The sequence below is a fragment of the Impatiens glandulifera genome, chromosome 7 (assembly GCF_907164915.1).
Source record: "Impatiens glandulifera chromosome 7, dImpGla2.1, whole genome shotgun sequence".
Taxonomy (NCBI): Eukaryota; Viridiplantae; Streptophyta; class Magnoliopsida; order Ericales; family Balsaminaceae; genus Impatiens; species Impatiens glandulifera.
Window position 1 is genome coordinate 37,873,098 of NC_061868.1, and position 72,089 is coordinate 37,945,186.

At 30.2% G+C, this 72,089-nt stretch overlaps 6 protein-coding genes across 10 annotated transcripts; 4 read left to right on the forward strand and 2 right to left on the reverse strand.

The window, feature by feature from the left end:
- Positions 1–18,491: 18,491 nt before the first annotated feature.
- Positions 18,492–19,235, forward strand: LOC124945674 (basic leucine zipper 43-like). The gene has a single exon (XM_047486144.1). It carries the CDS (start codon positions 18,523–18,525, stop codon positions 19,093–19,095), a length of 573 nt encoding a protein of 190 aa, XP_047342100.1. The 5' UTR covers positions 18,492–18,522; the 3' UTR covers positions 19,096–19,235.
- Positions 19,236–22,781: 3,546 nt separating this feature from the next.
- LOC124945276 (chaperonin 60 subunit beta 4, chloroplastic-like) lies at positions 22,782–26,097 on the forward strand. 3 transcript variants are annotated; one of them, XM_047485676.1, is made up of 13 exons: positions 22,783–23,056; positions 23,147–23,272; positions 23,365–23,502; positions 23,605–23,700; positions 23,837–24,079; positions 24,154–24,558; positions 24,633–24,710; positions 24,781–24,852; positions 24,946–25,050; positions 25,140–25,232; positions 25,328–25,420; positions 25,498–25,624; positions 25,726–26,097. In XM_047485676.1, the coding sequence occupies exons 1-13, from the start codon at positions 22,892–22,894 to the stop codon at positions 25,761–25,763; spliced, it is 1,779 nt and encodes a 592-aa protein (XP_047341632.1). In that variant the 5' UTR covers positions 22,783–22,891; the 3' UTR covers positions 25,764–26,097. The 3 variants fall into 3 exon arrangements, 2 of the variants coding, with proteins under 2 accessions (XP_047341633.1, XP_047341632.1); XM_047485677.1 differs by lacking the exon at positions 25,726–26,097 and having other exon boundaries at positions 22,782–23,056; positions 25,317–25,420; XR_007099976.1 differs by lacking the exons at positions 25,498–25,624; positions 25,726–26,097 and having other exon boundaries at positions 22,782–23,056; positions 25,127–25,232; positions 25,328–25,364.
- Positions 26,098–28,127: 2,030 nt separating this feature from the next.
- LOC124944638 (6-phosphogluconate dehydrogenase, decarboxylating 2) lies at positions 28,128–30,527 on the forward strand. Of its 3 annotated transcripts, none has more exons than XM_047484946.1 (2): positions 28,128–28,223; positions 28,869–30,527. In XM_047484946.1, exon 2 carries the CDS (start codon positions 28,881–28,883, stop codon positions 30,339–30,341), a length of 1,461 nt encoding a protein of 486 aa, XP_047340902.1. In that variant the 5' UTR covers positions 28,128–28,223; positions 28,869–28,880; the 3' UTR covers positions 30,342–30,527. The 3 variants fall into 3 exon arrangements, with proteins under 3 accessions (XP_047340902.1, XP_047340904.1, XP_047340903.1); XM_047484948.1 differs by having other exon boundaries at positions 28,135–28,219; XM_047484947.1 differs by having other exon boundaries at positions 28,214–28,358.
- A 480-nt stretch (positions 30,528–31,007) lies between these two features.
- Positions 31,008–32,024, reverse strand: LOC124909837 (putative F-box protein At3g10240). The gene has a single exon (XM_047450470.1). The coding sequence runs from the start codon at positions 32,022–32,024 to the stop codon at positions 31,008–31,010; it is 1,017 nt and encodes a 338-aa protein (XP_047306426.1).
- A 5,863-nt stretch (positions 32,025–37,887) lies between these two features.
- Positions 37,888–39,651, forward strand: LOC124909838 (DNA ligase 1-like). The gene is made up of 7 exons (XM_047450471.1): positions 37,888–37,986; positions 38,053–38,169; positions 38,232–38,315; positions 38,375–38,494; positions 38,537–38,614; positions 38,660–38,770; positions 38,998–39,651. Exons 1-7 carry the CDS (start codon positions 37,888–37,890, stop codon positions 39,649–39,651), a joined length of 1,263 nt encoding a protein of 420 aa, XP_047306427.1.
- A 30,264-nt stretch (positions 39,652–69,915) lies between these two features.
- Positions 69,916–70,992, reverse strand: LOC124909839 (F-box protein At2g23160-like). The gene has a single exon (XM_047450472.1). The coding sequence runs from the start codon at positions 70,990–70,992 to the stop codon at positions 69,916–69,918; it is 1,077 nt and encodes a 358-aa protein (XP_047306428.1).
- Positions 70,993–72,089: the final 1,097 nt, after the last annotated feature.

Here is a 72,089-nt window from a genome sequence, read left to right on the forward strand (position 1 = left end):
TATAGGGGAATTTATGCTTTAACCAAAATCAAGAATTTAGTGTAGTGCGTTGAATCCTATACTTGATTTAGTATTTAAAAATCATTTTTTTATATATATAGGATGCATGGTAACTATATATTTAATATCTAAATAGTATTAATTAGTGATCACAATAGCAAATTTTGGAATAATCAACTTTTCCTGTCTTTGATGTTATCTTTCTACCTACTGTCTATAAATATCATCGGTAATATCGTCTCTAATAGGTGGAACCCTAATAAGTAATTTCTTTAGGAGGTGCATGAAAATTTCTTTGACTATAATTACTGACGGTTTATCTCCCAGTTGGTAAAAGTCATTATAAATTTAATTCATTAATATATAACAACATGATAAATAAATTAATAGAACCCATTTTTATTCATGAATGGTTCCATAATTTAAACAATTTATATTAGTTTTTATTTAATTTTTTTAAATGGTTCACGTATATTAAAAATTAAAAAAAAATTAAAAAAAAATAATACAAACCCATTACCCAATAAATTATCGAACTTATAAATCTTTAAAAATAACGAATAACTCCCGGCCTACTCCACCGATTTTTCATAACAAATATCAAAAAAATGTCATAATAAAAACATTATAAATGATACGAATCGGACGACTACGATCATTAATGAAGCTTCGACGATTTTTTTTTCAATTAGATAGTCCGTACAAAAATAATCGAAAAGTTCACCCAAATATGTATTTTGTCTTATCAGTCATATCAATCTAAATCTCACAACAATTACCCAAAAATTCGAGCATCACCTTGTGCTCAATCATACTCCACAAAAGAATTTTTATAGTGGTCACATTTGACAAAAGTAAGGGAGTCGTCGATTCCACGACTTAACATAATGCAGTTTTTTTCATATATAATACCACGTGAATTTTACGAGAAACCCCTATAGAATCAAGAGACTCTCAATCACAACGGACAATTAAATAGATCTCTTACAATAGATTGATATATCTTTAGAATTTTAGTTTCACTGAAATAATGTATCTCACAACCGATAGATCTCAATAATAACTTAATGTCGCATCTCTTTACACAATCAATAATCTTTCCAATATGAAAAACAATTTAGATTAATTGCTTTAGTATATAAATAATTAATTTGCCATAATATATATATTTTTAAAATAATGGTTTATTTGGTAGGACTAGCATGACAGCCTTTGTTGTCCCAAACTTCATTTAGGATGTTTTAAAGTGTAATTTGCATATTATATTTATTCTCTATCATTTATGGCAACATTTGAATTAATCTCAAATTAATTCTATTTTGTGAAACAATATAAAATCTATTGTTTACCTGACTGTTTAGTTTCTAGTTATGCTTAGTTGTCTATAACTAATTACATAGTGATCAATGTTTTCATTCTAACTATGTCCACGATCTTCAATTTCACATAAAGTTAAATTTCGTTTAACTTTGTATTTAATCGACCTTGTCTGCATAGTTCAATTTATTGCATCAAGCCCGCGAGTCGCGACTTATTTGGGCTAAAAGAGGCGTAAAGTCACATGATGTGTTTCTCACTAGAGGATCTTCCCTAATCTTATTCCACTTTGATTAGATGATTTTTATACAGTTTAATTATTTTGATTTTTTTTATGATTCTTTGTTTGCTCCTTAACATAGGCACTTTGTTGTTTGTAAGGTATTGAAATGAAAGTTTTTTCCTTCAATGTTTCAGTGAATAATTAATTAATTAATTAATGGTTTGTTTACCTTAATTTTATATAAATAAATAATTTACATTGAACATAATAAAAATGAATTCAGTCAGAAAAGATTTATGGCCAACTTAATTGTATGGACCTATATATAAATAATAATAATAATTTCATTTGACTACAAGTATGATTGCATGTATATATATAGTGTTAGTTGTATGCAGCGAACCTCACATTACAATTTACACGATGAATTAAGTGCGCCTTTCAAGACTTTATTTATTAATTAATAATGTGATGGGGCACTAAAATGATGCTCGTGCAACCCTTCATTTTCTCTGTGGGTAGGTGGTCTAAAGAGATGATAAATAATGATTTGTTTTTTTAATTGGACATAAAAAATAATTATTATTTCATGATCTGAATGTGGCATGAAGCATAGTATATCAAATATTTAGTCAAAAATAATAAAACAAAAATTATATTATAATTGTATAATCGCACTACACGACAATCATGAAAGTGGATGGGCTTTAATTTATTTATTTTATATTTTGGGCTGAGATTGGTCTATTCGGAGATGAGTCTATCTTAGCTCATGAACTCGTTGAGTTTACCCTAGTCGGTTTTGCACGTATGACTCTTAATTCTTCGTCCCTTTAATTACCATCTTCGCTAGTATGAGGAATTTGGATTTCATTTTGTATTGGTATCTTTGCTTTTTACATTTCATGTTGTTAATATATTCTATAAAATTTTGGAGTTTTGTCGTGTAATTGCTATTTTTACTCTCTTACCTTTCTTTTCCTTAAAAAGGATTTACCTTCCTTTCTGTTACTTTAGTTTTGATGTAATGTCCTTCTCATGTAACAAATTCCCAAACAATCTTAATTGTAAAAAATTATTTATTGAAAAAGTAAAATTTTGTTAAGATTTAAGAGTAAAAATATTGATATATTAAAAGTGTGAGTTGATCGGTTTGATCATTTGTATACCGAAATGCACAACCAAATTGTTGAAGTTGGGTTTAACAAATTATAAATCGTAGATTCGATTTATTGGTTGGTTAGAAGATTAGTTTCGTTGGTTCAATCGATTTTATTCATGGGCCAATTTTATTTTTTTAATAATAATACTTAAAATATGTTTTGAAAACAAATATATAAACTATGTATATTTAATATTCTTTCAAAAACAAATAACAAATTTGATTATTAAAGTTAATAATTGAAAATTTAATTATAAATAAGACAAATGATACGATATCAACTATAATTTTTTTTAAACCAATTTATGTAATGTTTTTAAAATTGTAATCATGTTAGGTCGGTCATTTAGACATTCTTACCGTCACTAAATCAACAAACCGAATCCTATAAATTTTATAAATCAGTCTTTCAATTTAGTTGATTTGATTGATTTTTAATTCGATTTAAACTATAATTATAATTAGAAAATTCTAGAGATCAGAAGAAAGATAGAACATATAATGGACTTTTGAGCAGCCTTATGTGTGGTTGGTGATTATTTGAATAGAATTGTCTTTTTATACTCTACCTCTTACAAAAAAAAGTTGTGATCCTAAAATCATATCCTTATTAATTTTACTCTTATAAATGGTGACACATTTATTCTATAATTGACTTATCATATCACAAAAGTTAATAAATTATATTATTTATTTATTTTTAGTATAAGTAACACATATAGTCATCAAGAGGTTATATATAATTCAGTTGACAAAGATTGCATTAAAGAAATCAAATATTTTAAGTTCAATCCACTAAAAAATCCTGAAACTTCTAATTTAAAAGAGATCAAAAACCAAAAGAAAAAGAAAATTTAGACTGACACTAAGGATAAGTATTGAACTATATAGTTTTAAAGTAGATATATAGATAATCTCATTGTAATTATAAATCACTTGCAATATATACAATCACAATCATAATCATGTATACTTCATTTAATCTTCAAGACTTGCCTAATGATACAAGTTATAATTAATTACTAGATCATTAGCTAGGTAATTAAGATACATTTGGTAATTATATATATCTTAATTTGATTCCAGATGATATGGTGGGATGTACTGTTTGAAGGTTGCCTAAGTTTACTTCATCCTCAGCTGGTTGCTGCTTTAAATCCTTACATTGTACTAATTACTGCTCTACTCTGCATGTGTTGTCAATTCAATTCTGATCACACCACAAACAACAAACTGTTGAATTCTTTTCTTATCATCTACTTCGATCATCGTCTCCTCAACATCAAATGTATACAACTTTTATTCGTTTGTCTCTTCTCTACTTAGTAGTGGCCCTATCTACCATGTTTGTTTAGGTTTTCTTTGCATATAATATGACTTAATTGTAGAACATTCTAGAAAAATATAATAATATTTGTGCACTTATTCATTGTATTATTCTATTCTAAATCTATTCTGATAATTAGGGTTGTGTCTTTTCAATTTGCTATTAATTTTATAAATTTAAATAAGTTGTGATTTTGTAATAATGTGGTACATGAATAAATAAAATTAATCATACTTGAGAGTTTAACAAATAAGTTAAATAATCTAAAAAAAAATGATAAAAATAAAGAAGAACGATTACGTATTAAAAACACTACAAAACACTACTTTAACGTTACAAATAAGTTAAATATTGTCAAACTTATCTTAGAGTTTAAGGATATGATTGGGATCTAGGCTTGCGGTGAAATAAAAAAAATCTTAAATGTTTGTTATTTTGTCATTTAGGCTTAATTATTAATTATGTGATCTATAAATATATGGTCTTAGTTAAAAAATCATTAAACATATAATATTTGTCATGTTCTTTTCTCTCTCTAAGTTGTAATCTTCTTTTGTCAACATAGTGAAAAGTTTCTTTCTCTACTCTTGGTTTTTCCCATTTAGGATTTTTTCACGTAAATCTTGTGTTATTATCGTGTTTTATTTGTTGATACTACATCTCTTTTTTTATCTTGATTAGTCTCATATTTATCTTTGTTTTTCAATAATTGGTATTAGAGCCTTGAACTTTTTTTATTCTAAGACTATCTATTTTTCAAAGATGTCAAGTATGAAATACAATATTCCGTCGTTGAATCACAACACTAGATTTTCTCTATGAAATGTAAATATGCAAGCTCTACTCATTAGAGTTTGATAAGATGCATAATTTGTGGACAATAGAAGAAAAAAGAGGAAGGATCGCAAGGCTATGTCTCACATAGATTTTTATCTGTCGAACAAAATTTATTGGATGTTCTGAAGAAGACGAGTGTTGATGAGTTATGGCTGAAACTAGACCAGCTATGTATGACAAAAAGTCTTACTAGTAGGTTGTATCTGAAATATCGATTATATTTTCATCGTATGTCAAATGGTGCATCTCTACAAAAGTATTTATTAGCATTTAAAGAAACGGTTGCTCATTTGGAATCCATGAAATTTGAGTATGAATATGAAGATTTAGTTTTGATTCTACTATGTTTGTTGCCCTCATCGCACATCATATTTAGTGATATTATTTTATTTAGTTGTGATGTCACAATGAATGATGTTTATGATGCATTATTATCTAAAGAGAAGATAAAACATCTTACTAGCCATTTTGATGATCCAGAAGAAAGACTTATTTCTCGAGAAAGAACAAGAAAGAGGTTCAAAAGATTAAAAAGATAGATCAAAGTCAATAAGACATTGGAAGACTTACAAATACTACAAAAATATTTCCACATAAAATCTGAGTGTTGGAAGCTACAAAATAAAGGTAAGAAAAGAGGCAAGTAATCCGACTAAAAAATAGCCTGATTTTCGATAAATCTAGTATTGTTGAAGTTGAAGATAGTGAACTCCTCATGGATTTTGTTTGCGACGCGAGATCGCAAAATTAATGGATACTTGATTTTGGTTGTACGTATTATTTGTGTCCCAATCGGGACTGATTTTCAACATATGATACATTTTCCAAAGGTGTTGTATTGATGGAAAATAGTTAATATTAAAGTTGTGGATATAAGAACAATAAAAATCAAGATGTTTGATGGAGCCATTTAGATACTTCGTGATGTGAGACATGTTCCTAATTTGAAGAGAAATCTAATTTCTCTTAGTATTCTTGATTTAAAATGGTACAAGTACACTATGGAGTAATGAAGATTAGTAGAGGTGCTCTTCTCGTGATGAAGGGTGAAAGAAAATCTAACATGTTATAGTTTTGAAATGCTCTACTGTTTTAGGTAATGTTGCTCGCTACATCTTCATTATCTAATGATGATGTCACTAAATTATGGCATATATGATTTGATCATATGAGTGAGAATGACATGATCGAATTAAGCAACGATGACTTCTTAATGGACATAATATTACCAAATTAAAGTTTTGTGAGAACTATCTACTCAGCAAAAAGAAAATAGTCACTTTCTCTAAAGACATTCACAATACTGAAGGAACACTTGATTATATTCACTCAAATCTCTAGAGACCGTCTAGGGTGTCTTCTATGGGAGTTTCTTATTATATGCTCACGATTATCGATGATTGCTCTAGAAAAGTTTGGAATTTATTTTTGAAACAAAAAGAGTGATGTGTTCTCTAAGTTTAAGGAGTAAGAAACTATGATTGAGAAACAAATAAAGAAACCAATAAAACATTTGCATATTGATAATGGTTTGGATTTTATTCTAAAGATTTTAATTCTCTATGCATGACTAAAGGAATCGTAAGGCAACATACAATAACTAAGAATGCACAATAGAATAGTGCGGTAGAGAGGATGAATAGAACTTTGATGGAGAAGGTGCGTTGTATACTTTTTAATGTTGATTTATCAAAGTTTTTTTGGGTTGAAGCTACAGGTTTAGCATGTTTCTTCTTCAACCGTTCTCTGTCGACTATGATTAATAAACAAACTCCGCAAAAAAGTATGATATGGTATTCCTTCTATTTATTTTGACTTGGGAATTTTTTTGTTCTGCATATGCTCATGTTGATTAAGGAAAATTGAAGACTCAATTTGTGAAGTGTATTTTCATCAGTTATAAATCCGGTGTAAAGGGGTACAAGTTATGGTGTCCAGAAACTAGAAAGGTAATAATTAGTTGAGATGTTACTTTTGGTTAAACACCCATGTTACATGCTACATCCATTATATCGTCTTGCGATAAAATTTAATAAGAATATGTTGATAAGGTTCAACAAAATCTAGCACTTCTGGTAATAAGATTCAACAAAAATCTAGCATACATGTGGAGTTTGAGAGCATATCAAAATCGGAACCTATAACACTACCGTCAATTACACCAGTGTTGTATGATACTTCACCGCCGTCTACACTAAGGATGCAAATGACCCAATTCAAGCTCAAGCCAACTAGAGATCGAGCTCAACTCAATTTAGTATTATTAGCTCGGGTTGACTTGAAAAGTTTGAATTAAAATTAAATTTTCAAGCTCAAACTTAAACTAAATTAAATTTATTTTCAAAATGAAAATATCAAACTTCTATACTTATTCAATGTTCAAAAACATGATATTTCAAAATGAAAATATTATAACAACAATTATCAAAGAGTGAACGCAATAAAATAGATTACGAACCATGATGTTGAGACAATGAATTTAATCATTCGATCCTCTTATGGTGAAACGAAACCACAACATATAAAACTTTATGTTCACGAGATCCTCAAAGTTATATAAAAACAAAAGCAATAGTGATAGGAGAAATGAAAATAAATTTTAATTTACATGTAGGTTGTATGAAACTATTCCAATACAATACTCCACTGCCGAAAGAGATGGTTAAGTATCTTGAGTTTACTGATTTTGAAAAATATAATATGAATAAATGAAATGTGAGAAATAGTGAAAATGAAAAAATGAATCGACCGACTTTGAATAAGTGAGAAATCGCGAAGAAAAAAAGTTTATGAAATTAGGGCTTGACTTTTGGCATTCCCTAATGATGATGCATTAATGAATATAGACGGTCATGTGGATTTTGAAGAGAGAGTGAAAAAAAATTATATTTTAGGTTTTAATATTAAAATAAATAAATATATTATATATTATCATGCTCGAAAAAACTCGATAAAGCATCAAACAAGTATTATATGAGCTCGAGCTCGAGCTCGGCTCGAATATTAAATGAGTCGGCTAAAACTTGGTCAAAGTCAATCTCATGTCTAGCTTTGACCAAACGGTTTGACTCATTTGCAGCCCCAGCCTACACCGCCACAATATTCTATTACTATTGACAGGCCTAGATGTGATAATAAACTTCCTCAAAGCCTCTATGGAACTGATTTGATTATCCATACATTGAGTGTTGTAGAAGATATTGATTATTATAAAGAACCTTCTTCATATTTTGATGCAGTCATTTATGAAGACTTTGACAAATGGATGATTGACATACAAGAATAGATAAAATATCTTCATAAGAATGGGACGTGGAACCTCGTAAAATTACTTGTATGAAAGAAGTCTATTCGTTGTAAGAGGGTGTATAAAAGAAAATAATGTACACCTATAATTGAAGATGCAAGGTTTAAAGCGAGACTGATTGCAAAAGGTTATAGTCAAATTCCATAGATTGATTTTACTAACGTGTTTACTCCAGTTGTGAAGCATACTTCGATTTGAGCATTACATGGCATTGTGACAATGCATAATTTGGAGTTTCGCTGGTAGATGTGAAGACCGCGTTTCAACACATGGATCTAAATGAGGGAATTTATATGCATCAACCTAAGTGATTTATAGTCTTGGAATAAAAAGACTATGTATGTTATTTGAAGAAATTTCTTTATGCTTTAAAACAATCGCCAAGGTTATAGTATATAAAAGATTTGATTCTTTTATGATCACTCATGACTTCAGAAGAAGTGATTTTGATAGTTGTATCTATTTTAAAATTGGTAACGATGGCTCGTTTGTTTATGTCCTCATCTATGTTGGTGATATGCTAATAGGGACTAATGATCAGAAGGAAATAAAGAAGATAAAGATGCAACTTGGCAAAAAAATGATATAAAAGATTTAGGTGCGACCAAGAAAATACTTGAAAGGGATATTTCTAAAGATAAAGCAGCTAGAAAATTATACCCAAGTCAAAATAATATTTTAAGAAAGTTCTTTGTCGTTTTAATATGAATGATGTTAGTCCCGTGAGTTCCCTATTAACAACTCAATTTAAACTCTTTTGTGTTATGTGTTAGAATTTTAAACTAATTCATAAATTCCATTCATGAATGGGAATGAGAATTTGGGTAGATAAAATCAAATGAAATTCAAACGAAATTCAAACGTGAGTTAAATTGAAATTTGATCCAACAATTAATTTGTTAATTGTTTAATTAACATTTAAATGTTTGAGAAGAAATTAAAAAATTTAATGTATTCAATGTTGTTAATTGTCATTGTAACATTCATGAGATTATTGTTATCGATTAATTGGCAATTAGAAAAATCATGTAACATGTCTTTCATAATGAAGAGAAAATGCAAAAGGCAATGAAGAGACAATCAATGTCAGTCTTTGGATCAAAGATTAATCGTTGATTTTATTTTTTTGAAAATTTATTTTTTTAACAATATAAAACCTCTCATCTCCAATCTCAAACAAACACATTATATTATCCATTCTCACTCTAGAATTCTAAAATTCCTCTCCTTATTTTGTGAGTGGTCTTTGAATTCTTCACTCTACATTTTTTTTGAATCCGGTGATAGTTCAGGTACGTTGGTCAAGTTCGAAGCGTAGTGATTGCAGTGTCGAATCACTACTAGATTCGTTGTATCTTGGGAGACAGTCATTTGTGATAAGCTCACACAAACGGGAGACCATGAAACTGTTTTAAGGAAAATATTCTAAGCACGTGCCTCGAATCAATCATTGATTCGGTGATATTGTTTTTCATATATATTATATTTAATTATTTTCTTTATAACATAATATATGTATATATATTTTTTTGTAACTTAAAGACATGATATCTAAATTTTGTTACCTCGGTCTAACGAGGATGTCGACTATATGTCTTTCCATATTCTAGTACAATTGGGTTACTAATGTATGCAATAGTTTGTACTCGACTAGATTTGACATATTCAGTAAGTGCAGTTAGTTCTGACAAATCCAGATAAAAAGCATTGGAGAGTAGTTCAGTGGACCTTACGTTATTTGAAAGGTATAGTTTGAAAGGACTAAAGATGGAGTTGTCAGTTATGTCGACTCTAATTATGCTAGCAATCTTGACAGAATAATGTCGCTTACATGTTTTGTTTTTTGTATTGGTGGTTGTGTGATTAGTTGGAAATATACTCTATAGAGTACAGTCGATTTATCTACTATATATAGAGGTAGAATACATAGTCATTACAGAAGCTTATAAAGAAGTTATTTGGTTGAAACACCTAATTCAGATTACTCAAGAAGTATTTACAAATGACAAGTCTTTTGTGATAGTCAGTGTTATTTTTCTAATGAAAGATCAAATATTTTATGAAAAAACTAAGGACACTGATGTACGATATCATTTTGTACGTGATGTTATAGCTCGTGGTAATATTGATGTGAGCAAAATTAGTATGGTTGATAATCATGATGATATAATGATGAAAACGATTCACACTGCTATGTTTGAGCATTGCTCAAACTTAGTTGATCTTGGTTGTTGAGTAAGCCATTGGGGCTTAATTGGAAGAGGTGACAATTATTATGGTTGTTGTCTATTGTTTGAAGATCATTATTTCTAATAATGATTTTCTCAATTTCATGTATAAGACGTTTGAAAGAATATCTTAAATTTTATTTCACTATTCATTTCCCATATGTTAAATCAAAGTATTAATTATAAGTGTTTAAATAAGAACTGGTCTGTGTTAAAATTAACACGGTGCAGATTGAAGAAAATTGGAAAGAAAATTGGAAAGAAAATTTGTCAGGTATTTGATCGAAGCCGGCATTTGATCAAACTTTAGTTTTATGCAAAAAGGGCGCTTCCGGTTTTATCTTCAAATTGGTATTTCTCCAAATCGGTATTTTAACACTTCGGTTTTTGTTTCAAGAGACGCGTCCAGTATTTTTACAAGATCGATTTTTGGATAAACGTATCCGGTATTTTATCAATTTGGCTTTATGATACATGTATCCGGTAGTTTACAAGATCAGTTTTGTATAAACACGTATCCGGTAGTTTACAAGATTGGTTTTAGGTAAACACGTATCCGGTAGCTTACAACATCGGTAATATATTGGAACGCGTCCGGTATTTTATGCTTCGATTTTATATTGAACGCGTCCGGTAATTTACAACATCGGTTTTATATTGGATACACGCGTCCGATATTTTATAATTTCGGTATTTTATAATTTCGGTATTTTATAAAGAGCGTGTCTGGTTTTTATGAGATCGATATTTTATCAAGAGGCGCACCCGGTAGTTTATCCAAATTGATTTTTGGATAAACGTATGCATTATTTTATAAATTCGGCTTTATGATAAATGTATCCGGTATTTTATCAATTCGGCTCAACTCAAGGCGTTTCCGGTATTTCCTAAGTTCGATATTCTAGATAAGCGTCTTCTTGTACCTGATCAATCTCAGCTTCTGGTTAAGCATTCGTTATGAGCAGTCTGACACGGCAGAAAATTAGACCTATAAAAGACTACTATGAACCAAGACAATTGAAACCCTTTGAGTTGTATGTTAGCGTACATCGTAATCCCATTAATGAATATTTTGGCTTACTCTCATCCAAGTACAGACAAGATCAAAGAGGATCTTCTCTGATGTACCATTATGGAACTCAACAAATCAAATTAGGGCTGGTATCCTCTAAAGCAAATATGATCGTTGGTGAAGCAAATTTGTCCGTTGTTGCTTGCATACTTAAGAAGAAGATAGAAGACAATCTACAACACGCTCAAACAACGGTCATACAGCTTTTGAACATAGCTCAACCACGATTTTTCTCATCATTCTCTCAAGCTTTCAAAGTCATAAAAGGCTTACAAGTTTGCTGGAATATTAAAGTTGTATTACATATTGCCTATTCTGTGTGAGTTTTCAGTATTGTAAGTTGACATAATTTGTTTATGTTCAACATAGTGTGTGCTAGGAGTTTAGAAACAGGTAGTGTCTAAGTCTTGGTTATCCGACTGGGTTTATACAAGTTTTGTATTCAAACCAAATCTTCTAGTGAATATCCTTCTCAAGGTTGAGAAAATGGGTGACGTATGAGCTTTTATTCCGAACATCCATAAAATCTCTTGTCTCTTGTATTTCTCTCTTTCAATCTTTCACATGTTGCTTCAAGCCAAAACAAACATTTTCGCACTTGAACTCGTTTCAAGAGTTTGTGACGATTTGTGAAGAATATAACCCGATATTAACTTCTAACAGAGTTAATATCAAACGAAGTGTGTAAACGTCCAACATAGTTAGACCCCGTCTCTATTGTTGATTTCAATCCTAACACCATAATTCTCTATTATTTAATTATTTTCATTTAAATTTCTATATTTAATTATTTTTCTAATTCCTAAAAGAGGTAGAATCACATTTCTTTAAATTATTTTTTCTAATTCTCTTCTCTAATTTATATCTCTTAAAATTTAAGATATATTTGTTAACTTAATTATGTATACAATGTTTATAATTGATTTTATTATATTTATTGAATATTATAACAAATTTATCATATTAGCAACACTTAGTTTTTTTTCTTCTATTTTTTCATAATTGAACTCTAATTGCTCGATGAAATGTTTACTTAGTTTTAACATTATTTTTTTACCGTTATTACGGAGCAAGCATTTTCAACAATGAAGAATGTGAAGACAGAACTTCGCAATAAAATGGAGGGTGATTTTTTTTATCGATGGTTTAATACTTTATATTGTACGAGATTTAGCTAATAAATAAATATATATTTTATAATAAATAAATTTTATGTTTTTAAAATTTGATAGAACTCAAATTATTTAAATATTATAATATAACATCCATTTTGATATATATATATATATATATATATATATATATATATATATATATATATATATATATATATATATATAAAAGTGAAGATTGGTAGATTATGGTGACCAAATGAGTTTTGACCAGAGCCTTAGTTTAGGCTCACAGTGAAATAAAATAAATTTTAACTAACTAATTGATATTTGGGTATTTACATTCACAGTTATGTGATTTATAAATATACGATTTTAGTTAAAATTTTCATTAAACACATAGGTCATTACTCTTTTTTTTTCTCTAAGTTCTAATTTTCGCTTGTCAACATAACGAAAGTTTCCTTCTTTGTCCGTATTTTTCTCGTTTTGAGTTTTCACGTAAATTTTGTGTTATTATCGTACTTTATTTGTTGATACTTTATTTCTTTTATCTTGATTAGTCTCAAATCTATCGAAAAATACAACTTGTGAAAAATACATTAATGTGAGCAACTTTTTTATCTTCTATCGAGAAATAATATATATATATTGGAATGTGGGTACCTATCCTCTAGGTAGTGAAGTATTCATCCTCATATCCAATTTTCAATCTACTACACGACATTGACTCTGAACCTGACGTGTATCTCTATTTCTTCTCATCCATGATTCATCGGGTACTCAATCCCCAACGAGTACTCATTACCCAATTAAAGTGTAAATTTATATATTTTACTAAAATGAAGTTAGAAAAATATTAAAATAATAAATCATTTTAAAATAGTAATATCAAAATTTAAAAAAAAAATGGAAGCATTGTTTATATAGTATGTTATAGATGTCGAAAAATATAACAATTTTGTTGTTATTATGATTGAACAAAAAAATATATAAAATAAATGTTGAAAAATATTAAGAGATACAAGAAGCGATGAGAGAGATAATTTTTAATATTTGAAGATCTAAGAGTTGAATATTAAGAGATGAACAGAGTGATGAAAAAAATAAAAAATAGATGTAGGTAAGAGTTGAGTGCCGATAAAATATTATGACGGAGATAATGATAGAATGTTAAACTCACATTAATATTTATATATTAATATATTTGGAGTATTGGAGTTTGAGTTTAGCAAACTCTTTGTTCCGATCCCAAACCCGATCAAATACCTTCTCCACTACACATCGATGGCCCTGAATATCCGAACAATTATTGAGTATCCACGTGTATCAGACATATGGTTACCCATTGTCATGAATAAAATTTTAGTTCCGTATAAAAAGAAAATAAAAAAAAAATAATAAAAAGAGATGAAATTCATTTTACAATGTTTGAATATGAAGCTTTTTTTTAACTTGTGTTTATTTTCCGAAATAAATAACTTTAAATCTTAATTTTTTTTAATTTAGATTTTAATCAAGCTACTTTAAGTGAGATTCAAAATTTGGGATATCAATCTCTAAATTAAAAAATATTCAGCTTGAGCTACTATCGTGCATGAATACCTACTACTTTTGTTATTTTATTTAAATATCAATTTTTTATCCATCAATATGTCTTTTTCAAAACAAAAAAAAAATAGAAGAAAAGAAAACAGATTGTATTGAAATTACCACCCCCACATTAAACAAACTGGATGAAACACATAAATGCATGCTTAGTGCCTCTATGCTAATTTTTAATTAATTTTTCTCTTGGGTTTCTCTAATAATTTAATTAAATACATTGATTTGGTATTGTGCACTTATATTCTTTGTCTCTTTCTAAACATAATAATGTGAATATGCATAATGCATCTCTCCTTTTTTTATTCTTCAACTTTACTTTTTTGTAAAATAATTAAATTTGCAAAGGCACTAAGCATGCATGTTTATTGCGTGACCAAGAGAATTCAATTTATTTTCATCAATGTTGACTTTTTTTTCTTCTAATTATTCTCATTACCCACTATTTAATTACTGAAATTAATCCAAACATATCTTTTGCATTTTTTATGGATCTTCATTAAAAAAACATGAATCGGACATTCTGTATTTGTCCACTCTCTATACCAGGATACGTTCTTATCCATCTTTTTTTCTATTTATATAATTAAATTTGATCATTATACCATATCATAGCACTTAAGGAATGTCCCCCCAAAACCCTATGGTGGAGAATCACCAACATTAACACTTCTATCTCACATTAACTTCTTTTATTTAATTAATTAATTAATATACTACTTTCTTATAACTTCTTTAAATATAATATTTGTTAATTATATAATAGTAACCCATCTTAAAGCCAAACAAGTGAGCATAACAACTCATTATTATTCTTAATTTATATACCCTATTATCTAGATTAATGTAGAGTAATGAAGATGTGTAAGTTTAACAAAAATGTTAGTTAATTTTTTCTAGAACTTATTTGATTAGGATATTTTTTTTAACTTAAGACGTTTTAAATAAAAATTGAACCAATGATATTTAGTCTCTTAAAATTATTATTGTCACTTGATCTATCTTATTAGGTTATGTGGAGTTGTTTAAATAAATACAAAATAATAATATTTTGATTAATGAATAAAATAATTTGATTATTAAAAATGAAGATGTCGTGATAAAAATATTTTTTTAAATAATCAAACAAGTTCTTAATGTGAGTAAGCATATCAACTAATTAATTATATTTAGTATATATAATTAATGTAAATTTGGAGATACTTATTATAACTCATTTGTTATAATCTTCACACACGAATTATTTAATATATATATATATATATATATATATATATATATATATATATATAAAATATAAATTCACATTTTATAATCATTTTGTAGGGCATGCAATGTGATGATCTAATTATTGGGTCTATAGATAACTCACTAACAAGATGTTATTGTGATAAGCTACTCTAGCTAGATATTACTTAAGATGAATAAAACACATGACTAGCTAGTTACAAAAATAAAATGGTATTTAATTATAACATATATTTCCACACCCACTAGGGATAATGGATACATGTGTTATTTTTAAGTTCATAATAAAAAATATAAATAAACCAATATATATATATATGTAGATTAGGATTAGGAACACAAAGAAAATATTATAGGTGGTGGAAAGAATAATGCATACTTTTAGGCATCATTTTGATTTTAGCATAAAATAATAAAATAAAAATGAATATGCGGTTGCAAGTTGCTGCCTCTGAGATTTGCTGTCAACTTTTAGATCTAACTAATATCCTTTAAGCATGTTTAATGTTATCCTTAACCTCATCAAGTTGCTAATTATGCTAGCCAAAAAATAAATAAATTTTTATTAATCAACATTTATTACTTTTTATTATTTGGGTTGAGCATGATGTCTCTAATTAAATTATATCTTCAATTTCAAGAATTGCCATTGCTTTCTTCTTATTATTATTTTCTATTATATATATAAAGCAAATGAACTACTATTTCAAAAGGAACCAAACACTATTAGCAAATCTTTTGTTTTTTATTTCTATAAAGAGGAGCCACTCAAAATTGAACAAGTTTCATCTTTGGAAACCTCAATTTCAAAGTGATTGATCTTGAGACCTCGTTTTCTAAGTTGGTTGATGTTTTTGGGAAAATTAGTTGAAATTCAATCATGATAACGACGATAGATTAATCGATTAGTGTTATTTGAATATGATTTGATTGTCGTATAAAGATTGACATTAAGTATTTGGCGATGTCATAGATGCTTTTTTGTATGGGAAACCAAAATCATGGTTGTCTTGAATTAAACCATTGAATCAATTAGTTGCACTCATGTGAGAGTTGGAGGACTGAAATTAACAAAATCAAAGCTGAGGATCCTAAACCAAATTTTTGGAAAGTTGGGAACTAATTTTCTATTTTTAACCAGAAGAAATAAAAAAATTAAAGGAAACAGACTAGAGACAAGAACAGAGAAGCCATTATTTTTTGGAAGGTGATGAAATTGCCAAATTTGCCATATTTTCTTGCAGGGTAAAAGGACAATTGTTTGATCAGGTTGTCCCTTAGCAAGGGACAAATATGTAATTGTGAGTCTAATTTAGGTGGGCGGCTGACCTTAAGATTCATCATTGGTTCTAGTCTTATCCTATTTCATTTCATCCTCTATTTTTTTTTTTGTAGTTGTTTTAATATTAAAAATTTATATAATAAACAAGTTTCTTTAGAATATATCATTTCATGAAAAAATAAATTATTTGATTAATTGTTTTCATAAAATCCTAAGAGATTTGAAGGCAAATCACCCCTCAGATTGTTGTTATATATTCCCATGTTCTTAGTTGAATTATATACACTCTAGCCTCTAGGAACCGATCTCTTTGATTGATTGTATAACGAATCGATCTCCTCTCCGTTAAGCTCTCTACATAAACTTATGAAAACTAACATGATATGACATACTCTTTTTAAACTCACGAGTAAAGTAAAAAGGGAGTTGTTAAATGGTGCTTAGTCGAAAATAAGCATGCACATTAAGATTCGTAAGAGATAATGTCTACTCCACAAAATATAAAATTCAAATAAGGTAATGATAGATGAATGAATGTGTGAAGTAACAACTCCACTAAAGAAAACAATACAAAAGAGAGACATTGGAAGACATCACAAGGTATTTTAATGGTGAATGTCAATTGCCTCTATGCCTAATTATTCACCTTAATGGAACACCTTCTTTTGAAGAATAAGATTCTTATTAGAGAAAGAGTTTTTTATGTGATTTGATGAGTTTTGGGTACCTTATGTTAGGATGGGTTATATCAGATCAGATCAAATCAGACGGCTGATGAAAATTCTACTGGGTCCCAACCAAATGCCAAATTTCAAGTGCTCTTTTGAGTCACCCATATTAATAAATAAACATCATTTATTTATTTCATTTTTATTTTTTAAATAACCTTTTCTTTACATAACGTCATCAATCAAATAGGCTCTATTGGCTTAAAAGAGGCTCATCAAATAGCTTACCCTCAAAAGATAACAATAATTATTCAAAATAATTAAATATGTTACCCTACTTTTAATTGACCTTAGGACCATTAAAATTAATGTTGCATTCCTTAGAATATCTTCAAATCTTAGATCCAACCATATGAATGAGAAATCAGAAAAAAAAAAATTAAATTTCTCAAGCATTTGTGTATCCATAATTCCATATCATTATGCAACAACACTTACATAGTCCTCCATTTCCATTTTCTGTTTCAAGCTTGAAAAAACATCAAGATACCATGCATTCATTCATTTATCATAAGAAATGATAAAAAAAAAAATTGAAAATAAAGATAAGATTAATTAACTAGATATAAAGTCAAATGCAATGTCAACCTTGGCCAAACAAAATTAATGATTAAACAGATATTAAATTTACCATCAGCTATATATCTACAAGTCAACCTTCATATAGACATGCATGCACAAATGTCATTGTTCATAATGTCACATGACTGGTAAATAACAGTATCATCTATCAATTCCATGGAAAACACATTAGACATATATAGTAGAATGGATTATGCTTTTTTTAGTCACAGTATAATAATAAATATAATAATATACTATTAAGCATATAAAATTTTGAATATTTCAATTTTTTACCTTTATTCTTCCATGTCCTTTCCTATCCACATTCAAGCTCTCTGCTAATGTAAAAGACCCTGAAAGGAGAAAAAATATGTTGCTATGAATTTCTCAATGTGGGTATGGCCCATTCATTTCATCCATATCCTCCTATAAATTCCCTTTTCCATCATCCCCTCAGCAAACCAAACTTGAACTTCTTTCTTTCTCCTTCACATTGATAAAAGAAGAGCCATGATCCCATCAGAGGTTGCAGAAATCAACTACCTTGTTTCTTCAGACAATTTCATGATCAGCCCATGTCCATTTCCCTCTACTAACATGACTGCACCACTCCATTTCAGCAGTTTCTTGGGCGGGAACTTCCCCATTGGTCAAGCAGCTTCTCCTCCTTTACACGGCTATAACTCGACCTCAGATGAAGCAGATGAGCAGCAGACATATGTTGTTGATGAGAGGAAGCAGAGGAGGATGATTTCCAACAGGGAGTCAGCAAGGAGATCGAGGATGAGAAAGCAGAAGCATCTCGACGAACTTTGCTCGCAAGTCATGCGATTGAGGATGGAGAACCAAAGCCTTGTTAACAAGTTAAACCATGTGGCTGAGTGCCATGAAAAGATCCAGAAAGAGAATGTTAGGCTCAAGGAAGAAACTTCTGGCCTTCGTCAGATGATTTCTGATATCAGAATTGGCAGCCCTTTCTCTCTTTTGGTTGGGGATCTTGACGATGTTAACTGCAACACTGCTCATCTCAGAGCAGAGTCATCCAACCAAAGCATGACAGCATCGTCGAGTTTTCTTCACTGAGAATCCTCCTATTAGTTCCTTCTTTCATTTTTAACTTTTTGGCGTATGCTTTACGTGATGTTCTCATCTTGTATCGATGTATCTGTAAGAGATCATAGTCTACTTGCGAAAATAATGACTGATAAACTCTGTTCTTCTAACTGAAATTTCCCTTGCATCAAAATCCAGACACCTGTTATGAAAAAAAAATGGAAATGAATTTAAGCACAACATCTCACAGTCATAATCACTTCAATGAGTTCAATCAAAGTAACTTGTTTGATATGGAATTATTTGAAAGTTATGAAATCAAAATCTTGTTTGATGAAAAAGTTGGTTTTTTCAGGATTATTTGGGTTAAATTATTTAAAATTCAAATTTTATAAAAGGTAAAGTAATAGTAATTTGGTATTTAGTCGATGAATTAAGTGATTTCATGGTTGAAATGATAGGTGATGTGACAGAGGGTATGGTTAGAAAAATCCAAATAACCCAATATCAAACAAGATTAAGATGTTCTTAGTGGGAATCGAAAATAAGGATGAGCTATAACTTGGATGGGTTTTCTGTGAATATTTTAAGCATCCCACCAATCAATCCAATCATGGAAAAGAGAAGCTAATGTATGCATCACTTATGCAACAGAGAACCATCTCATAAGCTAATGAAAATAAATGGTATTCTAACTATGATCAATGTAAATGCACCAATACAAGAATAATCTGGAGATGGTTATGCAAAATGGTGGACCAAAGGGAACAGGGTGCAGTGACGTTGAGGGGAGGCCCCATGGCCAGGTCTATTTTACACACACGATAACACAGACAATAATGAGACAATTTGTGGTGGTAGTGCTGGTGGTAGTGGCTGATAATTCAATGAAGAAAGTAAATACTGTAAATCAAAGCCATAAAAAGGGAGTCCACTAAAAAGCTTCAATCCTATTATGGTCTAACTTGTTTACACCATCTTTGATCCAATACGAATTCAAAATAGACAAGACCTCAGGTGCTTCCAGGACACACATGTTCACAAGTATTACCACAAAAACGCACTAAAAACACTTCATCTCTCTTACACACAACACAACAAGGGCCAGTTATCCATCAACCCTATAAAAATAACAAAATGGAAAATAGTGGAGCTTTAGCTTTGTTTGGTTCTAAGCTTCTATGTTTGGTCCTAGCAAAATCATCCATTTTTGGGTTTGATCCGATGCAACTCAAGCTTGAAAGGATGGCACAAATTCTAACATTACAACAGTATAAAAGGAGGAAAATTCATTGAATACCCATGTCTTGCAGAGAAGCAAGGAATGAAACTTCCTGACATAATCAATTAAACAAATAGGTTCCAACTTCCAATCAGAGAATGACAGCAATATAGATCTATATTCTTTGATCACCAAATGGGATTAGTAAACAACAGAAAATTAATTTCCTTAAAGTCTTATAATTTGCTTTCATCATTCACCCACTAAAGCTAAATCACAAAATACTCAGAATTTTTGTAAGCAAGTGAATTACATGTCATCGAATTTCACCATCTCGAGCACAACAGTTCATATCATTAAACATTACACAACCTAATCATTGTCAAGTTACAGGAGGTTAAATATTTAAATACTACCATTTGAAATAAGAAGAAACTAAAGTCTGTTTGTTTATATATTGCCACAATGATTGACTAACATCAAATGGCTGTGTAAAAATCCTAGATTTTTTCGATAGGAAGAGAATTATATTGTTGAAGTCAGACCCGGAAGAACACTCAATAAAGCAGATAGAAGGTGGGGGTCGTTTTTATGGGTCTGAATGTTGGGCTACAAAAGGTTATCAAAACCCATCAATAGGCTATGGCTCTTGAGTCTTGCCTTATAATCTAATTGTCTAATCAAATTTTAAATCAAGCTGCTGGGGAAGAATAGTGTTTTACAAACTAAAGGGGCTCTTAAAATTTTAAATCAAGATTTTGGGACTGATTTGAAAATTTGAAACAAGGGGCTCTTAAAAATAGAAAAATGCCAGAGATTTTGAATGTTCTCTAAAATATTTTGAGATGGAGTGGAGATTTGGAGGAAAAAGTAACGATTTCCTTTGGTGGGGAAGGAAGAACCAAAATGACGAATGAGATTAATCATATTCAAATCGGTGCACATAATACTCAAACCCAAAAGATTTTGAAGGTAACAAATGGACTCGCCCGCCGAAAGAATGGCTTAAAATTAATTGTGACACAGTTGTATGTGTTAGAATCAAACCACAATAAACGAGGATAAAAGAGAAAAGAAGAACGAACACCAAGATTACGTGGAAAACCCTTTACGGGTAAAAACCACGGGCAGAAGAGAAGATTTCACTATATCGAAGATTGTACAAATTTTGGTGGACAACGTAAAAACTGAATAAGAGAAAATACGATTGTATTCTCTATATATTGTCTAACCCTAAAATATGATGTAAATTAAAAGGGGCCAAACCCATTAAGACTACAGGTCCATACAGTGCGGGCAAAACCCGCTGACCCAACAAGAATTCGGGCCACAAACTCTAACAGTATGTAAAAACAGTATAAATGCGTTTGTGGCATCGGTGGTTTGCGTTAATGATGGAAAATTTATTTCTGGAAGTTGTAGAAATGCGGGACAGATTGATTGTCTATAAGTCGAAGGTGAAACCATCTTTGATGCAGTTATCATCATTTTCAATCTTGGTGTTCAAAAGATTATTATCGAATCAGATTCCAAAACATTAATTGATTATTGCATTTGGAATGAGAAGTACATCCCGTGGAAAATTAAAAAGATTGTGTTGAAAATTAAAACTTTGGTTAAATAAAGACAAAATTTCAGATTCTCTTCTACTAAACGTTGTAACAATAGGTTAGCCTTATTGTATGACAAGTTTAGCTAAAAGTAAATATCTAAATTATAATTTTTAAGGGAAAAAAAATCTAATTGTCTAACAATCTATTTTTTAAGTTTGATAACTTTTGCTTGTGAGAACATGTTTCAAATTTTGTTCATTTTACTAGTCTCAATTTCTTTTTAAATTTTGCAATTTTTTTATTAAGTTCTTTAGTGTTACAATTTGTAGGTGTAACAACCACCTTCTCAAGATTATACAGGGTAAATTCTCATCATTTACATAATCGAGTCTTTATCAAGAATTTTGCATCAATCCACGAGAATCAGCTTCATCAACCCATAATTTTTTTAAATAAATATTTTATTTCTCTTGATTATTTGATTTGGAGTCTATCCAATAAGATGGGATTATAGACTCATCCTGCATTAGGGTAAATAGATCTCCAATCAAGATTAACAAAAAAAAAAAAAATTGTTAATATATTTGCTTCCTTAAAGCTTCAACTCAATAGGAACAATTCCATGAAGTCCAACAAATGACAATCACTTTAATTATTAAAGTTTGCCAATAATACACCACCATAGTTGATTAATATTCAAACTCCTAACAATAAGATTTCATAGTAGAATTTTGATTAACTCGTTCATATAGACAACCATAAACATAAATCATTAATCTGTTTCATTTCACTTAAAACGTTTTAAGTTGGAGTTTAAATCATATTTGTACCCATCATTAGTTTTCCTATAGTTACTAAGTTTAAAATTATTTTATCATCTAAAGTAACAAATGTATTAAAAAATAATACTCATAGATAAGATAAGATAGTGAAGTGATATATTTTTCATATGGTATAGATATTTTAGGCTGCTCTCCATTGGTGTGGATGACTATTATCCAAAAGTTCAATGCCACCTCCATTGCTAATTAGTTGGTGAATTCTCATAGCCATGGCGGCATGTATAGCAGCTGCCACCACACCCATATCTTCAATTTCTAACACCCAAATAGCATCAACAAGAAGACGACATTCCACTTCTTTTATGCTCAACCCACGAGCAATGTCTAAGGAGCTTTACTTCAATCACGACGGTTCTACCACAAAGAAGCTTCTGGTTCCCTACTTTCTCTTCAGCTCTATATATAAGTCATTCTCCGTAGTAATGTTGCAATTGATTGTGGGTTCGTTTCAAAATTTTGTTTAGGCTGGAGTGGAACTTGTAGCCGACTTGGTTGGAGTCACTTTGGGCCCAAAAGGAAGAAATGTGGTTCTGCAGAACAAATACGGCCCTCCTAAGATTGTCAACGATGGTGAAACTGTTCTTAAGGAGGTAATGAAAAATTAGAATTGATTTTGAAATAGAAGATTGAGTTTTATTATTATCTTGTTTAAAGGTTCTTACTTTTTGTTTTGGAATATAAGATTGAGCTTGAAGACCCAGTGGAATATGTTGGAGTTAAGTTAGTGAGATTAGCTGGTGCGAAGACAAATGATCTTGCTGGTGATGGGTCTACAACTTCAATCATACTTGCTAGAGGTCTAATTTCAGAAGGTGTGAAGGTGAAGAAGAAGAATGATAATCATTTTCTTAAGTTCTCAGATGTTTTGATTATCTTCAACCTGCAATCTAAGTTCTAAACAACATTATTTTCATTGTTTCAGATTACAGCTGCTGGCATCAATCCTGTTCAAATTGCCAGAGGGATTGAGAAAACCTGCAAAGCCCTTGTCTCTGAACTCAAGCTGATGTCCAGAGAGGTACAAATTTCACTTGGTCTGATGATGATTTTTTTTGTTTGATTCAGAACTCGGAATGATCATCCTGGAAATCCAACATCTTTACAGAAGTGTCACGGTTCTTGAACTGCTTTAGTTATTTCAACTTTTTTTGCAGGTTGAGGATCATGAATTAGCCCATGTTGCATCGGTGAGTGCGGGTAATGATTACATTGTTGGAAATATGATAGCCGAAGCTTTTGCAAAAGTAGGAAGGAGTGGCTTAATCAAAATCGAGAAATGGAATTGTGCTGAAACCGAGTTACAGATTGTAGAAGGAATGCATTTCGATCGTGGGTATTTGTCTCCTCATTTGGTCACAAACAAGGAAAAGATGACGGTTGAGTACCATGATTGCAGGGTAATATTGATTATTTCTTCTTCTTTTTTTTGCAACAAAAGGATCTTGACAATTGCATCTTTTTACTTTTGCAGTTACTCCTGGTTGACAAAATTATCTCGAATCCAAAGGATATGTTTAAGATTTTGGATAGTGCAGTTAAGGAAAAGTATCCAATCTTGATCATTGCAGAAGGAATGGAGCCTCAAGCTCTAGCTTTATTAATTAGAAACAAACTCAAGGGTGTTATGAAGGCGGCTGCTATTAAAGCTCCTTCATTTGGTGAACGAAAGAGCCATTGCTTAGATGACATTGCTATTTTGACTGGAGCGACAGTAGTTAGAGATGAAGCGGGTATTTCCCTGGAAAAATCTGGAAAAGAGGTATTGGGAAATGCTATGAAGGTCGTGATAAGTAAGGATTCGACATTAATAGTGACAGATGGAAGCGAAGATGAAGCTGTCAGCCAAAGAGTTGGCCAGATTCAAAAACTGATTGAGGTGTGATATTTAGTATTTACCCATTTCCTAAAACTGTCCAAATTTACAAAGATGAGAATTTATTTATTTTTCAGAACACAGATGGGAGGGTCCGAAAGAATATGCTGAATGAACGATCATCAAGGTTATCTTCAGCTATCGCCATTCTGCAGGTATGCTATTAATTGTTGAAACCGGGGTGATTGGGTGGAGTGAATGTAAATCATTTGAATAATGTTGAAGGTTGGAGCTTTGACTGAAGTTGAGTTGAAGGACAAACATTTAAGAATTGAAGATGCTCTAAATGCTACAAAGGTAGTTAATTAGTTAGTTACTTAGCTGTTTGCTTCTCTTAACTTTTTTTTTCCTTTTACATTTTTAACTGTTATTACTGTTCAAACAATTCAGGCAGCGATTGAAGAAGGAATCGTCGTTGGTGGAGGTTGTAGTCTTTTGAGGCTATCTTTAAAGGTGGATCAGATCAAACAAAATCTAGACAATGAAGAGCAAAGAGTATGCATCTATCTTATCCTCATACCCTTTAATCTAGTTCACATGTTTGGTTCGAACATCATGCAATTTGTTTTAGTGACATTATCCAGATTGGAGCCGAGATTTTCAGAAGAGCGTTATCTTATCCTATTCGACAGATAGCAAAAAATGCAGGTGTGAATGGGCTTGTCGTCGTGGAAAAGGTACATAGGCATTTGGGTTTTTGTTTTTAGGAAATGTTTTGTTTGTGATGAAAGACTATTCAACTTATAAGATTGATGTTTAAGAACTATTGCAGGTTTTGTCCAATGACAATATTAGGTTCGGCTACAACGCTGCAAATGGCTCTTACGAGGATTTAGTGGCTTCTGGCATCATTGATCCTACAAAGGTATATTAATATAACCCAACCAAATGTTTCTTTTAAGGAAAAAATAATATATGTTGTTTTGTCATTTCAAACCACAGGTGGTAAGATGTTGTTTGGAGCATGCAGCATCGGTTGCGAAAGCCTTTTTATTGTCGGATGCTGTTGTAATTGATATCATAGAATCAACAAAGCCTAACAGAATGAGAAATCCATTGCCAGAATCGGGTAAGAAAAATCTAGACGAATTGTTCTATAGAGTTTTATTTAATTTCAGTTAGATTTTGTAGTAATCTTTGTTAAGATTAAGAATCTTTTGTTCTGTGTAGGTGTTGGGCCGGTCGAAAACATTAAGTTTCCTAGATGAACTCAGCCACCATACATGTTCTTGTGGTTCAAAAAATGAAGCTGAAGTTCATTGAATGGTTCAAAGAAACAAAGAACTGGAATCAATGTGATACAAAAGTTAAGGGTTATGATTTCAAGAGCTGAGATTGCATAAAAAAATAGACAGTTTAGATTAGAATGTTCTAGTAGCATAGCAAAAAAAAAAAAATCTACAAAGCTAGTTTGTTGTAATGGATCATGCTGTTATTAGTATTGAAATAGAATAAATTATGTTGGAGTATTTAAATAGGTATTGAGATATATTTTGTAAGATGAATATGCTTTTTTTAAAATGGAATATTATTCTTTTCACATCTATAATTCTTTTTTTTAAGAAGGTAGTCAGTCAGTCCCCATCTTTATGCACCACTTCAAAATTGAATGATAGACATTTTGTCTCTTAGTCAATATTTTAACCTACCCTAATCGATTTATTACATCTTTTAATGTCTCCTTTTTTATTCGAACATATATTTGATTTGGAAATGATAGTTTTCATGGGGGACAATGTTTTGATGAATGATTTGCTGGAAAAAAAAGTTTTGGACTTTGGGTTGCTGCTGCTTGTTGTGCCTTAAGGATGAGAAATGTATCGGTTATTTGTTGATCAATTGTGTGTTCTCTGCCTAACATTTGATTATGGTAGGATTGAATTGGAATAGAAAAATGGAAAAGTATTTGCTCATAATTTTCGTTATCATTTAGTGAATTATCTAGTTTGAAAAAAATCGAAAGAATTTATAGGCTAAAAGCTCAACCGGTGTACTTTTAAGTACTGTTAGGGTTATCTTCCTTTTCGATTTTATTTAGAAATAGTTAGTTTTTAAAAAAAATTTATGTTCTTAAGGTTTATTGCTCATTTGAATTGAGATCTAATTTTAAATTTTCTATTAAAAGATATAATTTTCAAATAGATTTAATGTCCAAAGTCCATACCCTATTGCAAAAAAATATATATACTAAAATCAAATGTTAACATGCATTAACATATTTATTAAGATTTTAAATTTCTCCATGTTAATAATTCATAAGAAAAAAAAAAAAATCAGCAGTCAGAAATTTATAATTTGCCTTTTTGTTTTATTTTTGAAAATAACCTTTTTTTATTGATTGCAAAGTAAATTAAGTGATATTTTCTCAATTAAAAAAAAATATATAAGAAACATATTAAGTGACTAATTACTACATAACTTTCAAGGACTTGATGTGACTATAATAGAGAATTATTTTATTTTAGAAGGTAAACATTCTAGATTAAATTATCTTAATAATTTAAATAAAAAAATTTATTTAACTCTCTATATCTTATATCGCGTTACTTAATTTATTAATTAAAATACTAAAATATTTTTATTTTAAATTATTATTATTTTTTTATTTTATCATTATATATTAATATTATTTAAGTATTTTTACTTAAAAATATCCACACTTTTTTAAAATCACCACCAATCAATATTTTTAAATAAAACATTTTTTTAATCCTTATCCTAACCTAGCCATATTTTGATTAATAAAATTATTTTAAAAATATATTTTATTATAATCACCTCACCAACACTTTTTTAAAATTGTTCAAATAAAAATTAAAAATAATTTTATGTTCATTTATTATGAAAAATATAATTAAATTAAATAAAAAATAATTAAGTAAAAAAGTAAATAAAAAATAATTTCAATAACTTTATAATTTTTTTTTTGTTAAATGACAAAATAAAACAATAATGTGACTAAATAGGAGATAACTAGAACATGAGATCTTTATTTATAAACTTATTCCGATTTAAAAAATTTAAAAGAAAAAAAAAATAATAATTATGATGATTTTGAGAAGGTAATGATTATTTTTAGTAAAAAAAATTAAAGAGTATTTGTATATATAAATAAAATAAAAAATAATAATTTAAAATAGAAAATATTTTAATATTTTATTTAATGACATAAGTGATGTAATTATTTAAAAATGATGGATTAAAAATATTATTTGTGTTGAGTTTTAAAAAAAAATATAGAGAACAAGTCCAATCTTACTAATGAGTTATTCTAGTCAATTGGTCAATTATATTTTAAAATTATTTAAATAACTAATTAAATTATATTATATCAAACAAACATGATAAGTAACAACTTTGGTTGCATTTTTCAGAACGGTGACTATTTTAATGTATTTTTTTAGAAAAAAGAAATACCATTTAATGAGTTTGTTGACCTTATTCGTTGTAAATAACTAAATTAAATTCAAATAAATCAAAATTTTATTTTTTATTTATGATATTTTAAATTATTAAATATTATAAAAAAAGGATATTATATATATGGAGGCATTTCTTGACCAAACGTGTCAAATTTGTGCAGCTAACACCAAGAGATAGAGAGAGAAAGAAACAGTATCTGAAATCGACTGTCTTCTCACCACGACCAATTTGCACAAGTTTGGTAGGTAAGTAGGTAGAGAAGGTGCATATATTCTAGTTCTAGTTCTAGTTCTTGTTTTCTTCGATACCCAGATCTAAATTTTTACTGGGTTTTGAGTATAAATCAATAAAGTTTCTAGCTTTCTTCATCTCACTCTCAGGTATTAAGCACTTTTGTGAATTCATTTTCATCAATCTCAGTTTTACATTTGATATTCAGTCTTTCTTATTCATCCATAGTTTGATTCTGATATGATTTTCTGATTGATCTTTGGGATATCCTAGTTTAAGATCTTGAGATCAACCATGATCTGTTTTCTATTGTTTGATTTCGTTAGTTGGGCTATTGATTTATCTCATTTTGATCAATCTTACTTTTCGATCGTCAAGTAAAGTAGTTCGGATGGATATTCACTGAAGAATCATGGATCTAGCTTTCTGATTTAGGGTTTTGGATCTGTTGTTTGATCTGTATTCTTTTGTTGTTAGATTCTCTTTTTCGTTTAGTGATTAATGGGATTACCATGGAAATGGATTTGAAGTTCCAAATCTGATGTAATTGAATTTTTCAATCTGGATTCATTCTACTGTTATAATGAAGAACTCTAATTTTTCATTTCCTGCATTGTTGTTTATTTATCAAATACTGAAACTAGTTTTTTTCTAAATAGGAAAGAATCGAGATGGCAACTACTCTTACCAGAATCGGTCTTGCTGGGCTAGCAGTAATGGGACAGAATCTTGCCCTGAACATAGCAGAAAAAGGGTTTCCCATTTCAGTTTACAACAGAAGTTCTTCGAAAGTCGATGAAACCGTGGAGAGAGCTAAGAAAGAAGGAGACCTCCCACTATACGGTTTCCATGATCCCGAATCCTTTGTACTTTCCATTCAAAAGCCACGAGTGATCATAATGCTCGTCAAGGCAGGAGCACCTGTTGACGACACAATCAAAACCCTGTCCGTCTACTTAGAAAAAGGAGACTGCATAATCGACGGAGGAAACGAATGGTACGAAAACACCGAGAGAAGAGAGAAAGCCATGACTGAGTTAGGATTTCTCTATCTCGGAATGGGAGTTTCAGGTGGAGAAGAAGGAGCTAGAAATGGACCTTCCATGATGCCTGGTGGCTCGTTTGAAGCTTATAAAAACATCGAAGATATCCTTGTGAAAGTAGCGGCTCAAGTTGACAGCGGTCCTTGCGTTACTTACATAGGAAAAGGCGGGTCTGGAAATTTCGTGAAGATGGTTCATAACGGGATTGAATATGGTGATATGCAGCTGATTGCGGAAGCCTACGACGTGCTGAAATCGGTTGGAAAGCTTTCTAACGAAGAACTACATCAAGTCTTCTCAGAATGGAACAAAGGAGAGCTTCTAAGCTTCTTGGTTGAGATTACTGCTGATATATTCAAAATCAAAGACGATAAAGCAGACGGGCATCTAGTGGATAAAGTGCTCGACAAAACCGGGATGAAAGGAACTGGAAAATGGACAGTTCAGCAAGCAGCCGAGCTCTCAATCGCTGCTCCAACTATCGCTGCATCTTTGGACTCGAGATTCCTCAGCGGGTTGAAAGAGGAACGAGTTTTGGCAGCGAAAGTCTTCCAATCGAGCGGTATCGGGGAAATCTTAACCGATCAAGCGGTTGTCGACAAGCAGAAGTTGATTGACGATGTTCGTCAGGCTCTTTACGCTTCCAAGATATGCAGCTACGCACAGGGGATGAACTTGATCCGCGCGAAGAGCGAAGAAAAGGATTGGGGATTAAAATTGGGGGAGCTTGCTAGGATTTGGAAAGGCGGTTGTATTATTCGCGCTATATTTTTGGATCGGATTAAGCAGGCTTATGACAGGAACGCTGATCTTGCGAATTTACTTGTTGATCCTGAGTTTGCAGGTGAGGTTGTGGATAGACAGGCAGCTTGGAGGAGAGTTGTTTGTCTTGCTATTAATGCGGGCATAAGCACTCCTGGAATGTCAACTAGTCTTGCTTATTTCGACACTTATAGAAGGGAACGATTGCCTGCAAATTTGGTTCAGGCTCAAAGGGATTACTTTGGAGCTCATACTTACGAGAGGACTGATATTCCCGGCTCTTTCCATACTGAATGGTTCAAGCTCGCTAAACAGTCGAAGATTTGAAGCCATCGGAAAGTGAGTGGTAATAATAATGTCGATTTCTTCTTAATTTTTCGAATAGAATGAATTGTTGTGTTGTTATCTATTGTTGGATTTGGAGATAACATCATTTTCCCCTTGTTTTCTAAGTTTATTAATCGACTGTTTGAATAATAAGAACATTTTTATTAAATAAGGTTTATTTTGTTATGTTTTCAGTTAAACTATAATAAGGCACTTTCTCAATTCTCAACCACCACAGTTTTGAATCAAATTCATACATTTTATTTGTATCAAGATCCTTGAAAAGGATATATAAAGCATCAGTTTTAGCAAGTTATTGGATCAAAATTTGTATTTAATTGGATTCTCAAATTCGTCTCTAAATCATTGAAGTTTTTGATAGATTCACATATATGCCACATTGATGTACAGTTTCTAAACCAGTTCTTTAATTGAAATTCTTGAATCAATCTATTTTTGTTTTTGAGATCCTTCTTTCCATGAAATCATTGAAGTATTGTTATTATATAAGTAGTAATTATGATCATGTTGAGATTTTTCAAAACCTATATCAATTAAAATATCAATTAAAAACAATGATAATTGTATTGATCAAAACCAAAGTAAATTAAAATAAAGACAAAGATTTCTTTTTTTATTTCATCAGAAAAACTAGTTATATATAATTTAAAATCGAATCAAGCATTCCATGTGGGTTTCTACACCTTTGTATAATAAATATTGAAAATGAGGAGTATGAATCTCTCTTAAAAATCTAGGAGAATGAATTTCTCTTAAAAATCCAGTCTCCAGGTTAAACCCTACCAATGTTGTATCATCGTACTCTTCACTGTAAGAATGAAGAAGTACCTCACCTTTGCCCAAAGTGCCCAACATCTTATAGGGTCTCGGAATGTCTAATTTCTTGTCCCATCCGCCTTTGCCGTCCGATCGCCAAAACGAATCATTATAATTGAACACCGATCTCCCTGGGAATGCATTGTATATAGACCATGCATTGCGGCTGATGTTGTCCACAGGAAAAGAAGGAGTATGAAACACTTCCGTATGAAGGTCCAAGGCCAGGACGCAGCTGGGGTAGTCGCCTCGATTGCTCAGGTACAACATATCGTGTCCACAACCCCTTAGCAAAGGGGATTGCATCTCCTTAGGATAGGTTTTGATGAATCTCCATGAGCCAATTATGCCGTCTATTCCAATTGTCAGTATTTTGCAAACAGAAAGTGAACTTATGTAGAGCACTTTGTACTGGTTTGCATGTGGATCGAAACCCAAGAATCTATAAGTTGGCTGCCCTTCGGGAAGATCCTTCTCCTCTGCAGGCGGAAGGCTGGTTACATGACCGGTTAGCGGATTCCAGATTCGATCCTTAAGGAGAACCAGGCCTTTCACAACCTGGGGAAAGACGCAAACCCTATCACGAACGTTGTCACTCCTTAGGTAGTGAACTGAAACCAAATAGTCTATAGGAAACGTAGCGCAGTGAACCGCTTGTTGGTCTCCTCCGATTTCCACGGAGAAGAAATCCACATTCTCCAGGTTGTAGATGGTGTAAATGAGGATGCGCGTGCTGCTTTCAGGACAAGCGAGGGACCGTGAATGGTGAAGTTTGATGAAGTAAGGATCGTCAATCATGGAACGAAACAACTTGCATACGCAACGTAAACGCATTAGAGACTTCATGGATAGTTTGATCAAAATTAAATAAGTCAAATCTTGAGGAAGATCATTCATCATCATCGCGGCCGTCCTTCAACCACTTTTCCTTTCAAGGGTTTTTGTTTTTGTAGGGAGAATGAGATTATGATTATGATTATGAGTACATAATTATAATTAATGAGGATATATAAAAAAAAATGCAAGCAAAAATTATGGATGACTAAGCCTAATTCTAAATTATGGGAACCGAATTATTTGTAGCGAAAGTGGCAGTGAATGACTTGTAGATTAGATTGCGACTAAGTATAACATTTATTTTCTTTCGATTAATGATAGGGTTGTAGGAAAGTGGTAGTGAATGACGTGTAGTGATTAGATTGCGACTTGACTCAGTATTTATTTAGTTTTCTTTTTTATATTCATTAATAATTTTTTCTCTCTATTCTCATTACTTACATTTTCTCTCTTTATTTTAAATATGACGCATTCAATAAAAAAATTCATTTTTTATTATTTAAAAACACTTAATAATTTATTTTTTAATTTTTTATTATTATAAATATTTTTTTTGTTTAAAATCATTGTACATGCCTTCTAGCCTTCTAAACGCATTTTAATTATTTCTCTTTTTCAAAGTTCCATTTTATTTATTAAAAAAATAAATTTTATTTTTCAATAATAAAAAAGTATTCAAATTAAAATAAATAATAATTAATTATGTTAATTAAAATTTATATATAAGAAAATAAAAAAAATATTTTGTAATTCAGTTAATTAATTCTATCCTCTATTAATTTAATAATATATATATTAATAATAATAAAACCAAAAATTATTAATCTTTTTTTAAACTCTTAAGTGTTATTTTTCTCTCTTTTCTCTCCTTAAAAATCTTTTTTTTTTAATTTTCGTTCATCTTCTGTGATTTACTAGAGACTCAATCCACTATTGAAGGTCCAATCAACTACAACAACATTTAACTAGCACACCAACCATGTTATTATTCTCCTAATTAATTATTATTTATTTTAATTTGGGTCATTTTTTTTATTGAAAATATATATTTTTTTTATTTTTATAATAAATAAAAGAGAATAAATTATTAAGAGAGAAATAATTAAAAAGCGTTTACTTGGTACGTACAATAATTTAAAAAAATATATTTGTAATAATAAAATATTAAAGAGAAAAATTATTAAATATTTTTTAATAATAAAAATTAAAAAACAAATATATTAAACTCCTCTATTTATCTATTCAAGAGAGTTTGAAAAAATATTTATAATAATAAAAAATTAAAGAGAAAAATTAAGTGTTTTTTAATAATAAAAATTGAAAAACAAATATATTAAATGCTTTCTATTTAATTCGAAAAAAGGCCCGCATCTGCTAATGGTGGAAAAAAGGGCCCTTTTGCCCTGCGAAAAGTCAGAAATACCCCTTGGACGCCTGGTTTCTCGCTAATTTACGAGAAATGGCATTCATGCATTTTCATCTAAAATGCGTGAGTTGATTAACGCGTTTTAGATGAAAATGCGTGAATGACATTTCTCGACTTTCAATTTACGGGAAATGTCATTCACGCATTTCATCTAAAATGCGTTAATCAACTCACACATTTTAAATGAAATGCGTGAATGACATTTCTCGTCTTTCATCGTATATATAATTTTCTTGCCATAATTTAAAACAAAACCCCCCAATTCACGAATATCCATTTCTCATCTCTCCCACCCCGACTTCCAAAACTTCGTCTATACAACTGTCGACTTTCCATTCCAACTTCGTTCAACATCATCGATCAACCTCGTTAAACATCATCCTTCAACATCATCATTCGTGGTTCGTCCGCCGTCCGTCCGTCTCTTCGATATATTTAGGTGATTTTAGGGCTTAGGGTTTTGTTTAGGTTTAGGGTTTGGTTTAATCTACTTCGATATATATTCTATCGTTTATATTGATGGATATTGATGTATTTAGCTTTTAGGGTTCATCTTATATTCGTTTATGTGTGTATATGCTTTTAGGGTATATGACGAGTATTATATCAATGTTCTTATTCTACATGCATGCATTTCTCGTTTATTCATTCATTTCTCGTTTATTCATTCACGAGTATTGTGCCGTTTCTCGTATATCAGTGTTCTTAACAAACGAGAAATGGAATTTGTTATGTTCTTGTTAAGAAATGGCATTTTTGTGTATTCTTTGATGTTGCTTGAGTTGTTATATTATGTTTTTCAATGGTTAAGTCTATTAATAAGACAACTAGTTGTAACATGATTTTAGTTGCAGTATGATGTGCAGTATGAAACTGAGCAACTTAGACCTTATTTGAAATAGATTAGGTAATTATAATTTTATGGATTTGCTTACTCCAATTTTGTTCCTTGTTTTGTAGATGGAGTCCACCATAATTCCTAAGTTTGCTGGGAGGGTCTCATGGAAAACCAATATCGAAAAAATTGCCACCAAGTTTGCTTCAATAAATATAACGGAGAGAATAGAGCAAACCCAATTCAGATTCTTATTCAAAGGATACCCGTTACTACGGTTCTCAGGAACGATAATACATCAAATGCTCCTCAGGATTTGTACTTCAAATTCTATGGAGATGAAGTTCCTCGTGAATGGAGAGGAGCTGTGCTTCGGGATGAAGGAGTTTGCATTGGTCACAAGCCTCAATTTTGGGAAATTCCTCGAGGAGGTAACCATTTTCAATGAAGTTGAAGAAATTCCACCTTTGGTTGTCAAATATTTTAAAAGAAATCAAATTGTTAGAATAGAAGACCTTCACTAGTAGAAAAAGGGTATCAGTAAGGGCTAATGCCGTTACTAAAAGCTTTAAAAACCGTTACTGATAACTTTCAGTAACGACGAATAAAATTTTAGTAAAAACATTTATATAAACAAAAAGACCAATCCACAAAATACTTAATTCAAAAATCAATCAATTATCTCAATATATTTGAACTAAATTATTCATAGTAATAACGTGAATGCTCCAGCTTCAGCTTCTTCTTCCTTAGTTTGTTTCTTGAATAACCTACGTCCATCAAAGGAGCTGCTAACTATGGTTTTGTTCCTATCCATCCACTTTGTACATTCTTCTTACACCTGAATATTCAGCTTCAGCAAATTTCTCATACAAAGGCACCACAACCTCAACAAGAAGGAGAAGATAACTTTTAATTGATGATTATATGAAACAATAGAAGAAGAGGAATTACCATAACCCGGTGTCCACGTCGAGCCAACACTTTAGGTAAGGCTCCTGCGACGTCTCCTAAACCACCTAAACGGGAGTAGTTTCTAGAAATCAGTTTCTAATAATTGTATGTAAATAGAAGAGACAAGCATGTTTTCCACCAAGGAGCGGATTCGGCATCCACCTGTATAATATTCATAACGTTTTCTCCTGCTAATGGAGGGAGGAGCTTCAAGTCTTCTTGTTCTTGTTCAAGCAATGTCTCTTCAAACTCAGATGGTCAAATATTCTGCAATTGATCAGAAGAAGACTCTTCTTCTTTTGGGTGTGTAATAATAGTAGATGAAAGCAATTTCCTATTTTCTACAATATGCATATCAAGAAATCTTAGTAATGAGAAAGAACACAGCATAATAATATGGAATTATTACCTACTGTAGTAAATCCCTCTAGTCTTCCAATGTCCTCATGCTCTTTTTAAATTTGGTTAGGAACAAATCTCTTGAATCTTCTTCACCATTCTCCACATGTCCGCTATTGTTAACTGCTCTAACTCGCTTAATCGACCACCTACTGTGGTGTGGTCTGTCATGGGTATAAAATTGAACAAATAGGCTCTTTTCTAGAACCTTCATTTCGTAAATTAGCATGATTCAACCACTAAGTATTACGAAATGCAATCAAACTCAACTCATGCATCTATAGATCTAACTATCTATCTACAGATATATCTATCTTATACGTATATCATGTATTCGTCTACGAGATTCCATAAACAAGAAGAAATACCTCTCAAATTGAAGGCGATGAGATTTTCAAACGAAACGAATCAAATCTAAAATGAAAAGAAAATCGTCATTAAAATATTATATAAAACAAAAACGCGAAACATAAAATGGAAGTTAGATCTGGACAAGAATGAGATAATGATATATGCACCTTCATTGAGGATGGATCGAAGTCATCAACTAACTTTGTTCTTGACAGATGGATTTGAAGTTGATCATTTGTAGCAATAGATAACTTAAATTATAAGGGCGGCGACAGCGAAAGTAAGACAGGAGCGGAGAAGAAAGAAAAGAGAATTTGTTCTCGGGTTATATTGAAGTATCTGTAAGGGCATTCGAAAAACGTTACAGATGGTTATATAGTATCTGTAAGGGCATTCGAAAACCATTACAGATGGTTATATAGTATCTGTAAGGGCATTCGAAAACCGTTATAGATACCCTTTCTAGAGTGGTATCTGTAACGTTTTTTCAAAGAACCGTTACAGATGTTCAAAGACTATTTGTAAGGGCATTTAAAAACCGTTACAAATACTCTCGGAAAAAAACCAATGTTATCAGTAACGGTTATAAGTAAGAGTCGTAACTGATAGATAATATTAGTAACTGTTATATAAAGCCGTTACTGATATATATTTATCAGTAACAACACTATATCGTCGTTACTGACATTCATTACCGAAAATCCTTTTTCTACTAGTGCTTCATTCAAAGTTCGATTCCTGCTCTAATAAGGAAGATGCGTGAAAATTGGGGCTGGTATACCTGGTTACCCAATATCTCTTCGCCTTTGACCTAAAGAGGATAATAAATATCAAACTCCTTAGCATGGTCGAGGACATCGACACTTTCCTCAATTTTCAATGGGGAAATGTGTCATTTAGAGCAACCATAAAGGGTTTGAACAAGGACCTTGTTCGCTACAGATTGCTATATCTGGAGAAGAAGAAAGCCATGGGGAATAAGAACAAAGAAAGCATGTCGATGTTTCTTATACCGTATATGGGTTCACACTAGCCTTTCAAGTGTGGACCTATGAGCTTATCCAAACGTTTGTCCCCAAACTTGCAAGTAAAACGATGCTTCAAGCACAAGAGTCTGTCTGCCCAAGGATAATACAATATAAATCCATGAGGAAGAGCACCGCCTCTGATCTTCACACTGCCCTACAAAGCAAGATTGTCCAGAAGATGGAATTGTCCAAAGAAGAGGAGATCTTATATGCTAGTGAGGACTTTGAAGATATGCGAGGTAATGTTTATGATTTCTTTTTTAATCTTGATTGCAGAAAAAGGAAATTTGAAGATATTGAAGAAGATGTAGTTCCTCATAAACCTGAAATGAGGAAGAAAAGACAAATTACTCATGCCAAAGTCAAACCTTCCATGAGTACAAGAACCCGCAACCCTACACCCAGCACCAGCAACTCTTATTCTGTCGAGAGCTCCACAAGTAGAAAAGATGATGAATCCTCTCCCATGACTCCAACAACAACAACTCCCCATGAAAGATGTAGATTGGATGAACTTACGAAGGAGCTAAATGAACTCAAAACTGAAGTGTGAACTGAAATAAATTTAATAAAAGATATGTTAAACCAACTTCAACAACACTTTGACATATTATCAGCCACACTAGGGGAGGAATAGAGAAGGAAAAGATTTAATGAGGAAGATTTAACAGAGAAAAAGAAGGTGAATGAGGAAGACAAGGATGATGAAGATTTGGAGGTGAATGAGAAAGATTTGGATAATGCGAATGTGTTTATTAAGCATATGTTGAATGATGATAATATTGAGGTATGGTCGAGCATTTGGTGTATTTCTCGCAATTGGTGTATTTCTATTATATGGTCTAATTAAAGACTTTTGTTTTTTTGTAGGATTGACTTATGGAGAACAACAATGTCGGGCTTGTGGAGGAGAACAACAATGTCGGGCTTATGAAGGATGTGTTTATGGAGGATTTGTTGAATGATGATAATACTGAGGTATGTATTTCTCGCATTTGGTGTATTTTTTGCATTTGGTGTATTTCGAGTATATGGTCTAATTAGAGCAATTTGTTTTTTTTTGTAGGATGGGTAGTGGAGAAATCCAATGCTGGGCTTGTGGAGGAGAAGAAGAATGATGATTTGTTGATTGAGGATTTATTGGAAGATGATGATATTGAGGTATGTATTTCTCGCATTTGGCCTATTTCTCGCAATTGACCTATTTCTCGAGCATTCTTTAGGAAGCTGATGGGATTGTTAAGGAATCAGATGGGATTGTTGAGAAATTCAATTATGGGATTGTTGAGAAATCCAATGATGGGATTGTTGAGAAATCCAATGATGAGAAATCCAATGTGGATGAGAATCCAATGTGGATGAGAAGGTGGATGAGACGGTGGAGGGGATTGTTGAGGAAGCTGATGTGCATGATGTGGATGAGAAAGTGGATGAGTCGGTGGATGAGACGGTGGAGGAGAAGGTTGAGGAGAATGTGGAGGAGAAGGTGGATTAGAAGGTAGACAATGATGGGATTATTGACGAGAAGGTGGATGAGAAGGTAGACAATGATGAGATTGTTGACGAGAAGGTGGAGGAGAAGGTTGAGGAGAAGGTGGAGGAGAAGGTGAATGAGAAGGTAGAAAATGATGGAATTGTTAACGAGAAGTAGGAGGAGAAGGTGGACAATGATGGGATTGTTGACGAGAAGGTGGAGGAGAAGGTGGATGAGACAATGGAGGAGAAGGTTGAGGAGAAGGTGGAGGAGAAGGTGGATAAGAAGGTAGACAATGATGGGATTGTTGACTAGAAGGTTGAGGTATGTATTGTGTATTTCTCGCATTTTGTCTATTTCTCGCAGTTTGTCTATTTCTCGCAGTTGGCCTATTTCTCGTAGTTGGCCTATATCTTGGCCTATTTTTCGCAGTTGGTCTATTTCTCGCAGTTTATCTATTTCTCGCATTTGGCCTATTTCTCGCATTTGGTCTAATTTCTATGATTTCTTTATAGGATAAGGTGGTGCAGAAGGGGAAGAAGGTGCTGCAGAATAAGAATAAGGTGGACGATGGTTTCATTGTGGATAAGAAGGAAGAAAAGGTGCAAAATAAGGTGGTGCAGAAGGGGAAGAAGGTGCTGCAGAATAAGAATAAGGTGGACAATTATTTCATTGTGGAGAAGAATGAAGAAAAGGTACAAAATAAGGTGGAGCAGAAGGGGAAGAAGGTGGTGCAGAAGAAGGTGGACGATCATTTCATTGTGGAGAAGAAGGAAGACAATGTGCAAAAGAAGAACAAGCAGAAGATCATTGAAGAGGATGTGATGGAATTGGAAGATTCATCCCATATCGAATTTAAGAGAAAGAGGTCAAGGTCGAAAGCTCTACTTAGTCCTTACACCGTCCCTCGTCCAAGAAAGAACATGGTGAAGGATCCAATGATTGTCGATCCTATGTCGAAGTATAATCCGAAACTGAAGATAGAGTTCATGAAAGAGTTGGCGAAAGGAGTTAAATGTAAAAAGCTCCACCTCTATGATGGCACTGTAGGCCATGAAATCTTCAATACAATTCTGAGGACACATAGGTGGCTAATTGATGTGGAGATGAATGTCGGATGTTCTCTTCTAATAGCAAGAGCATTCACCTACCCTAAGACTTACCCGTAGAATTTCACCATCTTAGATTGTCATTTTGTCCCTTTGTTTAAATCAAATTATGACAAATTTGTTGTTGAGTCGGTTGATCCTTCTTTACCAGATGGCCATAATTTCGATGAAGCCATTTAAAACTACTACTGGGTAGAGAAGATAAACATATGCTCAATTGGAGCACTATTGATAACATTTACTTCCCCCTTAACCTCGACCTCCAATACTGGGTACTGTGTGTTATTCGATTGCAAGAATGGAGAATTGATGTTTATGATTGCGATCAGACAATTTTCAATGACGACGATTTTGCAGAATTCATCATACCCATTTGTGAAATGTTTCCGCCCTTCATTCATAAAGCAATGTCTCGTGTTCAAATGGTCGGTATCCTAACATGACAAATGAGACTTTAAGATTTAGTAGAATCCCACATCCAGAAGTACCAAAAGCATCAATGATTGGGGACTGTGGCATTTTTTTATTAATGTATATAGAGTACATGACTGTTAAACTTAGTTTAGAAAATTGCACATCAGATAAGATGAAATTATATAGAGAAAAGTGGGCAGTGAGGTTGTTTCACCAGATTTTAGAGCCATGAAGTTGTAATATGTTTATCATTATGTGTAATAATGAATATTATTGTTGTAACATAAGTTAAGATGTATTTCTCGCAGTTGGTATATTTCTTGCAGTTGGTATATTTCTTGCAGTTGATATATTTCTTGAAGTTAGTATATTTCTTGCAGTTGGTGTATTTCTCGCAGTTGATTAAATTCTCGTAGTGAAACCAAATAGTCTATGGAAAACGTAGCGTAGTGAACCGCTTGTTGGTTTCCTCCTATTTCCACGGAGAAGAAATCGACATTCTCCAGGTCGTAGAGGGTGTAAATGAGGATGCGCGTGAAGCTTTCAGGACAAGCGAGGGACCGTGAATGGTGAAGTTTGATGAAGCGGGGATCATCGATCATGGAACGAAACAACGTGCATACGCAACGTAAACGCAGTATAGACTTCATCGGTAGTTTCATCATAATTAAATGAGACAACTCTAGAGGAAGATCAGATATCATCAGCATCAGTATCGCGACCGACCTTCAACAACTTTTTCTTTCTAGGTTTTTTTTAGAGAGAATGAGACTATGATCATGAATTTTTAATTCTAATTAATTAGGTTAGCTAAAAATTTGCCATAATATATTATATTTTATTACAATATTATTATATATTCCGTTTAGACAATATTATATAAACTAGTAATGATGTTTAAGTAATATAAGAAATAAATCTTTCCATTCTTATATAAAAAATATACTTAAATTTTAAAAAAAGTTTACAAAATTATTATTATACATATATTTTTTTATATCATCATATAATATCTCGTTTCTTTTTTTACCGCTCATATATATTAGAATTGATTTTGTGTTTTGTTTAGTTTTACATTCTATTTAGTCTCATTAAAATTTTCATCTCGATTTTAGCTCGAATAATACTCTTAGTTGTTATTGGGTCATTTGATTTACCATTCAATTATGTTGTGTTAGTTTTTCGAGGGTGTGTATGTTCTATTCTTAACAACAAATGAGACTTTATTATAATCTTGGGTTATTTTTATTTTTTCAATAAAGAGTTATTAAACTAACTAAGAAAATTTTCGTACTATGCACACGGAAAAGAATAAAAACAAAATAAATTAAATAAATTATAATAATATCTATTCAATGTTTAAAATTTTTAATAAATCACGAATAATATATTAAAATTAAAAATATAACGCGCTCATTCCACATTTTATTCACTTCGATAAAAATAACTTATTTTCTCACATTTTCATCACATATTTTTTCTGAATGAATCTCTAATCTCGTGACTTTACACTTTCACTTTGTCATTCAAATATTTGATTCATATTTGTTTAATAATTAGCATCGTGACCTCACACTTTGGTCAATCAAATATTTGATTCATATTTGTTTAACCATTTTCAAATGATACCGGTCTATTATCCTTTGGCAAACCACATCTCAATCACGCTTGGTTAAAGGTTGTACTTGTTTTGTTAGGTTGCAAGTTCGAAACATACAAATAGTATTTTTAATTTTATTTTTAACTGTTTTAAGTTTATGGGCGAGTCAACCCACAATCCAACGCAAGTATCCATTTACTCTCACATAAATATCCAAATTAACCACAACCTGACAATCTAGACACTTTAAAAATTAAGCATCATTATATATATATATATATAGATTAGTTAAAAATTTGAACTTTTATTGTTAAAATGTCTTGCGTTCATCAAATTTGGTGTTGAATCTTAAATATAAAGTGTTGTTAGCTTAGTTGGTTAAATAGTTGTATTTGGTTAAAAATTAAGCATCGTTATATATATATATATATATATATATATATATATATATATATATATATATATATATATATATATATATATATATATATATATATATATATTTGTCATGTAAAGACCTTTTATCATTTGTATAATGAGACATTATTATCCTTTCACAAAATGTTTAAAATTTTCACTTTTAAAAAATAGATGTATTAATTATCATTTAATAAGACTTTTTAGGTTGTGTTTACCAACACTGAATTAAAGATAATTTTAATTATAGCTCAAAATCTGATATTGTTAATTTGTTCATTAGAACTATTCTAATTTAACACTCATTGTATAATGAGTTGATTTTTGAATTGACTATCAACAAATTACTTTTTAGATTTTTTTTATTGAATTTTATATTTTTATAAATTAATTATACAATTTGATATCTAAATTATTTTTTATTTATTTTAGAGATGTTATTTTGTATTTACTAATTAATTTTTTTATATTTAACTCTAATTGAATTGATTTAGAATTAATTTCTTATAAAAAAACATATAATTAATTAAATAAAAATATGAATATCTTAGGTTAACTTTTATGGAAAAATAACTAAGAGTGCCTTCTTACAAAATTTCAAAATTGTGTATCTATCCATATATTAAACAAAACTATTTTTTTCATTAACTTTTTAAAAAATCATAAAAACTAGAAGAAAAAAAACAACTAAAAATAAAAATAAATTAGAGTAGCCTTCATAATTTAAACTAGGTTACAACTTACAATGGTCTTCACTTGCTGCAACGGTATTCCTAAAATTAGATTTTACTATGGTTGCATTTTTATCACACAAAAGTCAACTTCAAATGGTATACCGACCACATGAATTGTTCTTTTCAGGCTACCTATTATTTCTCACCGGAAACTATCGAAATTTGAAACCTCTGATGCATAAGTAGGAGGGCATGACTTTATCTTTAGAGACGCCAATTTTACTCAAGAGTCCTCCTAGGACATAGGTTCAAAGTTGAACCATTATCGTTGAGAGTCATGAAGATTATTTCTCCTTCCATTTGGATGGAAATATAGAGGTCCTTAATATGAGTTGTTTCATGCATTGAAAGATCTTTATCCTTGAAATTGATCATGTTGTGTTGTGAGCCGACGAAGATTATTCCCACTAATTCTTCTAGTGTGGTGTTAGAAGGGATATTAACTTTACTTAACTCATTTAAGACATTTTATCTATGTTCAATAGAGTACATCATGATTTCCCACATGAAAATATTAACATTTGTCTTTTTGAGTTTGTTTAAGAGACTATCTCCAAGATTTGAAGCTCTAAGCTCATTTTCCTTCTTTTTTCATAAGGATTGTTCATAGATTGTTGGTGCATCAAACGGGGTTGTTTTTATGAAACTTGGTTGAAAGTCACTTCCACTTCGGGTCACCGTAATTTTCTTATAGTCGTCGATTAGGGCATTCATTCTTAGTTCATCCGTAATCCACCATTTGACAAGTTTAAGTGGAGCATGATGGATGAGTTCGACTTTCTTTTTGTGTCAAAGGTTAATTATGTTGATTTCTTGCCCATGGTCGTGAATTAGATTTAGTAATGTATTTGCATTAAGTGTGATCTTGTTAGCGATGACCATGTTAGTTTGGTGGTCTAGTAAGAAGTCTTTTTACCTTAGTCTTGGCGATGACATTTTAATCAATTAGGTCTTGGAAGAGGTGTTTAAGGGCACTATAATTATTAGTTGAATGACCAAACTCCCTCGTACATTCCTAGGAATTGTGTTATCAGTTCTTAGGGTTAGAGGTTTAATCAAGTCCTACTTTTATAGGAGTACCTTGACTTGGCTTAAATGCATACCAAGATCATAAAAGACTCTAGGAGGTTTGCGATCCTTTGGAGCCGATTGTTTAGAAACTGTCAGCGGGTAATTTGCTTTAACCTGTGTGGGCTTACTGGGGCTTGTTTTTATAGAAGTTGGTTCATGTCATGTAACTGTCACTTGGTGTATCTTAGTCTTTTCCTTTTACGGAAATCGACTTATATGTTGGTAAGATTTAACTGTTTCTCTTATTTTCTTTCTTTCTCGATTGCATCATCGATGTTATTTCCTGTTTTAACAACTTTTTCATATTTTGGAAGGTCTTGACCACGAATCCAACTGAATATCGATTGTTGACACTTTCCAAGATCATGTAAATTTGTCAATGTTCACTAAGGAGGGAGTCAATTTTTTTTGCTTCGAATTTCCATCTTTCTATGAAAATAAAATATATTTCATTTTCCACTTGTTTGATATTTTTAGCTTCTTTTATGGTCTTTCTAGATTTAGATTCATGTAGAAATTTTAAATAAACGACGTTGTAAGTTCCTCAATAGTTTCCAAATATTCCACCTTTTGTTGATGATACCATTGTAAAATAGCATCATCGCGGTATTGGAGAAATAAATGGAGTATTGTCAGATTTCCAAGTCGTAATGGAGTCATTGCAGACGTATACATCTTGAAAAAGACGGAAGTGTCACTTTTATTGACATATTTGGATATGGCTGGTAGTTTGATGCCTATAGGGATGACTACTCTCTAGGCCGTTTTCATGGTATATTTCCAGTCATGATGTTCATCGATGCCTTTGTTTTTGGCCATTTTTTTCTAGTTAAGCTTTCATCTCAACATGAACTTGGGCCATTTGGCGTTCGTATTTAGTGGAGGATGGTTGGTTTGCCATTGAAATTGGTCATTCTTTTGATCTCAAAGGGTCTATTCCACTGTCGTGGGTCTCGTGTTGTGCTTTCGTAGTTTTTTCGTAATCGTCATCAAAGTCTTCATAAAATGAGATATCCTCTTGAATTCGAGGACTAGGAGGGTTAAGGTTAATGGGAGTGCACATAACTGTATAGATTGGCAAGGAAAGTGAGAGGAAGAAGACATGTTTGGAGACGTGGATGGCATGGTTTGATTATCCAAAGAATTCATAATTAGCGCGAGTTGTTCTGTCACGTGCTAAAGAGTTTGTTTAATCTCTTTAAACTTTGTAGTTGAGACTGTTTTGGTGTCAGAGTTTTCTTAGCCATTTCGTGGCGTATGAAACATCAAATTATTGGATCTCTTTTTCTTGAGGCCGTAACGATCGTTCGAGGTTGTAGACTGCGATTGAAGAAGAGGTGAGAGTTTGTATTTATATTGTAGGTACAATGCAATGCATATGCATGTAAATGAACTCTAGAGAATGAAAGTCTCTTTTTTTATTTAATTTATAGAAAACATCTGATTTTTATTATACAAAAGACAATAGTTTATTACAAACACGCATATCTCTTATTTATATTTACAGAGAGATATTTATTTAGAAAATAAAGAACAACTCATTTGTAGGTTTTAGGTCCTACTATAACATGTCATATGTCTTTTAGGTTCTACTATAGCTTGTCTTATGTCTTCTTCCTTCATTTTCTTCTTGGCTTGTTCATATTTCTCGACGATAGCTATTAAATAATTCCTTCATTCCTTTGGAATTCCCATTTTAGAGGCGTTGTGTCATTTCTCGAGATAACTAATGTAAGACTTATGGTCAATTTATCTATCTATGGCGATAACATTTCCTAAATAGGTTGTCATGTTATCACGACAAAATTGATTGAATAAGTCGTAAGAGTAGTAGGAAGTGATCCATTCCAAACCCATGAGTATAATCATTTGTTCGTAGTCCATCATATAACTCATTTTCTTGATGGGATACCATGGAAGTAATTCCATAACGAGATCATTGTTTGGTATGAGAGGTTCGGGTATGACCCTTCTCATTCTTCGATATTAGAGAATGTCACTCATATGGTCATCAAGGACAATTGGATGAAGGCCTTAGAGCTTATCGAGAAGTCATATAAATAGTATTAGATGTGAGCCTCTTTTAATCATGGTAGGGGTCAAATATGACTCAATTAACCCCATTAGTGTTTCATCTAGGATGAGACCCGATGGGTCTTTGTTTCTTTTGTGTAGATGATAGGCTATCTCTAAGTTTAGAGGATGGCTCGGTTCCGGTTAGGGACAATAAGAAATGAGTCAGTAGTATGATCACAATCATCAGTAGTATGATCACAATCATCATTGAAGAGCCCAAAGTTAGAGGAATTTCTCCATGTCTACTTTCCATTTAGTTCCATTTTTGGAGATCAATGGTGGCCTTCCTCAATATGCATTTAGATATTGTTTTGCTATACCCAAATTCTTCTTTAGTAGTTTTTTTTAATGACATTGATTCTACAAATGACTTAAGATGTAGAATGTTCTTGTTGTGAACCAATACCGGGTATATAAGCAATGATTTCAAATCCAGAGGTTAATCGTACTCTGGCAACTTTACGTAAGGCAGAGTTTGGTTTTTTGGGGGTGATAGTGGAAAAGTTGACAGATAAGAATGAAAACTTCATTCTCGATTCTTCGAGAATTTTTATGAAAGCCTTTCATTTGCTTCTCTTCGATGGAAGTTTTATTTTCCCAGAGTGTATCCTAATTTTTGGCCTAATTCTTCTCCTGATGATCGATTCAACCTCTGATCAAAAAGATATACCTTGGTTCTTTATTGGATTTGAATCAGATTTCGGATCAATCTATATTGATTGACTGCCTCCATTATGTTGTTCCTAGCAAATACCACTCTTTTTGGTTTTGGATCTTCCAAATCATTCCTGTAGGAGATCCGGACCCACCGCAGTAGAGTTTAACCACCAAGTTCGGGATGGATTGGTGTGGTTCCTCTACGCCTAGGACACCAAAATATCGAACCATGAACGTGAATAGGGTCCCAAGTAAGGAGAGATAGATAAAAAGTAAGTTCGATTTGATTCCATCTATTCCTAATCCTAAATGGAATGTAGGGATCCATATGTAAACATAGTATCTATTTAGATACTAGATACGCTCGAATGACTCCTTCTCAAACTCTTGCCAAAGACTTCGCAGTTCAGAAAAATAGACCAACAGACTTCTATTTTCCTGTTTTGTTTCATGCACCTTCTTCCTTATCTAAAAGACACTTATGCCTTATTACCCACTTTTCGTAGGTCTGAGAGGCAGCATCGTCACTAGCATCAATATCGTCACTATCATCAATATTGATATCATCAATAAGAAAATCTTTCTAGTCCATCCATACCTCTTCCTCAGGATCTGAACCCATAGTGCATCGTCTCTAGTTAATAGTTTCCATGCTAGTTTCATGTTCCATGAACAATTCTTTGCGGGATTGGATTTTTTTTATAGTGGAAATGCCATAAATCGCGAACCAAGATCCGAAGTTCTGATTCATTCCGATTAAGCTTCCTTCCTTTTAATCTGGAAGTTTTTCTCAGATACAAGGAAATGGTTCAAATCCAGAGCTCTCCAAGTGTGCTTGTTCCCCCTTCTTCCTTACCATGGCAAGTCTTTCCGATGAAGTTTTCAAAATCAAATTTTGATGTTTTGATTTAGCTCGATTCGTTCAAATTAAACTCAGAAAAAATCTTTGAAATGATCTTATGATCAAATTAAAATCAAGAAAATACATAATCAAGTAATATTCGAGACTAGTCTAAAAATTGAAATATAAATTTTTTAATTTGTATAAGTAAATCAAATTACAATGCGAATTAAAATTTACTATTAGTCAGAGAACATTTCTAAACTCCTTATGAAACTATGAAATGGACCTTAAAGCCTTATAAAAGATTTACAACTTAGTTATATTCATGCAATTGATTTTCATTATAAATATGAATGAAAAATGCTTAAAATATAAGAAGGTATGTTCGTGTAATTAAATTAAAAAAAATTATTATTATTTCAAATGATAAATTTTTAAAAATAATTTAATTAACTCTCATATACCATTTTTTTAATATGATAAATTTTCTAGTTTAAATTACTCAAATTCTCATTTGAAAACTTCTCATAAAACCGTTAAAAAAATGAAATATATTTTTTTAAGTTTTGTTTGTTGGATTTATAATTACAAATATCTTGGGACATTTACTTTTGCTAGTGTTCCCTTTTATTTTATGTGCAACATTACATATACCTAAAAATATGATTAAGAATGTTACAAACCTAGGTGTGGGATAAGATTTGAATTGTTTAAGATGTTTTTAGATTGAAAAAAAAATAAAAGGTAAATGTTGTGAGTATTAAATTAAAACGAAATCTCTTTTATTTACGTTTCTAAAATGATAATTATTTTTATTGATTTATAATTAAGAAAACTGAACGTTGAACTCTTAATCTAATCGATTTAATTTATTGAGTTCTTAAAGATGATAAAAATATATTTATTTTCCACTAAATATTATTATTCTTATTTAAATTAATATTATTTGTCAAATTAACATATATTTGAATAATAAATTGTTTAATAAGTGATATTAACTTTTATATAATTTAAAATTATAATATATGATTTATTATAAAATGAGTTGTCTCTGGATGAATTATGATAATAAATGATTTGATTCTGGAGGTTGAAATTGAATTAGATTGTAAGGAAAAGTTGAAACTGAAATAGATTTTTTTTTTTTTAAAGTTAACAAAAATCCAACCAGATTTTATATATTTTAAATATTGGTTTATTATAAGTTTAGGATTAAACAAATTATTAATATATTATAATATTTGGGGACTCTAATGTATTTTTGTACCCACTTACAAATTAATAAAAGGGATAGAGGGGTTATAGTTTCTCTCTCAAACCCTAGTTTTAACTTCCGTCGTCCTAAGTTTGTTTTTTCATTTAGTCATTTTCTCTCAATCTCCTTCAATAGTTCGATCTCTCAAATCTATCCAGAACCAGTTGGTACAAGAATCATCTTATCAGACTGTTTCGAAGTAGATCAAGATTCAGGTGACATGATTATCTTTACAACCAGTGGACTGGTATCTGATCAAAAGATGATAGGCAAGAAGAATTCAATTCAAAGAAGTTTTCAAGATGGAGTGAAAATTGGTAAAGAAGTTTATATCTATGATGTTTTATATAAAATCTCTGGTATTTGGTAGATTTGGTTGAGCTCGAATCATTTTCAAACCAAACTTGAAAAATCAAATTCCCAGATTAATTTCTCTCTTATATGCTCCACTTCATATTTCTTGGTTGCCTCGTTGCATCCTTTGATCCTCTGCCAATTTTTTCTTTACATCTTCATAACTCCTTCATGTCCAAAATATACTAGGTAATGAGGATCTTTCATGTCATTCTCATAATAGTTTTTAGTCTGTAATTCTTAAATATATCAATTTATAGTTTTTAAGTAATGTTTAGAGTAGTGATGTCAATGAACGGAGAAGTATTCTTCCATGAAAGAGACTACTGGTTGGTTCCGAGAAGAAGATGCGAGGAGATAAATTAGAAACAAATTTTATTTTCTAGTTGTATAGAATAATGTAATTTGATTGTTTTGTAGTGTTCTTTAATACAATTTTAATGATTTGAATGTATGTTCAATATTTGATGTATTTATTTGTTTGAATAGATTAGAAACTCAGATCCTATAAATTCTAAATTGGTGCAAATAAGATTATTCCTTGTTTAGATTAATATACAATTAAATAAAAAATGTCAACATTGAAGTAACAAAATCCTGTCCAATATCATTGATGATACACAATTTAGATTATTTAAGTTATTTGAAAAAAATACATTTTTGTTCCTAAGGGTATGTTTCAAGTAGTACCCATTTTGAAGGTAATGTTTAAATTATCCCAATTCAATTTATTATACTTGAAAACTGAAAATAATGTTCATATTAAAAACTATTTGATTGTTGGACATTTTTAGCTGGTCAGATTTGATAAATAAAATAGAGGGTGTCAATTGTTTTTTCTTGGGATAATAGGAAAGTATTTAATAATGCAAGAAAAATAATATTTAACAATTATAAAAATAAAATAAAATAATTAAATAACACAAACACAATATTTATGAATGTTCGTCAAAACAAACTTACATCACCTCCTTTTAAAGTATAGGACTTTACTATCAAAATTGTTAAATAAGTATAGGATTATTTTCTCATAATTAAGCTCATAGACAACTCAAAGAAAACAATTCTCTCAATATAAAGACTTAACTTTTTAAAATGTTTAATTGCATTTTTAAATAAGCTCTAACTAAGTCAAAATCAATATTATCTTGTTCAAAACTCACCAAAACCTTCCAAACTATTGCTACCATATTTTATTATTTTTATTACCATAACAAAATATCTAATTTTATTTTGGGTTGATATTATTTATTAGTATCACGATTATCTAAGTTTACGGGTTATTTTTCATTTCACTCTTTCTCAATCGTTTCCGTCTTAGTTTATCTCGAATAATAATATTTGAATTTGTTCATGGTATAAGAGCCCAGTTAGTGAAGAAAGAAGAACAATTTAAAGTTATTCAACTAATTACATCCAATTTTCTAACCTCACTAGTAAGTCTTAATCCTAACTCAAACCCTAACGAAAATCCGACACAATTTCCTTCGATTTCTACCGTTTCGATTTCGACAAATCGATTCCAAATTCCAGTTGATATATCGATTTAATTCGTCAACCGCATGCCATCAAAAACAAATACAATAATGATCCGATTATTATTCATTCGGCTGATCATCTTGGCCTGTATATTACAATAGCAATTCTACTGGAAGGAAACATACCGAAGTCTTATATCCATAACCAAAGAAATTGATGAAAATAATCAATGGGGATTGTAGATGCGATTGTAGGAGCATTGATTATGAATACAATTTAACCAAGGATTGCGAGAACATTCAAGTAAAATAACAAGTTGTGATATGTGGCTTGAAGTCAAAGTGTTTCGTTGCGTTGCGTTGCGTTTGGCCTGAGCATTCCGCGCTTAGGGCGTTAACCCTTCTTTTTGCCCTACTAGCTGCGCGCCTAGGCTCTACTTGGCTTGAGGCACGTTTGAGACAAACGACTTTAGGCCTCTCCGGCTCTCTTCATAACTTTATTTTTATTTTTTAAATACCTACAAAATATATAATTAATTAATACATTCTATTTATATTTTTCCGTATTTTAGGGCCTTGTTTTAATTGTTTTTGGTTCAAATGACTACAACATTTTTCTAAAATAGTTATTTAATTTATTTGAGCTCATTTTATAACTTATTTGGGATTAATAAACATAACAATTATCCAAACTAATTGTTTAATTTAATCTTGGCATTTGTTTTAATTAATTTGGGACTACTGAGTACAACATTAATCAAAATAATTATTTAATTTATTTTAGACCTTTATTTTAATTATTTTAAATTTTTTAATACAATACTTACTCAAAATAATTATTTTAAATTTATAAATTAGGTTGATAAAATTTTAGTATATAAAGAATGCCTTCTTGAATCCAGTGAAAATGTTAATCCAAGCTTGACATATATGCACTATATTTTCTTCATTAAATTTATAATTTATCATGAGAGTGATAGAAATTCAGTTTATAATTTATCATAAGAGTAATTGAAGAATGTTCGGTCCTAAAAATTTGGATCATAATACAAATTTAAATTTTAGTTCCCTAAAATAGTAAAAATAAAACAAAATAAAATAAATTTTAATAATATAAAATGAGATATAAATGGTTAATATATTATAATACGGAAATAAGAGATTAAAAAGAGATAAAAAAAAAGTTATATATATATAATGTATAATATATATTTAATATAAAACGAGAAAAAAAGAAAAAAAAAATTAATAATATAATACTATTAAAAATTAAATAATGGGAACCCTATAAAAAGGGCTCTATGCAACTATATAGAGGTTGTATTACTCCAAGGCCGGCCCTGTGTGACAATCATTGAAGTGTTTAGATAATTCGTCTATGATTGTTAATATCTATGTTTGGGTATTTATCTCAATAAGGATTCGAAACATTTATAAATAATTATGTAGATATTATTAACAAATAACATCTGATTGAATGCCAATAGATTATTTGCATAAGCTATAATGTTTTTAAAATTAGGTGCTATTGAGAGATATATTTTAATTTAACACGAAACAGAACAATGTATTTACGTTGACGATTAACAAATATATCAATTTAAAACCGATCATATACAAATGATGTTTGTGCTCTCTAGAGATAAATTTTAACACGATCTTAACAAAGTACTCGCGTAGAATATTAACAAATATTATATTTATTTACTTTAGATATATCGTCCAATAACAGCTACTTTAATTAAATTTATTTGGTAATGATCCCATACAAACAATTATGGGTACTAGTAGAGATAGGGTTTTGATTCAGCGTGAATAGAACCAACTATTCACATAGGTTATTAACCAATAATATTTTTGGGGTCATCATAGGTACTAGGGAATAACCAATAATATTTTTGAAACAGTTTTCCAAACTAACCTTGTTTGGTGTTCACTTTTCCAAACTAATCTAGTTTGTTCATTTATTCCCAAACTAACCTAGTTTACTATTAAAACTCATTTATTTATTTTTATTTTTTTACATTTCAAATTTATTATATATATATATATATATATATATATATAAATATATATATTTAAATTATTATTTATATAAACTAAATTATTTATATTTTGATATATATTTTAAATTATTATTTTTATAAATTTGATTATTTATATTTTGATATATAATTTAAATTATTTTTTTATAAATTTAATTATTTATATTTTAATATATATATATTTACATTTCAAATTTATTATATATATATATTTACATATATATGTGGCAGTATGATTTTCATCCCCATTAATTTTTGACAACTTTTCATTCAAATTATTATTTATATTTATTGGGTTGTCTTTTATTAAAATAATTTTGACATTTTTCATTGTGATATAATTTCACAATAAAATTTTTATCAATTTTTAATGTGTTGTCTTCCTAACTTAAGGGTTGTAAAAAAATATGTCTTAAGTTAATGAACCATTAAATATTTATATTAAAATATAAATAATTAAATTTAAAAAAACAATTTAAATTATATATTAAAATATATATAATTAAATTTATAAAAATAATAATTTAAAATATATATCAAAATATAAATAATTTAGTTTATATAAATAATAATTTAAATATATATATATCTATATATGTATAATAAATTTGAAATGTAAAAAAAAAATTGAGTTTGAATAGTAAACTAGGTTAGTTTGGGAATAAATGAACAAACTAGGTTAGTTTGGGAAAGTAAACGCCAAACAAGGTTAGTTTGGGAAACTGTTCATATTTTTGGGGTGATCATAGGTACTAGGGATAGATTTTGAATAATCATATACATGTTTTGAGTTATTTAAATCATATTTATTTTGGAGATATCATTTATAAATGATTGTAAGTACTATCAAAATATAGTTTTTGATTTGACACGAATCTATATATATAAAGTATTCACGTATGATATTGACAAATAGCATCTTTGGTAGCGATCATAAGTACCATCAAAAGGTAGGATTTTTATTTGACGTGAATCTTGACAAATATATATATTCACGGATGTTATTGACAAATAGCGTCTTTGGGGGAGATCATTATAAATGATTTTTTTGGGGGGAAAACATTATAAATGATTGTAAATACCCTCAAAATATAGGTTTTGATTTGACACGTTTCTTGACAAAGTATTCATGTGTGCTAATGACAAATAGCGTTTATGGGAGCGATCACTTATAAATGATTGTAAGTAGCGGCGGATCGTAAGTAATGACAATAGCGTTTGTGAAAAGTTTTGGTATAATTTATATAAATTAATTATTTAAGGATAAAGTTGAATATATAATAAAATTAAGAACTTATTTAAAAAATTAAATAAATAAGAGGCTAATATCAAAACTTTTAACCATATAAATTATAAATTCATAATTAAATTAGATTTACAGACTCTAATTCGGCAACCCGGCGCCCTGAAATTTCCGTCATCGATCTTGGAGAGACGGTTTGATCTCTGGTAAGTGATAAGGTTATAGGTTTATGTTATTATCATCCATTCTTCATATGCATATAGGTTATAAATTTATGTTATTATTCATCCATTCTTCATATGTTTTGTATTTTATTATTTATCAATTGATTACATTTTGTTTCTTCGGAAGAATCAGAACAGAAGAGGTTTTTTATGTTTTTGTTTTGTATATCATTATTAGATTAATGTTGGAATTAGTTAGAACTTAGGAGAATTAGAACTTAGGGTTTCAAATGTTGTATTTTCTCTTATTTGTTTCTAAACAATCATTCAATCAAGAAATGATAAATTTTATTTAATTATTGTGTTTATTTTTTTGTAATATAGGTAATGGAGAAATATTTAAAACGAAGTATTTAATAAAGTTTATTTTATTATGTTTTCAGTTAACTATAACAACACCTTTTCAACCACAAAACAGTCTTGAATCAAATTCATACATTTTATTTGTATAAAGATCCTTGAAAATGATATATAGAGCATCAGTTTTAGCAAGTTATTGGATCATTTCATGGGTCAGTCTAAATCAGAAAAGACCTCCAGTTTGATATAAATACATTTCTTGTTTTCTTAGTGAATAACATTCCAATGACATAACATTCAATATCTTGTTTTCTTTAATTCAAGTACAATAGTCACTTAATAATCCTTCTAATCCTTCTGTATTTGATTGGATTCTCAGATTCGTCTCTAAATCATTGGAGTTTTTTCATGTTTACAAGCCATTAAACATTTATCATTAAGTAAATTAAGTATTCATTTGATAGATTCACATATTTGCCACATTGACTTTGTACAGATTCTAAATCAATCAATAATTTTGATTCACTAAAGTCATTAAATGAAAATCTATAATCAATCAATTTTAAGTTTTGAGATGGGTATAAAATCCATCATTCCCTAAAATCATTGAAGTATAGTTATATCATGATCATCATGTTTAACATATAATTCTATTGATCAAAACAAAAGTAAAGTGAAGCAAAGCAAAGACAAAAACTTCTTTTTTGTTTCATCAGAAAAACAGGTTATTATGCATAATTCAAAATCAAATCAAGCATTCTACATGGGTTCTATTTGCACAAGTCTGTAATAAATCTTGAAGATTAGGAATATGAATCTCTCTTAGGAATCCAGTCTCCAGGTTAAACGCTGCCAATATTAATGTACCATCAACATCTTTTCTGTGCCAACAAAGTATCTCGCCTTTGCCCAAAGTTCCCAACACACGTTGAGGTATCGGAAAGTCAAATAATTTCTGGTCCCAACCACCTTTGCCGTCCGATAGCCAAAAGATATTATTATGCCTGAACACCGATCTCCCTGGGAACACATTGTATATATACCATACATGTCTGATGTCGTCCACAGGAAGAGAGGGAGTATGAAACACCTCCGTATGAAGGTCCAAGGCCATGATGCAGCTGGGGTGGTAGTCTCGATTGCTCAGGTACAACATATCGTGACCGCAACCCCTTAGCACAGGGGATTGGAGTGTTGACATCTCCTTAGGACAGGTTTTGAAGAATCTCCATGAGCCAATTATGCCGTCTATTCCAATTGTCAGTATTTTGCAAACAGATGAATATCTTTGTTTTTCTAGGTAATAATAATGCCTTATGTAGAGCACTTTGTACTGGTTTGAATGTGGATCGAAACCCAAGAAACTATAAGTTGGCTGCCCTTCGGGAAGATCCTTCTCCTCTGCAGGCGGAAGGCTGGTTACATGACCTGTTAGTGGATTCCAGATTCGATCCTTAAGGAGAACCAGGCCTTTCACGACCTGGGGAAAGATGGGAATCCTATTCATGGGGTATCCGGGATAGAACCTTAAATGAAATTCTGCATAATGAATATCAGAACGAACGTTGTCACTCTTTCGGTAGGGAACTGAAAACAAACAGTCTATAGGAAACGTAGCGCAGCGAACTGATTGTTGGTCTCCTCCGATTTCCACGGAGAAGAAATCCACATTCTCCATGTCATCGTTGAGGGTATGAATGAGGATGCGCGTGCTGCTTTCAGGACAAGCGAGGGACCGTGAATGGTGAAGTTTGGTGAAGTGGGGATCGTCGATCATGGAACGAAACAACTTGCATACGGACCGTAAACGCAGTATAGACTTCATCGGTAGTTTTATCATAATTAAACAAGACAGCTCTGGAGGAAGATCAGTTATCATCGTACGTAGCGGTCGTCCTTCAACCACTCTTTCTTTGGGTTTTAGTTTTATTAGAGAGAATGAGACTATGATCATTAATATATAATTATAATTAATCTGGTTAGCTAATAATTTGCATAAAATATTATATTTTATTAGAAAATATTATATTATTGATATAGTATATTCTGTTTAGACAATATTATATAAATATATAGCTAGTTATGATGTTTAGTAATATAAGAAATAAATTTATTTCCATTCTTATATAAAAAATATACTAAAATTCTAAAAAAGTTAATTTTTTTATTTTTCTTAGTCTTTTTTATAGTATTCAACGATTTCTTTCTTGACCCTCATATTTGAGTTAACTTTTGTGTGTTTTTAGTTTGACATCATATTTAGTTAAATTAAATTTTTTTTTATTAAAATATATATATATATATAATAATATTTAAGGTCAATAAATATTATATTAATCCTTGTCAATTTTCTCAATTTAATCTCTACTCTTTATTTCATAATTAATTTTGTTTTATCTTACTATATATTATATATATATATTATATAATATATATTTATATATATAAATATATAATATATATTTATATATATATAAATATAATATATATATATATAATATATATTATATAATATATATATATATAAACATTTTTTTAATAAATACATTTATCTTTAATAATTTATATATTTATTATATATATACATATAAACAATTTTCTTTATTTTTTATAAATCACCTACCTTCATAATTTTATATTTATTATATATATATATAATATATATAAACAATTTTTTTTATATAATTGCACCTACCTTTATAATTTTTATATTTATTTTATTTATATATATAAACAAATTGTTTTTGTTATAAATGCCTATATTCATAATTTTTATATTTATTTAAATGTATATAAATAATTATTTTTATTATAAATACATATATCTTCATATTACATATTTATTTTATATATATATAAACAATTTTTCTTTTTTTTTTTATAAATGCAAAATACTTACACCTTCATAATTTTTATATTTATCTATAATATTACATATTTATTTTATTTATATATATATATATATATATATAAACAATTATATATAAAATAAATATATTTTTTACTAAAAATATATATATATATATATATATATATATATATTAAATAGAATTACCTTATATATATATATATATTATATTATTTTTTATATAAATACAATTTATCTTTTATATTTTATATTTTATAATATATAATATATATATATATATATTTTATTATCATATAATTTAAAATTTTATTTATATGTGATAAAATTGACATTCTTCCATATTATATAATGATGCTTGAAGTAGTCAACTAGCACTACATTTATTATACAATGATGTTGGAAGTCAAAAAGCACCACATTAATCTACGTCATCATCGTCATCATGTATTTTCTCTCTCAACTCACATACTTTTTATTTTTTAATTAAATTTTATTTTCCTTACCATATATATTATTACTATTATTATTATTATATATCATCTAAAAATAATTATTTATATTAATATTAATTCAAGATATAAACAATTTTTTAGTTATAGATGTACATATCTTATATTTATTTTATTTATATATATATATATATATATATATATTTAAACTTTTTTTGTTTGTTATAAATACACCCACTTTCATAAATTTATATTTATTATATATATATATATAAACAATTTTTTTTATCAATACACTTTTATCTTTAATATATATATATATATATATATATATATATATATATATATATATATATATATATATATATATATATATATATATATATATTTATTTATTTATTAAGGGCACGTTTGATGTAGAGGTTATTGGGATTTTATCTCAAAACCCAAATATCCCATCACATCTAATTAATAATTTTATCAACATAAATATCAAAATTATCCTCTACTTAAATATTTTATTTTATATTAATAAAAATTCACTTTAATATATATATATATATAATATTTATTTACATTTTAATATTTTTTAATATAAATTATATTTTAAAATTAATTTATTTTATATATTTTATTAATTATCTTAAATAAAAATTAAAACATAATATAAATTTAACTATAAAATACCATTTTATTTAATATAACATTTAAATTTTAAATAATTTAAATTAATAAATAATTATACTAGAAAATAAAATTAATATACTTTTGTTAATCTATAAATATATCTCATCTAAATTAAATATTTATAAAAAAATTGATTTGATTTTTTTTAATAAATAAGATTGTGTTAATAAAATTTAATATTAATATATATATAATTTATTTTACTATATTAAAATTTTATATTAACAAGATGGATGTCGAGTGGTAGTAATTTGTCGAGTTTGAGGTTCAAATTAATGAGAGGTTAGAATTAATGGTTGGTTTGACGAGAATTTAAAAGTGTGAGGTCACGAGATGTGTGTCGATTGGTGGTTATTGGTTGATTTGACGTTGGATAAGAGGTCTGTGATCAATTGGGATTGATTGTTGATTTGTTAAAGTAGAGGTTGACTAAGATTGATGAGTGATTTGTCGAGGGATAAAGACATGAAAAAATGTGAGTCACAAGATTAAGTAAGTGGGTGGTTTACCGAAGGAATAAAGAAGCATATGAAAAAGTGTGAGTCACAAAATAAGGGTCAATTGGAGGGTTAGTAATTGAGTTTGACGAAATATAAGAGGTGTGTCATCAATTGAGGTAAACTAAGATTAGTGGGTGGTTGTCGAGGAGATAAAAATACATATGAAAAAAAGTGTGAGTCACAAGATGAGGGTTAATTAATGACACTCAAGGGGATAAAATATATGTTAATATTAAGTTTACACTAATTTTTACAAACTAAAACTATTTTAAATTAATTAAATTTTAATAATATTAATTTTATCTAAAATATTTATAAATAAATAATATATATATTATTATACGTGTAGATGTACGTGATTAATAATAATATCTTATAAATCTATATAATAATAGAGTAATGATATATAACAGAAATTTGATGTTATGGTGTTGGAAATGATGAGACAGCACATAATTGAACTTAAAATATAATAGGAGAGATAAATTACATTTTATAAATCCAATCATGTATTGTCACATTGTTTTCGACACTATTAACGACACCAAATTTCCGTTCTCTATCATAATAATATATATAATAGTAGCATACATTTAAAAATATAACATCATTATTCATAATAATAATATATATGATAGTAGCATAAATTTAAAAATATCATATCCATGTTATATTGTATAATGTATCTAGTTCAAATAATACTCTCAGGTGTTATTGGGTCATTTGATATACCATTCAATTATGGTTTTTTTTTTTTCGAGTATGTGTATGTCAACTTCTTAAGAACAGATAAGACATTATTATTAAATCTTGAATTAATATTACTTTTTCAATAAGGAGTTAATGAAATTAATTTGTCATATGGAGACCCTTACATCATTTGTATAATGAGAGTTATTACCTTTCAATGTATGTATAAAATTCTCACTTTTCAAAAATATATTTATTGGTCAATTATAATTTGATAGGAGTTTTTTACCTTTGTTTTAGGCTTGTCCTAATTTAAACCTGATTGTTTAAAATCTCAAATGAATTAATTTTTGAAGGGACTATTAACAAATTAATTATTGGATTTTTTTTAATTGAATTTTGTATTTTTATAATTTAATTATATAATTTGATATTTAAATTATTAATTATTTATTTTAGAAATGTTGTTTTGTATTTATGTATTTAACTCCAATTGAATTGTTTTAGAATTAATTTCTTATAAAAAAATATATAATTAATTATATAAAAATATAAATATTTTAGTTAGGTTAATTTTTATGGAAAAATAATTAAGAGTGCCTTCTTACAAAAAAAAAAAATCAAAATTATGTATCTATCCATATATTAAACAAAAATACTTTTTTAATGAAATTTTTAAAAAATCATAAAAACTAGAAGAAAAAAAACAACTACAAGTAAAAATAAATTAGACTAGGCCTTCATAATTTAAACTGGGTTAACTTACAATACATTTTAACCTAATATTTAACCAACTATTTTATATAATTTTTATTAATTTCAAAATTTATTATATATTTTTCAATTTAACTTAAAATATTTTATGTGAAATAAGAAAAAAGAAATTTTTTTTTTTAAAGTATCCCTAACCTCTGGCCGCTACTAGGATGGTATCTCTTTCGAATACAAACTCATCTGTTTAACCAACTATTTTTTATAATTTTATTAATTTATAAAATTATTTATTTCTTAAATTTAACTTAATATATTATATCTGAAATAAGGAAAAGAAACAAAAAAAAAAAAATCCTTATGATATTCCCAAATTATGCCACTACTCCTTGATCACTTCAAATAGACAGTCTTCGATAATTTAACAAACCGTTTTATATAATTTGTATTCATTTAAAAAAATATAATATTTTTCAGTTTTTAACTTAAAATATACTAGGTGAAACCAAAAAAATATATTTTTTTTTTTACTTAAAGTATCCCCAACTTCTACCACTTGGCCACATGTATCTCACTTGAAATCAAAGATCCAATTGTGGAGGACTTATATTCGGAGTCCATTTCAGACCGGCGAGGAGGGAGTAGGTTGAGTGCAGCCTGATCTGTAGGATCCAATTGTGGAGGACTTTACTTTGAAATGCTCAAATGAACATAACATGTGGATGCTCAAATTCAGCAACACTAACCATCCTTAAGGTAAATTTGAAATGTCTATCATATGAAACCCTAATGTTACAGAAATGTAACACTAGATGAACCATCCCGATTATATACGCTTATACAATTAAATTAATGACCAGATGAAATTATAACACAATAATTTTTTTCAAATTTTGTTGAAAAATCTATTAGAAAATTGAAAATAATAAATTTGTCGGAAAATCCGTAGGAAAATATATGCAGATCTTGTAACTTATCTTTATTTTTATTTTTATTTTTTTTGTAGTGTTCCAAAGAATCGATTTTGGCTGAAAATGTTGTGTGAGTAACTAAGAAAGTTAACATGATAGAGCTGGTGGGTAGTGATTCAAAGAAAGTAAGTTTTTTTTTTTATTTTAGAAAGTTGGGATCCACTTTTTACACAGAACTTGTCGTCTGAACGGATCGAACCCAGGAACTGAATGAGGCTGAGAATATTCACTTATTGTTGTCGCTAAGCTAGAATGAGATGAAAGTGGACACGAGAGGTTAGGCACATGCCCCGCAGACATACTCAATTAAATAAAATGAAATAAAGAGATTAAAAAGTAATTTGTTTTATAATTGTGCTACTCCAAACCAATCCCTTCACTCCTCCCTAATATTTATTGTTACAAATGGATCTAAAATACGAATTATTTTCACACACAAAAATATCAAATACAAACAAATATGCAAGTTTGATTGAAGTGACACGAAGCAAAATGAAGTAGGGACGAAATTCTGAAGATCAGACTTATAATTAGTTTGTTAATTGAACAAAAAGAAAGATAATATATTTGAAGAAGAATTCTCTATAATATGTAATTTTTTTTAAACACATTTATATTTATAATACAAATATGAAACTTTATTTATCAACGCATTCTTGGCTAGTTTTCTCCGATTTTTACTTTAATTAATAATACAATCTTTAATCATGTCATAGGCATAAGTTTGCAAACTGATATTTGTATAAAGTTGAAAATAATTTTTTCCTTTATTTTCGTTCATATTAATAACTTAGGAATTGAGTATATAAAAGAATAAGTTTGGTTTGCACGAATGTGAATGATATTTAACTAAAACATAATTTTTAATAATTCTAATTTAACTAAAAAATACGGGTATATATGTGTTAAATGCAAAATAAATTAGGCATTACAATGTTTGTACCCTTAAATTTCCGTCATTTAAAAAATTATTTAATTTAAAACAATGTTTCAGAAAAAATTTATTTTGACACTTAAAAGGTGTCATATAATATTTTTCACAAAATTAAGAAAAGTAAAATATTTTATATATTCAAACGCTATTTTAAAAAAAAAAATTTAAAGGGTTCGGTACTTGGTTACACGTGAGAAATGACATCGACGTTATGTCTCACGTTCTCGTCGCAAATGAATGATCTCTACTATTTGCCTATTTATAAAAAAACGTTTTTACACTTTTATTTAAAATTCTTGAACCCTATCTTGTCTAGAGCTCTTAACATCATTAATATCTTAAAACTAAAGATAAATAATAAGTATAATATAAGGAAATATTAAAAATAAAAGGATATAAATGCTCTTTAATTTATGGAATAAAAGATAAATTTAGAAAATCTAAAAATTAAAATTACAATTTTTATAAACATAAATTAATTTTGTGAGTATAAGGAAATTATCAACCTCATATTAGTAAAAAATATTATTTTCAACTTTTTTATTTTTTAAAGATTTTAGAAAAATCAGAAGCGATTAAAAATTGCAAAATAAAAAAATAGAACAAAGCAAATCGGTCCATAGGACCTGGTCGAGAGTGGGTGCGGATGCGGATCACGGTTAGATCAACCGGCATGGATCGCGCCAGTTTGTGGGGCACTGGTAGCGGGTATCTTTAACCTCCAGACACACATTTATTGAGTTTGTCGACTTGACTCTCGAGCCTCAAACTCATTATTTAAATGGGTAGAAGGTTCTCAATAATGTTCACCATTTCCGAACCAATCAGTGGCCATCATTCAATGTCAAAGTCGGAGGCCCCGTCCGAAAAATCCAAATAAAATTTATATATATATATATCCCAGTTAATTATGCATGGATTGAGACTGTTGTAGCAAAACACATTTAATAACATGTATTCTGCAATTCAAGTACAATAGTCACTCAATAATCCTTCTGTATTTTATTGGATGCTCAAATTCGTCTCTAAATCATTGAAGTTTTTGCAGGTACAATTTCTAAACCAATCAAGAATTTTGATTCACTAAAGTCATTAATTGAAATTCATGAATGTATGAGATCCATCCTTCACAGAAATCATTGAAGTATAGTTATTATATTATGATTCATGTTTAACATATAAGTAATAATGATCATGATGAGATTTTTCAAAACATATATCAATTAAAAACAATGATAATTCTATTGATCAAAACAAAAGTATAATAAAGCAAAGAATGACACAGACTTCTTTTTTATTTCATCAGAAAAACAGGTTATTATGTGTAATTCAAAATCGAATCAAACATTCAACATGGGTTCTAATTACACCAGTATAAAATAAATCTGGAAAATTAGGAATATGAATCTCTCTTAAGAATCCCGTCTCCAGGTTAAACCCTGTCAATATTGTATCATCATTTTGCCTTTGCCATTGCCAACGAAGTATCTCGCCTTTGCCCAAAGTATCCAACACCTTATAGGGTCTCGAAATGTCTAATAATCTCTGGTCCCATCCGCCTATGCCGTCAGATAGCCAAAACTTATTATTATTCTTGAACATCGATCTCCCTGGGAACGCATTGTATATAGACCATCCCTGGCTGATGTTGTCCTCAGGCTCAGGTAAAGAGGGAGTATGAAACACCTCCGTATGAAGGTCCAAGGCCAAGACGCCACTGGGGCTGCGGTAGTCGTCTCGATTGCTCAGGTACAACATATCGTGTCCGCAACCCCTTAGCACAGGGGATTTGAGTATTAACTCCTCCTTAGGATAGGTTTTGATGAATCTCCATGAGCCAATTATGCCATCTATTCCAATTGTCAGTATTTTGCAAACAGAAAGTGAACTTATGTAGAGCACTTTGTACTGGTTTGCATGTGGATCAAAACCCAAGAAACTATAAGTTTCTTGCCATTTGGTAAGACCCTCCTCTGCAAGCGGAAGACTGGTTACATGACCGGTTAGCGGATTCCAGATTCGATCCTTAAGGAGAACCAGGCCTTTCACAACCTGGGGAAATATGGGAACCCTATAAATCGGGTATTTGGGACAGAACCTTAAATTATATTCTGCATAATGAATATCAGAATGAAGGTTGTCCATCTTTTGGTAGGGAACTGAATACAGATAGTCTATAGGAAACGTAACGCAGTGAACCGCTTGTTGGTCTCCTCCGATTTCCACGGAGAAGAAATCCACATTCTCATGATCGTTGAGGGTGTAAATGAGGATGCGCGTGCTGCTTTCAGGACAAGCGATGGACCGTGAATGGTGAAGTTTGGTGAAGCGGGGATCATCGATCATGGAACGAAACAACTTGCATACGCAACGTAAACGCAGTATAGACTTCATCGGTAATTTGACCATAATTAAAAGACACAACTCTAGAGGAAGATCTGTCATCATCATCGTCGCGGCCGTCCTTCAACAACTCTTTCTTTCTAGGGTTTTTGTTTTTTTTAGAGAGAATGAGTCGACTATGATCATGAATATATAATATATTATATTTTATTAGTATAATATATTATACTATTAATATAATATAATATAATATAATATATTATTATATATTCCGTTTAGAAAATATTATATAAATATATATATAGCTAATAATGATGTTTAAGTAATATAATAAATAAATTTCTTTCCATTCTTGGCCTCCTGTATCTCACTTAAAATACATAGTATTCAAAAAGTTTATCCAGGTTCGTCTTAAAATAGAAGCTAATCAAAACGTAATTTCTGATTTTGAAGAATTCAAACGATAAAAGAAATAGGTTTATTGACATTATGACTGAATTTGATGTCAAGGCTGAATAGTTTTGTGAAATCAAAGATCCAATTGCGGAGGACTTATATTCCAAAGAATCGATTTTGGCCGAAATATGTTGTTTGAGTAACTAAGGAAGTTAACATGAAAGGGTTGGTGGGTTCTGATTCAAAGTAAGATTATTTTTTTTTAGAAAATTGGGTTCCACCTCGCACTTAATCATTTAATCAGGTACAGAACTTGTCGCATGACAGAATCAATTCAGAATTTATGAGGCTGAGAATATTTACCTCTTATTATATTATATTATGTTATATTCTGCTATGTTATGTTATGTTATGTTATGTTATGTTATGTTATGTTATGTTATGTTATGTTATGTTATGTTATGTTATGTTATGTTATGTTATGTTATCGCAAGCCTAGACTCAGGCCTCGATTAAAGTCTATCTAGGTCACCATAATCTAACAATCTTCACCTTGACAAGAATTCAGTATGTCAAAAAAAATTTGATCTTCAAAATATAGACAATAACCATAGCAGTCTACATCTCTTCCAAAAGCACTACGAGCTTTAACAACCAAGACCGACTAAGTTCGAGCAATGCTCAAACTTAGCAATATGGAGCGTCTTCATCGTCATATTAGCAAGATTATCAACAATAATAGTGTTCACATCAATATCACCACGAGCAATAAAATTACGTACAAAATAATATCGCACATCAATGTGCTTCATCAGAAAATTATCATTTTGACTATCTCAAAAGACTGTTGTCATTTGTAAATCCTTCTTAATTCCCCGAATAGGTCTTTCAGCCAAATATCAACTTTATCAACTTCTGTGATCATGTATTCTACTTCAGTAGTAGACAACACGACTGAACTCTGTAGAGTAGCTTTCCAAGAAATCACAAAACCGCCAATAAAAAAAATTGTAAGCGACCTTCTTCTATCAAGATTGTCAGCATAATCAGAGTCGACATAATAAACAACTCCATCTCTAATCCTTCCAAACTGTAAGTGAACGTCCGTTGAACTTCTTAAATAATGTAAGGTCCACAAAACTACTCTCCAATACTCTTTATTTGAATTTTCCAGATATCTTCTAGCTGCATTTGTTGAATATGTCAAGACCAATCGAGTACAAACCATTGCATACATAAGTGAAACCAATTGCAATGGAATATGGAGCTCGTAACAAATACTTGATATCTTCATCAAATTGGGGAGACATAGTTGAAGAGAGTTTAATATGAGTTGTTAATGGGAACTCACAGGACTGACATAAAAATTATTGAACAGATAAAGGATTTTGAAGTAAATGCCACTATCAAAATCACTTCTCTTGAAATAATGAGTGGTCATAAAAGAGTCGAAACTTTTATACCACCTCCTTGGAGATTTCTTTAAACCATAAAGGAATTTCTTCAAATAACAAATACAATCATCTTCTCTTAAGAACTGTAAATCTTTTAGGTTGATGCATATATATGTCTTCATCTAAAACTGCATGTAGAAACACGGTCTTCATATCTAGCTGATCATGCTTCAAAATATGCATCGCCACAATACCAAATAATACTCAAATCAAAATATTTTTCACAATCGAAGAAAATACGTCAGTAAAATCAATCTCCATAATTTGACTATAACCTTCATCATCGAGTCTTCGAGGAGGTCTAATTTCATATATAGGCTTATCTACATGAATATGATATTGTTGTGCAAACGGTGAAGTAACTGACAACTTTGGTGTAGTTAACGGTAGTGTTGTAGGTTCAAATTATGATCTACTCTCAAACTCCACCTACTTGCTGAATTTTGTCTCGAAAATATATAGAGGATGTAGCATCAACAACATCGCCTACAACTATGGAGATTTTAAGAACATATAACATGTCAAGTTTTTTTCAGCTTTCATCACAACAAGAACACCTCTACTAACCTTCATAACTTCACCTTCAACACTATACTTGTAACCTTTTGAATCGAGGGTACCAAGAGAAATAAGATTTCTCTTCAAATCAGGAACATGTCGATATCATCAAGTGTTCAAACAGCTCCATCAAATATTTTGATTTTTATTGTTCCTATACCCACAACTTTGCATGATGAATTGTCTCCCATTAACACAATGCCTTTGGAAACGGTATCATATGTTGAAAATCAGTCCCGATTGGGACACATATGATACGTACAACCATAATCGAGTATACAATCATCTTGTGACCTTGAATCACAAATAAAATCCATAAGGAGTTCATTATCTTCAACGTTAGTAATACTGGTTTCGCCGCAATTTTCCGTCTGTTTGTCAGTTAGAATATAATCATCTTTAACTTTGTTTTGTAGCTTCCAACACTCAAATTTTATGTGGCCTCCTTTCTTGCAGTAATTGCAAGTCTTCCAAAGTTTTCTAGAATTTGATTAATTTTCTTAGGTACTTTCTCGAGCAATAAGACCCTCTACTAAACCATCAGAATGACTGACATGATGTTTCATCTTCTCTTTAGATAATAATGCATCATAAACATCTATAATAGTGACAACATCACTATTGAATAAAATTGTATCTCGAAACGTGATATAAGATAGGGGCAGCGAACACAACAAAATTAAAGTTAGATCTTCATCGTTATACTTGACTTCCAAGGCTTCCAAATCAGCAACAGTTTCTTTAAATGCCGATATATGCTCTAGTAGAGGCGTACATTCTGACATACGATAGAAATATAACCTCTGCTTCAGATGCAGCTTACTAGTAAGACTTTTTGTCATACATAGTTGTTCCAGCTTCAGTCATAACCCAATAGCACTCGTCTCCTTCATAACATCTTGTAAAATATTGTTTGATAAATGCATATGTATATGAGACAATGTTTTACGATCCTTCCTCGTTTTCTCTTTTGCAGTCCACGAACTGGGCATCATATCAAACCCTAGTAGAGTTTCATCCAAATCCATATGAGTGAGAAACATCTCATCTTTATCTGCCATAAATAAAATCTTGTGTTATGATCCAATAATGGACTGTCGTACTTCATACTTGACATCTCCAAAAATAGATATAGTCTTAAAATAAAAAAAAGGCTCTGATACCAATGGTTGAAAAATAAAATATATATGATGAATCTAAGACAAATCGAGATAAAGAAGAGAAAAATATAAACTAAGAAAATACGATAAATAACACAAGATTTACGTGGAAACCCAAGACGAAAAAAATCCCATACAGAAGAGAAAAATTCACTATGATTAAAGTAGATGATTACAACTTAGAAAAAGAATAATAATTTTGGCAATATTCTAAATACCGTAAATAGAACTCTAACTAAGACCATATATTTATAGGTCACATAATTGAGCCTAGTGGGCCAAATATTAAACAGTTAGGATATTATATTATATTATATTATTATATCGCGAGCCTTGATCTAGGCCCAAGCCCCGATCAAAGCCCCTATGGGCTATGGGTCACCATAATCTAACAAATACAATGTTACAAATAAATAAAATAAATTAAATGTATACAAAGAATGATATCACCGAATAAATGGTTGATTTGAGGCATATTTTTAACACATTTCCCTTAAAATTGTTTCAGTCTCCCTTGTGCTAGAGCTTATCACAGATGTTCAATAAAAAATATCGAGCAAAAAACTCAAAGAAAACTCACAAAACAAGAAGAGGGCTTTAGAAGTCTGGAGTGAGAAAATATAAGAGGATGTGTGTTTGTAAAATAAATAAAAAATGGGTATATACTGCTTAAAATTAAACCTTCAAATAAAATTATTGTTCACTCATTTTGTTAGTTAGTCCATAACTAATTATGAATCATTCATAACTAATTAACATCATTTCTTAGATTTTGCAGAAATGCAATGTTACATTCAATACTAGCTAATTGAAAAGTAATACATTAGCCAATTGATATGCCAATTAAAGTTGATAATTATACTCTAATTTTCTAATCCTTCAATAAATATTAATTAAACAATTAATATTTAATTATAATTTAGATTAAATTCACAGTTAATTCACATTTGATTTAATGTGAATTTTATTTGATTTTATTATTCACAACCTTATTTTCATCCATTAATGAAATTAGCTTAATTCCAACCTGACTAAAAAAAAAGTAATCTTTAACTTCTAGAGACCTATTCAATGAGTTTGTCGACTTGACTCTCGAGCCCCAAACCCATTATTTTTATAACTCATAATAAACAAACAATTCCTAAATGAAGAGGAACTCAAATTATTCCATTCCTGGAATATCATGTCAGAACTTCTTTGCTTCTTGCACTGGATTCCACCATGTCCTATCTTTCTCATACATTTATTTGTATCAATATCCTCGAAAGGTTATATAGAGCATCAGTGTTAACAAGTTATTGGATCAAACTCATGCGCCAGTCAAAATCAGAAAAGAACTCTAGTTTGATATAAATGCCCAGTGAGATATGATATCTTTCAAATACATAACATTCCAGTGACATAATATTTAATATATTATTTTCTGCAATTCAAGTAGAATACTCACTCAATAATTCTTATGTAATTGATTGGATTCTCAAATTCGTCTCTAACTCATTGGAGTTTCGAGTTTCGCATGTTTACAAGCCATGTAACATTTATCATCAAGTATTTCATTTGATAGATTCATATATATGCCACATTGACTTTGTACAATTTTAAACCAATCAAGAATTTTGATTCACTAAAGTCCTTAATTGAAATTCTTGAATCAATCAATTTTAGTTTTTGAGATCGATATGAGATGATCCATCATTCCCAGAAATCATTAAAGTATAGTTATTATATCATGATTCATGTAAGTAGTAATGATCATGATGAGATTTTTCAAAACATATATCAATTAAAAACAATGATAATTCTATTGATCAAAACAAAAGTATAGTAAAACAAAGAAAAGATAAAGACTTCTTTTATATTTCATCAGAAAAACTGGTTATTATGTATAATTCAATATCGAATCAAGCATTCTACATGGGTATTAAATACACCAGTAGAAAATAAATCTTGAAAATTAGGAATATTAATCTCTCTTAAGAATCCAGTCTCCAGGTTAAACCCTGCCAATATTGTATCATCATCTCGCCTTTGCCAACGAAGTATCTCGCCTTTGCCCAAAGTTCCCAAAACCATATAGGGTATCGAAATGTCTAATAATCCCTGGTCCCATCCGCCTTTGCCGTCGGATAGCCAAAACTTATTATTATTCTTGAACAGCGATCTCCCTGGAAACGCATTGTATATAGACCATCCCTGGCTGATGTTGTCCACAGGTAAAGAGGGAGTATGAAACACCTCCGTATGAAGGTCCAAGGCCAGGATGCAGCTGGGGTAGTGGTCTCGATTGCTCAGGTACAACATATCGTGTCCACAACCCCTTAGTACAGGGGATTGGAGTATTGGTATCTCCTTAGGATAGGTTTTGATGAATCTCCATGAGCCAATTATGCCGTCTATTCCAATTGTCAGTATTTTGCAAACAGATGAATATCCTTGTTTTTCTTGGTAATAATAATGATTTATGTAAAGCACTTTGTACTGGTTTCCATGTGGATCGAAACCCAAGAAACTATAAGTTTCGTGCCTTTTGGGAAGATCCTCATCTGCAGGCGGAAGACTGGTTACATGACCGGTTAGCGGATTCCAGATTCGATCCTCAAGGAGAACCAGGCCTTTAACAACCTGGGGAAAGATGGGAACCCTATTCATATCGTATCCGGGACGGAACCTTAAATTAAATTCTGCATAATGAATATCAGAACGAACGTTGTCCCTCTCTCGGTGGGGAACTGAATACAGATAGTCTATAGGAAACGTAGCGCAGTGAACCGATTGTTGGTCTCCTCCAATTTCCACGGAGAAGAAATCCACATTCTCCAGGTCGTCGTTGAGGGTATGAATGAGGATGCGCGTGCTGCTCTCAGGACAAGCGAGGGACCGTGAATGGTGAAGTTTGGTGAAGTGGGGATCATCGATCATGGAAAGAAACAACTTGCATACGCACCGTAAACGCAATATAGACTTCATCGGTAGTTTTATCATAATTAAACGAGACAAGTTTAGAGGAAGATCAGTCATCAACATCGCGGGAGTCCTTTAACCACTTTTTTCTTTCTAGGTTTTTGTTTTTAGAGAGAATGAGACTCTCTCTGATCATGAATATATAATTATAATTAATGGTTAGCTAATAACTTGCCATAATATTAGGGTAATAAGTTGAATTGGTGTTTGGTATTTGACTAAACATAAAAATTCTAATTGATATGATATATCATATTAGAAAAATGATAGAGTGCCACTTGGGACAGCTAATGCTCCAATGATGCTACCGGACATTGGACATTGTGAAATTAAAAAAAAAATTACAAAAAAATTTATCTCTCTTTCTCTTTCATATTAGTTAGAGTGTCACTTGGGACAGCTAATGACTTGCCATAATATTAGGGTAATAAGTTGAATTGGTGTTTGGTATTTGACTGAACATAAAAATTCTAATTGATATGGTATATCATATTAAAAAATGATATAGAGTGCTAATGCTCCAACCATGCTTACCGGACATTGGACATTGTGAAATTAAAAAAAAAAATTATCTCTCTTTCTCTTTCATATTAATTAATTTATTCTCATCCTCTAGCTACTTAATTTATTTAAACACTAAATTCTAAATCTTAAACTCTAAATCTTAAACCATGTAAGGTTTAGGGTTTATGTTTTATTTAAACATATTATTAAAATATTTAATGTAAGAGTTTGTTGTAAATTGTTGAGTTATTTTATCCGTTAAATGAGAAATAATAAATATCAAAGAAATGAGTAAAATAATAATCGTGAGAGTATGGATAAATGGGATAAAATAAGAGGAGAGGTGTCTTAATTATTATTATATTTTTATTTATTTATTTATTAATTCTACATGTGGCCAGGAGACCATCGCTCCCCCATTCGCTGCCTCCGAGTAGAGATATGTATCATTCCACATCATATTATTAAGACTATCCACAACAGGGTATCAATTTTTTTTTTATCTAATACCCTTGCCACCACGTCAGCTTAACACCTATTTTAACACCCACTTTTTAGCATATTTTACAGCATAGTGTTATTCAAGGTATCAAAATTAC

Excerpts from the sequence above, each read along its gene's own strand:
- LOC124945674 (XM_047486144.1), top strand. The coding sequence starts at position 18,523 with ATGATCCCATCAGAGGTTGCAGAAATCAACTACCTTGTTTCTTCAGAC.
- LOC124909838 (XM_047450471.1), top strand. The coding sequence starts at position 37,888 with ATGGAGAACAACAATGTCGGGCTTGTGGAGGAGAACAACAATGTCGGG. Across the intron at positions 38,495-38,536 it reads AGGAGAATGTGGAGGAGAAG|GTGGATGAGAAGGTAGACAA; the intron begins GTGGATTAGAAG and ends ATTGACGAGAAG. Across the intron at positions 38,615-38,659 it reads AGGAGAAGGTGGAGGAGAAG|GAGGAGAAGGTGGACAATGA; the intron begins GTGAATGAGAAG and ends AACGAGAAGTAG.
- LOC124945276 (XM_047485676.1), top strand. The coding sequence starts at position 22,892 with ATGGCGGCATGTATAGCAGCTGCCACCACACCCATATCTTCAATTTCT. Across the intron at positions 23,273-23,364 it reads GTGAAACTGTTCTTAAGGAG|ATTGAGCTTGAAGACCCAGT; the intron begins GTAATGAAAAAT and ends TTGGAATATAAG. Across the intron at positions 24,080-24,153 it reads TTGAGTACCATGATTGCAGG|TTACTCCTGGTTGACAAAAT; the intron begins GTAATATTGATT and ends TTACTTTTGCAG.
- LOC124909839 (XM_047450472.1), bottom strand. The coding sequence starts at position 70,992 with ATGAAGTCTATATTGCGTTTACGGTGCGTATGCAAGTTGTTTCTTTCC.
- LOC124944638 (XM_047484946.1), top strand. The coding sequence starts at position 28,881 with ATGGCAACTACTCTTACCAGAATCGGTCTTGCTGGGCTAGCAGTAATG.
- LOC124909837 (XM_047450470.1), bottom strand. The coding sequence starts at position 32,024 with ATGAAGTCTCTAATGCGTTTACGTTGCGTATGCAAGTTGTTTCGTTCC.